Source organism: Ambystoma mexicanum, chromosome 3q (genome assembly GCF_040938575.1).
Source record: "Ambystoma mexicanum isolate Mex_15411 chromosome 3q, UKY_AmexF1_1, whole genome shotgun sequence".
Classification (NCBI taxonomy): domain Eukaryota; kingdom Metazoa; phylum Chordata; class Amphibia; order Caudata; family Ambystomatidae; genus Ambystoma; species Ambystoma mexicanum.
Window position 1 is genome coordinate 506,143,978 of NC_090926.1, and position 72,089 is coordinate 506,216,066.

The window sequence follows — 72,089 nt, forward strand, 5'->3', positions numbered from 1 at the left end:
GACCTGGGTCGACACTGTCCTGGCGCCTTTGGTGCCAGGCTCATGAACAAAAGTAAACAAGAACATCCATTTAACACCAAAAAGCTTTTATTATGGACATAGCACTTCAGATGCATTAACCTTGAACATTCCATCCATTAAACAGGATGCATTAACCTTGAACATTCCATCCATTAAGCAGCCCCAAGTGCATTCTTGGGTGTGGCTGCTAATGGATTGCCTTTGCACATGCTCACTCTCTAGGAGTGGCAGGGTGTGGGTGGTAAGCCGGTCCTAATGGGCGTGCCCACGATCTCAGCTATATAAGCTGCCCCGGTCCTCAAGACAGACGCTTCGCGTTATTCTGCACTTGCAAGCAGCGTAACGCTCACCGTCGCCTAAGGTCAGACTTACCTTTGAAGATCCAGCTTCCTGGACATCCTGCTTCCTGCCAGCATACTTACCAACTGGGGGAAGCTGTTCTTACCTGTACATCTCTTTGACAAACCAAGTATTCTTCTTTACACTTTCCGGAACGCCGAAATATTCATCTTGGTACCGCAGCATGACAGCAGCGACTGCAAGGAAAAACAGAAGACAAGGTTAGACATCGAAAAAACAGTCAGTTTAAGGTTGCGCTTCATCATACTTTGCGCTTTCCTTAAACCATCACTTACCTGCTGTCGAACATTGCGGTAGCATCCATCTTCCATCTGGCTGCATCTCGTGTCTCACAGCTGCATTGAGGCCGCATTTCCATCTAAGGGAAGAAAACAGAAGAGAGACATTATTGCGGGCATACATAGGAGCAACATATAAAGACATTTAACAGAACGAACAGAATCACAAGAGCTCAAGAAAGACTTACCAATCATAAGGAGAAGCTGGACTGGATTAATCCTTATCAGGAATCAGTGAAGTAACTAGATCCCATTTGACGCGCCCCTGCCAGAAGTAGCATGACGGAGAGCTTATCTTGCATAATTCACATGTGAGCTTTATGGTCCGGCATATGCTCACAGAAACCGTACTTTGGGGTGAAGGGTTTGAGAGGTACAACAATCACAGATTGGCGCACTCCCACACTGTTATCTCCACGTAGGAGAAGTATCACCACATACCACCGCTCACAGCTTTTCTACTGAGGGAGAGGCCTGAAGGGGGTGATTCAAGTTCAGGGAGGGCTGCAACCATGCCCCAGCGCCTCCGCAGAGACCAGGTGAGCGTAACAGAATGCAAAGCCTCTAATACTCTCTGCCTGGGCGTTACGGAAACTTCAGAAACAGATCAGTTAGCCCGCTTACTAAGGGAATTATGGGCTGAAGTACATGCTTCAAGACCGGAAACCAATGCATTACGCAGGGATCTTTTTGTAACTCAAGAAAGAACTGACAAATTGGCAAGACAAATGCTACAAGCACAAGCAGGACCGGTTCCACTGCCTAGAGTGACCCATTCTTCTCATTCTTCCACACCACAACAATCAACACCGGTTCAGGTGGTTCTTCCAGGAGCAGTGCCTCTAGCCCCTCCCGAATGCTATATCGGCGACCCAAGCAAGTTCGCTCTATTTATGAACCAATGTCACCTTCATTTCTTGTGCAGACCAGGAGGCTTTCCTAATGACCAAGCCAAAGTGGCATTTGTTCTCTCTTATTTACGAGGTGGTGTGGCGGACTGGTCTATACCTTTGGTAAATAAAGATGAGCCTTTACTCCGGAACTTTGGGAATTTCCAACATGAAATGGAGACATTGCTTGCCTGTCATACTCAAGGACAAGCGCTGGACAATGGGTTGTTGGCACTCAGACAAGGGAGTCAAGATCTATTAACCTATATTGCATCCTTCAATCGTCTCATAGCCCAGACCAACTGGCCAGAAGAGAAGTGGACTACACTCTTTTACCAAGGGTTACCTGGAGAACTTAATGATGTGTTGGCGCAAGTGGTGAATCCCCCTGAGAGGTGTGCGTACTACATAGACCTGACGGTGCAACTCGATCATAGGTTGCAGAATCGGAAAATGGATAGAGCTAGATCAGAGGGACGGTCAGTTTACGTATCACCTCGTGAGAATCAGACTAAAGCACATGAACAGTCTGAGCCAATGCAAATTGGTGGATTACGAAGTCCCCTTACCAAAGCAGAAAGGGATAAAAGAAGACAACAGCAGCTTTGCTTATATTTTGGACAAGCAGGTCACATCCTCCATGACTGCCCGGTAAAACCACCAAAGAAAATGGTTGGGGCAAAAGACAAAACTGATGAAGAAGAAGAACAGAACTCAGGAAACGCCAATGCCTGGCAAGTCTAGGAGTCTGCTTGTCGAGCATGAAAAAGGAATCCATACAGCCCTCAAATCCAGTCCTTACAGTGCTTTTGGTGACTCACTAGCAACCATCACAAATACATGCCTTTGAGGCATATATTGATTGTGGAGCTGTATGTAAATACATTGATCAAGATTTGGCTCTCCGAATAGGCCTTCCTCTCTGACAGAAGCAGAAATCAGAAAATGTCACTGCAGTGGATGGTTCTCAGCTATCATTCCGCTCGGTGACACAATACACAGAGAAAGTCAAGCTTCTGTGTCAGGGCGGGCTCAAGAGTACATTACTTTTGATCTCATCGGTGCTCCTCAGTTCCAGATGATATTGGGAATGCCCTGGCTGGAGACCCACAATCCTAGGATTGACTGGCAAAAACGAGTTCTGACATTTCCTCATGATTGTGCCGACACATGTTACAAAAAAGATGACACCAATCTGAAACCGAAGAAAGGAATTGTGGTGGGCCTCATCAGTCCCTTACCGCTTGAATACCAAGATTACCAGGATGTCTTCAAATAAGAGCAAGCCAACATTCTGCCCCCGTACATACCCTACGATTGTCAACTAGATCTTGTACCTGGAGCCCAGATCCCTTGCAGCCGAATTTACGGTCTGACAGAACAGGAAAATCAGCATCTTAGAACTTACCTGGATCAGTACATGGCGAACGGTTTCATTCGCCCATCCAAGTCACCTGCCTCCTCGCCCTTATTCTTCGTGCCTAAAAAGGAGGGGGACTTAAGAACGTCCATTGACTATTGAGCCATCAATCAGATCACAGTAAAAAATCGATATCCTTTACCACTTATAGCAGAGCTCCTGGAGCAAGTCAAACATGCTCAAATCTACACAAAACTGGATTTAAGAGGAGCTTACTGTCTTGTAAGAGTAAAAGAGGGAGACAAGTGAAAAACAGCCTTCCGCACAAAGTACGGCCTCTTTGAATTCCAGGTCATGCACTTCGGGCTATGCAATGCCCCTGCGGCGTTCCAATTCTTTTTGAATGATGTACTCCGTGAACTACTGGACGTTTGCGCTCTTGTCTACATTGACGGGATTCTTTACTACTGAAATTCCATGGAACAACATGTAGGCCATGTCCGGTCAGTCTTAGAGAAGCTTCGACAACACCAATTGTATGCCAAGTTGGAAAAATGTTTTTTCCATGTAACGGAGGTCGAGTTTCTCAGTTTTATGCTCACACCACAAGGCGTACATATGGATACACGAAAGGTGGATGCAATCCTCCAATGGCCCTCACCAACATCCATGGAAGGAGTGCAAAGCGGGCTTGGAATCCCTAACTTTTACGGTCGGTTTATACCTGGGTTTTCACAAATTGTACATCCAATTACCTCCTTGTTAAAGAAAAATCAAAAGTTCCATTTGTCGACAGAAGCTGAATAAGCCTTCTGGAAGTTGAAACTAGCAATCACTACAGCACCAGTCCTTCAACACCCACGACCAGACCTACATTACATAGTTGAGACAGATGCTTCAAAAATAGTCATGGGAGCAGTATTGTCCCAACGAGACCCTGAAAAAGGGACAACTACACCCCGTTGCATCATATTTTCAGCCCCCGAGTTGAATTATGCAATCACAGATAAGGAATTACTGGTGATTAAAGCAGCATTCAAGGTCTGGAGACATTACCTTCTTGGGGCGAGACATAAGGTCACTGTCATCACAGACCATCGTAACTTGCAATACTTGAAAACCGCCAAAGCACAATCCTTGCGTCAACTTCGTTGTGCTCTCTTTTTCACGGAATAGGATTTTATTATCACTTATAGACCTGGAGTATGCAATGGGAAAGCATACGCTCTATCACGCATGAGTGAAGAAAAAGAGGAGAGGATTCAAACCAGAATAGCTGCCACCACGTGTGTGTGGATGACCAAAGAACCAGTTGGAAATCTCCGATGGATCAATCAACACAACAGGAATAGCTGTTAAAAAGTAACCAGTACACCATCGAAGACAATCTACCATATTTCGAAGGACGATTATATGTCCAAGTCCACGAACTGCAAAAGCAAATCATCACAAATTACCACAATTCATTTCTCGAAGGACACCCAGAAATAGCCAAAACTCAGGCTTAGGTAAAACAAACTACTGGTGGCCAACCCGGCGAAAAGACATTGCCCAATTTATTGAAACCTGCGGTGTCTGTGCACAACACAAGTCTCAGAAACAGAACCCTGCTGGCTTACTACATCCCCTAACAATACCGCCAGCACCTTGGAATACCCTGTCGATGGACTTCATCACGGATTTTCCACCCTGCAATGGATACAACACCATATTAGTCATTGTGGATTTATTCTCCAAAATGGCTCATTTCATCCCTCTGAAGGGACTCCCAACTGCGTCAACTGTCGCTTCTGTGTTCCTAGAGCAAATAGTTTGATTGCATGGATTTCCATCAATATTAGTATCTGATCGCGGAACTCAATTTGTTTCTGCCTTTAGGAAAAAGTGTTGTACGATGGCCAAAATCGATCACCGGTTGTCCACAAGTCATCACGCTCAAACTGATGGGCAAACTGAACGAACCAACCAAACTTTAGAGCAATATCTCAGGTGTATGTTGCAACAGTCCAAGTATTCTAGGAAAAATATACTCTGGATAGCTGAGTAGGCATACAACAACTCAGTTCACACAAGCACAGGGCAAACTCCATTCTACACTGTGCATGGAAGACATCCGAGGACATCAGTGTTTGATCCACCCGATAACCTGGAAATGCCATCCATAAAAAACGTGCATAAAACCATCACTCAGGTTCTTAAGGAGGCGACAGATCATCTGACCAAGGCTAAGGAAAGACAAAAACTGCTTGCTGATCGACATTGGAAGGAAGCTCCCGCCTACCAGATTGGAGAAAAGGTGTGGTTAGCATCCAAATATATTCCCCTGAAGGGGCCGAGAGCTTTCCGCCCATGATACCTTGGCCCCTATACTATAATGTCCATAATCAATCCTGTCGCCATGAAATTGGAGTTACCTTCTCACATGAAAATTCACCCCGCATTTCATGTCTCTCTCCTCAAACCCATGAAATCAAATACATGGCTTAGTTCTACGCCAGAGCCTGAAGTAATAGAAGGAGAACCAGAATATGAAGTCAAATCCATCCTGGACTCCAAGGTGGTTTGATCAAAATTGTATTACCTAATTGACTGGAAAGGTTACGGACCTCAAGACCGAACTTGGGTACCCAGTGAACACGTCCATGCTCTGCGTTCAATCAGACAGTTCCATCGCAATAATCCCACCAAACTAAGACCGGGAGGAGAACCACCCTTGAGAGGGAGTTCTGTCATGGTCATGATGTCAGGGGCACAGGCATGCAGGGGTCGTATGCACAGGAGACCTGGGTGGACACTGTCCCGGCATCTTTGGTGCCAGGCTCATGAACAAATGTAAACAATAACATCCATTTAACAACAAAAAACTTTTATTATGTACATAGCACTTCAGATGCATTAACCTTGAACATTCCATCCATTAAGCAGGATGCATTAACCTTGAACATTCCATCCATTAAGCAGTCCCAAGTGTATTTGTGGGTGTGGCTGCTAATGGATTGCCTTTGCACGTGCTCACTCTCTAGGAGTGGCAGGGTGTGGCTGGTAAGCCGGCCCTAATGGGCATGCCCACAATCTCAGCTATATAAGCTGACCCGATCCTCAAGACAGACGCTTTGTGTTATTCTGTACTTGCAAGCACCATAACGATCACCGTCGCATGAGGTCAGACTTAACTTTGAAGATCCTGCTTCCTGGACATCCTGCTTCCTGCCAGCATACTTACCAACTGGGGGAAGCTGTTCTTACCTGTACATCTCTTCGGCAAACCAAGTATTCATCTTTACACTTTCCGGAACGCCGAAATCTTCATCTTGGCACCGCAGCACGACACGCTCCATCGTCGACAGCCGCGCCTGCAAGGAAAAACAGAAGACAAGGTTAGACATCGAAAAAACAGTCAGTTTAAGGTTGAGCTTTGCCATATTTCACGCTTTTCCTTAAACCATCACTTACCTGCTGTCGAACATTGCGGTAGCATCCATCTTCCATCTGGCCGCGTCTCACGTCTCACGTCTCTCAGCTGCATTGAAGCCGCATTTCCATCTAAGGGAAGAAAACAGAAGAGAGACATTATTGCAGGCATAAATAGGAGCAACTTATAAAGACATTAAACAGAAAGAACAGCATCAGAAGAGCTCAAGAAAGACTTACCAATCAAAAGGAGAAGCATAGTCACAGCTGGAGTGGACTAATCCTTATCAGGGATCAGTGAAGGAACTAGATCCCATTCGACGCACCCCTGCTAGAATTAGAACGATGGAGAGCTTATCTTCCATAATTCACAGGAGAGCTTTATGGGCCAGTGTATGCTCACAGAAACCGTACTTTGGGGTGAAGGGTTCGAGAGGTAGAACAATCACAGATTGGCACACTCACACACTGTTGTCACCACGCAGTAGCAGTATCACCACGTACCCCCCGCTCACAGCTTTTCTCCTGATGGAGAGGCCTCAAGGGGGTGATTCAAATTCAGGGAGGGCTGCAACTGTGCCCCAACGCTTCTGCAAAGACCAGGTGAGCGTAAAAATTGGGGTACTCCTTGGAAGGCCATCTACTCGCTTCCAGAATGTTCCTTCAATTGTTGACCAATTCTCGCCCCCCGAAGTTCCGAGAGGTCTCTGCTCCATAGGTTAAGATGGGTATTACCTTCATCAGATAAAAAGAGATCAATGGAGCCATCGAGAATCCACAAACGTTTTTAAGCAATATTCTTCCTGGACCAGCCAAGCTCCTTGCTTTCCCTTTCAAGGACGCAATTCTGGGAGCATCACATCTGCTTGTATTTAGGCAGACTCCAATGTAGGTAAGTGAGTTCACTACAGGTATTTTCGCACCCAGTAGGTGCCATACTTTGGGTCTTGCCAACCGTTGTGTTGTGGATTCTCCAAAGAACATGATCCTTGATTTTGTAGGATTTATCAATAGGCCATTTGCTAAAACGCATACCTGAGGACATCTAATTGCCTTTGAATACCCACTGGCATCTAGTCAACCAAGCGAAGAGTAGTCACCCTACCTCCTTGGCTCCTTTTCTTGGTGGAAAACATCTAGTAGCCACAAAAACTTGTTCTATGTCCGATATAAACAGATTGAATAGTTCTGGCGCTAAGGGGCACCCTTGCTTTAATCCTTTGTTCATAAATATCCGATTTGATAGAGAACCTGAGGTGTTGATCCTTATTCTTAGCGTTGTGTCAGAGTGGAGGTCATTCATTGGTGCCAGAAGTTTTTTCGGGCAGCCCCACTGGTCCATCTTCGTCCATAGTGATGGTTGCTTAACAGTGTCAATAGCTTGCGTTAGATCAATAAACGCCAGGTAGGTCTTCTTTACTTTATTTCTTTCTGCTCTTGAATTCCGAATTTTTATAATCAAGATGTTCAAAGAAGTGCCTATGCCCTTCAAGAACCCAGCTTGCCACTCATCCCTAAGGCCTGAGGTTGTTATCCACTTTGCTAGAGTCTTCATTATCGATTCTGCGAAACAAATTCTTCCCACCTCCAGCAACGCTATCGGACGATAATTTGTTGGTTTGGACCTCGGCCCTTTCTTGAAAATAGGCACGATCACTTATGACTTCCATGATATTGGTATCTTTTGTGAATTCATCATGTGTTCAAACAAAATGGACAAAAATGTAGACCATTGTACAGACTTGCTTCTACATCGCGTTCATCAGGCTGTCGGGTCCTGGGGCTTGTGAATTACTTAACGTTTTGATGATTACATGGATGGATTCTGGGTCTATCTATAGATCATCCCAAATTATAGCTTCTGATAAATGTTTCGGATGGTCAAATGGCCTTGATCAAACATTTCTCTAAATGGTTGACCCAAGTCGTCATCGTAATGGGATTTGTCTGCAAGACTTCTTGCTGCGAATCCAAGTGGTTTAAAGTTGACCAGATTTCAGCTGTATTACACGTTCTAATCTTTTCAAGCATACCTTCAGCCTCTCTTCGCAAGAGAGTTTGTTTATGAAGCTTCATCCAGTTTCGTTGCTGCTGTCTCAATTTTTGAATGTGTTCAATCGCCGTGTCAGAATAGTCTTTCTTTAACCTCAAAAACTATCTGATCAAATACATGATGATGGCACAACAGGTGTCATTTTGCGCTCCCCTTTTTAACTTGAAACATGTTGAATAGACGTGGGTAAGCTAGCCTCTGATCTCTGTTTTGTCCCGGTGCTATGCCCGAGTCTTTGTGGAATGTCTTTCCGCTTTCGCCGTGGGTTGGCACCAAGGTCAGGTTTAGTAGATTATGGTGCTTGTTTTTTTTAGCGACCAGTCTCATTGTTTGTTCTGCCATTAGCAGGATTTTTGACATACAAATATATTCAAGGATCTGAACCCCATTCTTACTGTTTCTTGTTACATTTCCAGGCGTATCCACCTGGGTGCTGCCATTTATGAACTCTATGCCTTTTAATCTTAGAGTTTGTTGCCAATACTAGCCTCTTTTGCCTGCAGCAGTTGTTTGTTTAAAGTCAGCCTTAATCAATTCCCCATGTCTATCAAAGTAAATGCAGTTCAGATCACCACACAATATCAACCAGGTCTGCTACTTGATCGGGGGAAGGTTATATTATCTCGTTGTGCCGGATTCCAATAAAGGTTCATAAGAACTAATGTTTTCTTATGTTTCATCTGACCAATAGTCAATTTACCCACCAGAAATTGGCTAAAGTGGTTAGATGATTGAAATTCCATTTGCTCAAGCTGGAGATGATCCTTAATTGCTATCATCAGTCGGATGAAGGTCTCCCTTTTGGATATTTGATAGCTGGGTTAAGATAAACTTGATACCCATCCAGAATTGGCTCTTCCCTCAGCCATATCTCTTGGAGACATATGATATCATGATCTCCAATTGTTGCATCCCCATTAGCCAATAAATTAACCAATCCCCTTGTATTCCAACTTGCCATTGTCAATGGTTTCTCTTCCGTAGATCATTGACATTATGTCATCTTGATTTATTTTGCCAGTAATCCCACCAGCCATTTCAAGTTTTCATTAGATCTCTTGTGCTCCAATGTTTTTTTCCCTGCAGTTTGAGTCAGCATTGCTTCATTATCCCTCAAGGCATCTCAATGGTTTGGTCTTTGATAAGCAAAATTCCTATCTTTAGCATCCACAATTTCGTGTTTCTAGGTGCTGGAATGATAAGAGGTTTTTCTTGGGGATTTAGATTTGGAGATCTTCCTTCGAGGTTGGGAAAAACCCCTGTCTTTGGGGTCAAAAGCAACACACCTCTTCCAACAGCAGTTGGCTAACCAGCGGTGTAGATGGATACAGAGACACTTTGTCCATCCTGGCTTCGTCGATAAATTCTACACAACCAGATGTTAGGAGTATCAGGCATGGTATGTGGTGAAATGGTTGCACCACATCAACTCTATTTAGGCTCAAACCGTTGTCCGCCAGCTCTATTCTCTCCAATAGTAGGCCATCTTGGCATATGGAATTTGAACGTTTGAATGTTGTATTGGCCTAGATCTCTTGATCTTCTCATTATGATTTTTTGTATGTCGAGCCTCTCCATTATTTCAGCCTCTAGCTGATATTACCTTTGGTTGTGGGAGTTTCAGGGGTGAGATTTTGTAGGGTTCCTCTCCTTGTCAGGTCGACCTTTCCACAATTTCGTACACAGTGGACCCCTTGTCATTTAACTCCTTCTGGGTCCTCAACTTTGTCATCTTGGTAGCGTCCATGTTTAATATTATTGCCAGGTCTTCAACTGGTTTCCATGAATTTTTTGATGTAATGTTTAAACTGCTCCTTCCATAATTTTGGAGTACACAGTTCTCGGACTGGTCAGTCTTGTGCTCTGGTACACCTTTGTTTCTATGTGTGTTGCGAGTCGGTATGCACCCCTGGAAGGTTATGATTTTAGTCTTTGTGGCAGGAGCTAATTCATCCCTTTGCCAACTAAGGCAAGAGTTCCTTGTTTTTACTGTACATCTAGATGAACTTCCCATTTCTTGTCTGTCTTCGTCGCTGTTGAATTTAGGCACCTTCGGACCAGCAGTCTTTTTGGCCCAATCTGGCTTATGTTTAGCGTCCATGGGTACATCTGAGTCAACTGTTCTTAGGTCATCAATATAAGTACCCCCTGCTTAATGATCGTTGTCGTCACAGCTTCACCTCACTGATGAGGCCCAACAAGGCTGAAACACGTGTATGGGGTTGCTGTTGGTACTCTTGTTCAGAAGGGAATTTCCATAGCATTTCGGTGCTGGACTGCCCATGTGGGCGGGACGAAGACTGATATGCAAATGGATATTTCCCATCTGTGAAAGGTACAGTGAGTAAAAAGCAGATGGCTGCAAACTCTCAAAGTAGTTAAAAACCACTGAACAGGTTATCATGCAGTGTTCCTTCGAGAGAGGGGCGCCTGCTACCTTTTTTTGTATTTTTGGAAGGAACTTGGGGTTGGTCACCCTAGGTTACCTGGGGGCGACCAGACGTGGTCTCCCTGCTCACTGTGCTCAGAGAGGCACAGCTTCACCTCACTGAAGAGGCCCAACAAGGCTGAAACATGTGTATGGGGTTGCTGTTGGTACTCTTGTTCAGAAGGGAATTGCCATAATATTTTGGTGCTGGACTGCCCATGTGGGCGGGACAAAGACTGATATGCAAATGGGTATTTCCCATCTATGAAAGGTACAGTGAGTAAAAAGCAGATGGCTGCGAACTCTCAAAGTGGTTAAAAACCACTGAACAGGTTATCATGCCATGTTCTTTCGAGAGAGGGATGCCTGTAACCTTTTTGGTATTTTTGGAAGGAACTTAGGGTTGGTCAGTCTAAGTTACCTGGGGGCAAGCAGACGTGCAGTCCCTGCTCACTGTGCTCAGAGAGGCACAGCTTCACCTCACTTATGAGGCCCAACAAGGCTGAAACATGTGTATGGGGTTGCTGTTGGTACTCTTGTTCAGAAGGGAATTGCCATAGCATTTCGGATTGCCCATGTGGGCGGGACAAAGACTTTTATGCAAATGGATATTTCCCATCTGTCAAAGGTACAGGGAGCAAATTGCAGATGCCTGCAAACTCTCAAAGTGGTTAAAAACCACTGAACAGTTTATCATGCCATGTTCTTTCGAGAGAGGGGCACCTGCTACCTTTTTTGTATTGTCGTCGACAATGTCCTGCTCAAATAAGGAATATGTTGATAAATCAAAGAGATCTATTGAGGCACTGTCATCGTGTTCTTCATCGATCATCTGAAATTCTTGCCTAGTCGATACCTGGGTAATATTTACTTTTCTTAAAGTAGTATTATCCTCCTGAATGTGAATTGAACCCTTGGAACTTTTTTGTCCTTGAACTTTAGGCAAGTTGATATTTTTAATAAAAGAATGACTACCATTCGATTTGCATTTTGAGGCAGCTGTCATGTTCTGAGTCTTCATTAGAAGATTCTTCTCCTGTATCCTTAACCTGGTCCTCATTTCCTTATGGTTCTGGTGGATTTTATCTACTGAAGACTCAGTTATTGAATTTCCATTATTGCTTGACTGTTTTTCCGCAAAAATAGGACATATTTTTTGTTACTTTGTGGGATTGTTTGCTAAAATGTTTATTTGTCCATTGTCGTTTGAGTGCTCTTAAATTTCTTGAGTGACTGTTTCAACAGTCTCGTTGAGGGAAACCACTTGGACCCCATCAATTGTGTTCTATGAGAGGTTATTGTGACTAATTACAACTCCCTTTTGCATAGGATCAACCAGTTTTGGAATCTGAGCCCAGTGGTACTTGTTTGTATAAGGTCTAATTTTCAGGGCCAAATTCTGTGTTTCTCATTGGCATCTCATCAGACATCATTGTTTTAGATTGAATTTCCGAAGATGAGCTTGGATTTATACCCACACTGTCTAAGAGCTGTACGTCATTCCCATCAAATAATCTTGACAGCCTCCTGTTCTGCATTGTCTTTAATAATCAAATCCAATATTGTGTGCAGGAGTGTGCAACATCTTTTGCCGTACTATTATCCATGTTGATCTGGATTCCTGTGATGAAACCCTCAACAAATGCCATCTTCGACTGCAGCATAGCCAACACTGTTATCTGGTCTTTTAGATGGTCGCCCATCTGCTCATACAATTACATAAACAGAGCCAGTATAGATGTCAACGTTGACATTGTTTGAAAATCCATTTCTCTCGAGCAGTCACTTGGTAGTTTTTTTTAGTGTGGCTCAGTCCTTCCATGTTTGTTTGTGTGGAGGCTGAATAAATACTCACTCCACCCCCCTCTTGCAGATTTTCAGGGGAATCAATTCTGATTTTTCAATTGAGTTTTGCCAGTTTGATCTTACAGGTGAGTTGGAGGCCGTTTTTGAAACTTGTGGAAGCTGTAGAATGAACGATTGGTTTTGGCCAATATTTCCATTTGTCCTGTTGGTAGAAGCTTCTAGAGTAGCACAATTTTCAACCTGATTCGATTTGTTTAAAAGAAAGTGTCCACTTTTTCTGCCCCTAGGGTGGTTTCTAGTAGCAGTTGCTCTGGGAGTTCCCCCATTGCACAGAGTTCACTTGAATTATTGCCACTGTGAAAGCCACTACAATTCAGGTACAAATTATGAGCCAGCCCTCTAGACTTCCATTTGTTTTTTTCAGTTTGATGGCAAGGGGCAGCTGATCGCTGTTGTGGAGCAATGACTTCGCTGCTAAAACAACTTGCACAATTCCCCCTGGGGGCGTCTGCCCTTTTGGGGGTCAGATGTTAGCCAACATCCAGCCCCCCGAGGTGGCTCCCAATTTGATATTAGCATTTGAGGGGGTGTTTCTTGTGTCTCTTGCGGAGCAATGTTGGAAATTGGTAAAGAAAAAAAAAGTTTATACAAGCTGACAAAAGGTTCTCTATACCATTGCTTGTCCAGTCCAATAAACAGACTGTATCCTTTATCAAAACATGCCCCTCTGTGCTTGTGTCTTTATCGGAGTTATTTGTAGGCTTTAATTCATTTGTTTGTAATGCTATTCTCTCATCTGCAGACAAATTCTGGTTCACGTGGTTCAGATGGTTAGCCTCACTCACTTTTTCCAAGTCCAGTAAAGGTATTTCTTTACAGATCCCTATGTTACTAGCCTGTGGACTCTACGTAGCTGCCGCATGAGCGTCAGCTTAAATGCTGTCCATGTATGCAGCAGTACTTGCACCTATCTGCACTTCAACGATAAATGGAAGCAGAGGGGGGCACGGAAAATGCACTAAATTTCTAAGCATCACATCAGGTGAATCCCCCCAGTGGCTCACCTAAGGTTCTGCCAGTGTGGTCGCAGATGTCAGTAATGCTGTTTGATCCTGGTCGGGGGAGCTTTCACACTCACCTGCAGCTGAATCTCGAGAGCTCCATGCCTCTAATTGAGTAATTAATTTGGTAGCGTTCCCTGCGTTCTCAGTCTCCAACGTCATGCCTGGTGAAGCCTCCTGGTTCTCCATAGCAGCCCAGGTATCAGTCATCAATCTTCAGCTATTTGGCTGTTTGTCAGATTAACTCGAAATCCAATGTGCGAACACCGTCGTCGTCACTGTCACCGCCACCATGACCGGACCATGCCCTCGGGCACAAGGTCACACAGTCATTCTGCCTCCACTCCACCTCGTCTCTACAGACAGCGGGGTCTTTAAGCTGTATGATCCACACGTGAAAAAAAGACAATAGTGAAAAGTCTGCGAATGCCTCCAGCAGTCACACAGTACTCTTCCTCCAAAATAGTGTTACAGGTAGTAAAGTTAGGAGTTTTATCCTGGTAGGCGAGTACACCAGGAATGGGATTGTTAGTGGTAGTCCTGTCAGGTTAGTGGGCCAGGAAGAAGATATTGAAGTAATGTATTGTGGTGAATAGTTGCAGTGGAAAGAAAGTGGCAAGGCCACTAATATGTTTATTGAACTGTGTCAAAACCATCATTGATCTCAATGCAAGAATTAAAAAAGGTTTTCCTGCCCCAGCTTGTCCACTAACAGACATCAATAGAGGTTTGCATATTGGACACAAGCACATTCATGATTGACATGTTTTAAACCATGTAAGAATCTATCTTTGATATGACAATAAACTTCATTCTGTACTTCATTTAGTGTACTTACTAATGTGTCATAATTTGGGAGTGCAACTTCAGACTATTACATTGCACTCTCTACTTTTTCCATGGTGAGCTCAGCATCAGTTTGAAAAATTGGCTCGCCTAACACATTTACGGCCTCATTACACGGACGGCGGTGGACCAAGGTGCTATTAGCACCTTGGTCCATGCCGGTAAAATACCGGCACCGCCTTGGTGGAAAGGGGAATTACCGCCCTATTCCAAGGTTGGTGGGGCGGTAATTCCCCCTTCCCCCATTACCCTTCCCCATTCCCATTTTTGCCCCATAGGGCATAATGGGAATGGGGAAGGTGCTAATTACGGCACCACAAATTGCGGTACCGTAATTAGCTCCCTGGTCCCTTTGCGGGTTGGTTTTTAATGCCTGCAAAAAGCAGGCGTTAAATTCTCCAACCCGCAAAGGGACCTCGTAGTAAGGCGGTAAGGGTTTACCGGTACCGGTAAAATACTGGTACCGGTAAACCCTTACCACCTACCGTGTAATGAGGCCCTTAGACTTCCTTCTGCAGATCCTTGACTGCCCTCAGGAGTCTCTTTTGCCAATTCACCTGACACAAGTTTGTTTTGGCATATTCCTTTTTCCAGTAGTTCTAGGAACTGTTCAAACGTTGGATATGGAATCATTTTATTCATTTTTGCAAAAAATTATTGTTCAAAGGTTCCAAAACATCCAGGCAAATCACTTTTTGCATGCCAAGAGAAGAATAACTGCAAAAGGCAAACATACAATAATTCATTTTCTCTGCATTTTGGCAAGAAAGTTTTGTGTGGTTGATGAGACTTGGCTTTTTATGTTCCACATCCAGTACATCCTTCTTCTTTAAACTGTCCTCTGTCATTGTTTGCTTCAATATTTTGATACAAATAGTGTTCTGCTACTTCATACATAGATCTTCCAATTTTGCACACCTATTTGTATAATAGGTATCAATCATGGTGGTTTTCAAGATCTCTGTACTATCGGTTCAGCAAACTGCTGAATTTCACTAACAAACTTTAGTACCTGGTTTCTTGTAGTAGCTGGGTCAAGACTTAACCATACTACATTAAAGCTATGGCCATACAGAGTCAAACTAGTTAGCCGATCTGTAGCTTCATAGCTTTCACACTTTCTGTGTGAGAGCATTTCAGACCAAAGCTTAGAGACTTTTGACGAAGACTTTTGTCAGCTGATAAGCCTGCCCACACTTCAGCTGCATTGCTCTTTTCAACATTTGTCATATATGCTTTCATTTTTTGTTTCACCTCTTGCAGCATCTCACATGCAGAAACATTTGAATACATCTAGTTCCTGTCTGAAGTGTTTGAGAAAAAGAATAGCATATTGTTGATAATCCACTTTCATAGAGTAAGTTAAAAATGTATACAATATTGCTGCAGAATCTGGAATCTTTAGAATACATTTGTATACAATGATATTCTGCAGAAGAAATTGGAACCTTAAAATCATCCAGTCTACCTCCTTTTCCATTTGGAGAAAGCCTAGCGAAACACTTAGCTTCTGAGTTGTTTGCCCAAAAACTGATTGGTGCACCTTTTGTTGGTTTCATCTGGTATAATTCTAGAGTGTCATCCATTACTTCACTTGAGTGTAGAAGACAAATAGAACTATTCCCTTCCACAACAGTTAGAGATTGGAATTTACCTTCACTGCTCTTGTGTGTTTATTTAACATCAAGTATAGAAAAGTCTCCAATAGTTAGACTGTCTTTGCACAAATCCTTGTGCTTCATTAGAAACCTTTCTGGTGAGTATAAGCTGTTGCTAAACTTGTTTGTCCTTTGTGGCAACACCATTTACTAAAAGAAACAAAGAATCATCAATATCACATTTCTCGCATAGAGTGTTGACATGTTTTTGCAAATTGAGAGGCAATTGCACAACTTTGCATCTTGCACCTTGCACTAATAACCTTTTAGGCAATTTTGACATTGTGTTTGTAATCTAACAATAACATGGAAAGGATGAACAGTTTACAATGCAATCACTTCAAACAGGTTACATTTTTGAAGCACAACAGGTATTTCAGGCACAAACATGTCATTCAAGACACTTCTAGGAGGAATTAATTTTCTTTGATTAAACCTGATGCAGGGTCTGCACAGATATATTGCCTCACTAAGTGGAAACATGAAGGAGGCAGCAGAACCGGGGTCACTGTGCCCCACTTTAAAGAATCATAAAGATGGTTCTCTCCCCTCCCCCAAACTTGGGAAGGGCTTGTGCTTTTGTAGGGGTGTCGGTCCCTGGTCACCTGAACTGAAAAAAATTTTTTCACTACAGCTACCAGAATCCTTTGAGTCTAATCAGTAACACCTGTTAAAGAAACACAGCCATCTGTGCGTGTTCGCTGCGGTTGGGACACCCTCGACCCTGACTTCTGCTGGCGTGGAATCTACACGACGCTGAGACGTCCCTCTGATCGCATCTGAACCTGCCAGCGAAGAAACTAACTCAGAGAAGCCTGGGTCTGCCTGCATCGGGGACCGGTGAGTAGTCAATACCCTGAACCGGTCTCCCTCCTGCAGAAGCCTGTGGCTTTCCCCCGCTGTTGAAAAGCAGCACCCCTTTCTCCGTACTCGCGCCCTGCTTCTGCCCACAAGTGGAGGCCGCGTTTGAGTAGCAGAGGTCTGTTCTCCATCGTTTGTTCACCTCTCTGAACTGCCTGATTTCCCCGAAGAGACACTCCTTGGCCCGTTGGCACCCACGTGTGCAGGTACTTTTGAGCACAAGGCTCCACTCTTCGTAGGGCTCGGACTTCCTTCTAGTTAGGTGGTCTCTGATGTCGAACTAGGCCTAACAATTACTTGCACTGCCTGTTTTCCTCCCCATCTAGGTGGTCTGCATATTTCGTGCTCCTAACTCGTTAGACCCCTCGGTCTTGTATATATATTGTATTGATTGTGATGTGTTGGTTTACTTGAGTTTTATCGTGATTCTTTACTATGGTCGATGTTACAAAGACCTTGAAATAAATGTGTTTATATTTTTAATATAACACCTGCCTGGAGTAATTTGTAAGCGTCCTTGCTTTGTGTGCTCATTGCAGGCTTTCAGTCACCCTCACCCCTCTTGAGACCTAGTCTTGACCGCCGCCATCGCTACCATGATTGGTCTGGCTTGTCCGGAGGTTACCCTGTTCCAAGAAACTAGGCTGGCCTTCTGAACCTCTGCCCCTCCAGGAGAGAGTTCAGAAATCCATCTTAACACCAGGGTTACTGTGCCCCACTTTAGAGAATTATAAAGATGTTTCTCTCCCCTCCCCCAAACTTGGTAAGGACTTGTGATTTTGGAAGGGTGTCGGTCCCTGGTCAGCTGAACTGAAAATCTTTTTCACTACAGCTACCAGAATTCTTTGAGTCTAATCAGTAACACCTGTTAAAGAAACACAGCCTCCATGATGATTATTTGAGATAAGAAAGCGTTTGGAGGAGAACAAATACAGACAACAGAACTGCAGCTGATGGGATCTAACCCTGGTAATACTGAGCAACTGAATTGCAGCAGAAGGGATCTAACCCTGCTTATACTTGTTCATCTTTGGGATTTGCAGCAGATGGGATTTAACCCTGGTGAATACTTGTCCATTTTGGGATTTAACCCAGATATATATTTTTTGCAACAGGTTTAATTGACCAGGAACTGGAGTGCACGCCTCACCCTCCTTCATTTTTTCACTTAATGCTATGGGAGTCCCGGGCTCCAGAGGCAGCGGCACCGGGGTTACTGTGCCCCATTTTAGAGAATCATAAAGATGCTTCTCTCACCTCCCCCAAACTTGGGAAGAACTTGTGCTTTTGGAGGGGTGTCAGTCCCTGGTCACCTGAACTGAAAAAAATGTTTTCACTACAGCTACCAGAATCCTTTGAGTCTAATCAGTGACACCTGTTAAAGAAACACAGCCTCCTGATGATTATTTGAGAAAAGAAAGCGTTTGGAGGAGAACAACTACAGACAACAGAACTGTAGCTGATGGGATCTAACCCTGTTAATACTGAGCAACTGAATTGCAGCAGAAGGAATCTAACCCTGTTAATACTTGTTCATCTTTGGGATTTGCAGCAGATGGGATTTAACCCTGCTGAATACTTGTCCATTTTGGGATTTAACCCAGATATATATTTTCTGCAACAGGTTTAATTGAGCAGGACCTGGAGGGCGCGCCTCACCCTTCTTCATGTTTTCACATATTGCCTCACTAGTATAGACTTGTAGGACATGCACATTTTTAAATGTCATTGTGTGAGGGGGACAGTAGTGGATAGTGTGCACCCTTGAGTATAGTTTGAGTGAGTAACATATGGTACTGTTTGGGACTTCCCCGTCTGAGGGGTGGTTACTGGTTAGTGGGACACCGCGCCAAGTGAGAGCATGGTAGGAATGGCACCCTTCCTCTTGTGTGAGGTGTGGTTGCAGGTACTTTTGGACCATGCCCTTTGGACAGGGCAGGGTTTAACCAAAGTGAGGAATGGGTGAGACTTGGTAAGTGAAGAAGGGGAATGCCTTTCTAGTCACGTGAACAGGTGATGTAGAGTATGGGCAGGTAGGGGGGAATGCCTTCCGCCAGGAGTGGGTGCTTGTTTAGGAGACATGGCTAGAGTTATCAAAGGGGGGTGCCCTCTGCCTTATCCTTGAGTTGCACCTCTCACTAAAAAGGTGCCCCCTGTGAGTGTCCCATGTATGGTTCCTCCTGTGGAGTTGAGTGTGTGAAGAAGGGAAATGTGTTTATTCTGCTTGGTGTGAATGTTGTTACGCTCACCTGGTCTCTGTGAGGATGCTGGGGCACAGTTGCAGCCCTCCCTGGAAGTGAATTCCCCTTGTCAGGCTTGTTCCCCTGCTCGTGTGCTGTGGACTGCACTGGTTGTGGGCACTACTCCTGCAAGGATATGAGAGATCATGAGAATGCTGCTAAATGACAGCTTTCTCTCTCAAACCCTTCCTCTCAGAATGTGGTGAGCATGCGCCGACCCATATAGTCTCACCTGTTGATTGATGATGGTGAGCTCTCAATCCTGCTTCTCACTGCAGGGGTGCTTTTGATGGACAGAGTTCCCTCACTGGCCCATGTGCATGGCAGCCCAGACCGGCTGTGGCTGAACCACTCCTGAAGGTAAGTGTCTTATGGCTTTTAAAATATTGTATTGTTGATTCTTGATTATTGTCCGTGTCCTTTTAATGATGTCTTTTCTCCCAATAGATGATATGCGACCCAGCAGTAGTTGTGATGCATGAAGCGAGGCCAAATGGGAAGATAATGGAGTCCACAATGCTCCGACAGCAGGTGAGTGTTGGTTTAAGGTTAAGCATGAGGATTTGTCTAAGCACAAACTTAAACATAATGTCTCTGCAAATTCTAACCTTGTCTTTGTCTTTTTCTCTTGCAGGCACCGTGTGTCAAGACTTCGGGCTGGAGCGGTGCTTTCCAGAGGTCTGGAGAAAGAAGATGAATGCCACAGCCCACGATGATGCGTGCCGAAGGAAGCAGATTCCTAGGTAAGTGCTGCGGCTTGCAGCTGAAAACAAGGTAAGATGCGCTTTAGCAAGTAGCTGCTCAGGCTGGTAGCTGGAAACAGGTAAGGTGCACTCAGGCCGGCAGCTGGAAACAGGTAAGATGCGCTTAGGCGGCAGTGAGCGTTACGCTGCAATAGCAGAATAATGCAAAGCACGTCCATGAGGGCTGAGCAGGCTTATATAGCCTAGCTCAGGTCATGCCTATAGTCCTGATTCATCGGCCCCACCCTGCCACTCCTAAAGGATGCTTACATGTGCAGTCTAACGCTCCCCAGCAGCCATGCCTGACCAAATGCACGTGGGGGCCCCTGCAGGGGAAACCAAGTACTTGCACCAAATAAAAATGTGCTAGTGCACATTTATTCATGAGCCTGGTGCCAAAGGCGCCAGGACTGAGTCCAGCAAGGCCCTCCATGTTGCATTGTCCCCAAGAGACAATTAAAGGTTGTGTTACTCCTTGCTCTCGTGCCCTGATGGCGCAGGGTCTGGGGTTCCCAGCCCATGGCCATGACAAATGTAGGTGCTTGGGAATGCATGAGAGAATGTTTGTGTTCCTGAGAGAATGTTTAGTTGTGAGTGTAGGAATGTTTGTGGTGGAGGTTCCACAGTATGCTAGCTGGAGAGCTCCTGCCTGGGTGATGTGAGCCAGTGGGTCATAACTTGTATTCTTAATGGTTCTTAATGTGACTGTAATAAAGCTGACTTTTGGAACCTAACAGATGTGTCCAAGGAACTTACTTTTCCACAAAAACTTTACCCTTGCACAGCTCCCAGACCAATTCTACATTCATCTGACAACCTTTTACAACTTTTCAAAGCCTATTTTTGACTCTGCAGTTTGCGGACAGTATGACTGCCCGCAGATAGTTCCTCTAAAGCATGGGTGCACAACATACGGCCCGCGGGCCAGTTGCGGCCCGCCATGCTGTTTTTTCCAGCCTCATTGGCTCAGCACACACGCACCACGTCACTCCTACGAGCCACGTAGTGCCTGTGTGCTGCATCAATGGAGGGCCAGCACTACAGCTGGCGTGGCCAGTAAGGCATGATGCCGGAAGGCATTTCAGCCTTGCTTGCCACGCTAGCCGTAGTACGATTCCACTTACCTTGCCAGCGTTCCAGCTTACCTGCCTTCCAGCACATCTCCGGTAAGTGGTCTGTGTGTTTGTGTGTCGGGTCTGTTCTGCTGTATGTTTGTGTTGTGTATGTTGAGATGGGGGGATGGGGGGCGGGGGGTGTGTCGGATGTGTATGAATGTTTGTTTTTGAGTGTTTGTGTTATGAATGTTGAGATTGGGGGGTGGGGGCGTGTCGGATGTGTATGAATGTTTGTTTTTGAGTGTTTGTGTTGTGTATGTTGAGATGGGGGATTTGGATGTGTATGAATGTTTGTTTTTAAGTGTTTGTGTTGTGAATGTTGAGATGGGGATGTGGGGGGTGTTGGATGGGTATGAATGTTTGTTTTTGAGTGTTTGTGTTGTGTATGTTGAGATGGGGGTGGGGGGGCATGTTGGATGTGTATGAAGGTTTGTTTTTGAGTGTTTGTGTTGTGTATGTTGAGATGGGGGGCTGGGGAGGCATTTCGGATGTGCATGAATGTTTGTTTTTGAGTGTTTGTGTTGTGTATGTTGAGATGCTTGTATGGGTGCATGCTTCAGAGTTTGAGTGCTGAGTTGGGGGATTTGGGTCTGTATGGGTGCATGCTTGAGAGTGTGTGTGCTGAGTTGGGGGGTGGGGGGTTCGGGTCTGCATGGGTGCATGGTGATTACTTGAGAGTGTGTGCTGAGTTGGGGTTGTGGGGGGTTTCGGGTCTGTATGGGTGCATGTTTGAGAGTGTGTGTGCTGAGTTGAGGGGTGGGGGGTTCGGGTCTGTATGGGTGCATGTTTGAGAGTGTGCTGATTTGGAGGGTGGGGGGTTCGGGTCTGTATGGGTGCATGTTTGAGAGTGTGTGTGCTGAGTTGGGGGGTGGGGGGTTTCGGGTCTGTATGGGTGCATGCTTGAGAATGTGTGTGCTGCATTGGGGGGCGGGGGTTCGGGTCTGTATGGGTGCATGCTTGAGAATGGGTGTGCTGCATTGGGGGGTGGGGGGTTCGGGTCTGTATGGGTGCATGTTTGAGAGTGTGTGTGCTGAGTTGGGGAGTGGGGGGTTCGGGTCTGTATGGGTGCATGCTTGAGAATGTGTGTGGTGAGTTGGGGGGTGGGGGGTTCGCGTCTGTATGGGTGCATGTTTGAGAGTGTGCTGAGTTGGGGGGTGGGGGGTTTGGGTCTGTATGGGTGCATGTTTGGGAGTGTGCTGATTTGGGGGGTGGGGGGTTCGGGTCGGTATGGGTGCATGCTTGAGAGTGTGTGTGCTGAGTTAGGGGGCGGGGGGCCGGGTCTGTATGGGTGCATGCTTGAGAGTGTGTGTGCTGAGTTGGGGGTTGGGGGGTTCGGGTCTGTATGGGTGCATGCTTGAGAATGTGTGTGGTTATTTGGGGGGTGGGGAGGTTCGGGTCTGTATGGGTGGATGCTTGAGAATGTGTGGTGAGTTGGGGAGTGGGAGGGTTCGGGTCTGTATGGGTGCATGCTTGAGAGTGTGTGTGCTGAGTTGGGGGGTGGGGGGTTCGGGTCTGTATGGGTGCATGCTTGAGAATGTGTGTGGTGATTTGGGGGGTGGGGGGGTTCGGGTCTGAATGGGTGCATGCTTGAGAATGTGTGTGGTGATTTGGGGGGTGTGGGGGTTCGGGTCTGTATGGGTTCATGGTGTATGCTTGAGAGTGTGTGGTGAGTTGGGTGGTGGGAGGGTTCGGGTCTGTATGGGTGCATGCTTGAGAGTGTGTTTGGCGCATAGTGTTTGGTTGGCGGTGTGGGGAGCCATGGGGGCTAGTGTTTGGTTGGGGGTGGGGGCCATTGGGCATAGTGTTTGGTTGGGGGTGAGTGGACCATGGGGCATAGTGTTTGGTTGAGGGTGAGGGACAGGTGGCATAGTGTTTGCTTGGGGGGTGAGGGACAGGGGGCATAGTGTTTGGTTGGGGGTGGGAGCCATGGGTCATAGTGTTTGGTTGGGGGTGAGGGGGCTGTGGGAATAGTGTTTGGTTGGGGGTGAGGGGAACATGGGGCATAGTGTTTGGTTGGGGGTGGGAGCCATGGGGCATAGTGTTGCACTCCAAGAGTGAACTCAACAATAAAGCTAAAACAGGCACAGTTAGGAGATGTACGTCCTTTGCTTTTTTGAGGAAACCTGACTCAACAAAGGCCATACTCTTCTTGGGCAACCCAAACAGCAAACTATAGCAGTCCAAAATAACGGAATGTCCAATCAAGGGTCAATAAAATATATATAATTTCATTAAACAGACGATATACAATAACTAAATAGAAATAAATGATAACAATGGAAAATGTATAGTACAAAATGTAAGTTTGAAATGCAATAAAAATCACTACCCCTCAAAAACATATTCTTTTTCCATGTGTTTAATACAAATTGGGGGTTGAAAAAGCCTCCTGACATGTCCGCCTACCGCCCCGCCCACTTTTACTTTTCGGCCCACTATAGCCCTCATGTAAGGTACTTTCGGCCCTCTGTCAAAATCAGTTGTGCACCCCTGCTCTAAAGGGACCCACCCATTAATTTTCCTCATTCTAAATCTGGCTATCCAGGAGAGAGCACCTGCTTCACTGCCATGTAATGTCTTTTGTAGAAGTTGTTCTTGGAGACCTTAGCATCTCTTATGGCCATTCCTTCTTCACAGGCACCCCAACAACCACCACCATCATCATCTGGAGGGCCTGTAGAGGGGAACAGGGGCAGTGATACAGAAGAGGAGGATCAAGAGGAAGAAGAGGATGAAGTGGAGGTAGTCCCTGTCCCAAAGGCTAGTGTAAGCAAGGTTTAATGAACTGAGTGCAAAGTCACAGAGAATCTGGCTTCTAGGAAAACTTCCATGTGTTGCCACACCAAATCGATCCATGTGACTGCTCTGAGAAAGGCAATACCTTTCTCTTGTAAGAGCAGGATGACTTCCTCCACCCCATCATCTTCAAATGTTCATGTCACCACAAAGGGTACTCCTTTGGGGCAGAGAATCCTAGTGGTGGCTCCACAGGCCATACAGAACACTGTTAACCCTTACCTTTAGAGGATCACAATGCTATGTGTGTACTGTCAAGCACTGTTCTGTAGGGCGGAGCAGTTTCTGAGTGCTTTCGAGGCTGTGGTCAACAAGCATGAGAAACACTGCCACCTACCTGATTAATGCCCGGCCAACATCTTCCTCTCTCCAACTACCCCTTCGTACCTATGGTTGGTGCTCATTCCCTTCCTTCTCTCCCCTACCTTGCATCTCCTGAAAAAAGCCAGAAAAAAACAAAATTGAAAAAACACTAAAAAAGTTCCTTTAGGAGCCACCTTTCACGTTTAAAAAATAGAAGTGAGAAAAAAAGGCACAGGCCTCTGTGCAGCCTGGTCCACGCACAGCTCGATAGTCCTCGGACCTTTAACAAATTCCAGGTGCAGGGCGGGACAATTGAATTCATTTTAAATGTTTTGGGTTCAAAAAGAGTGGCTCTTAAAGGAACAATTTTTGTGTTTTTGGCTTTTATATATGTTTTTAATTTGGGGTTTTACAAACTGAACAAAGTAAACATTTCACTGAATTTAGTGATTTCTTCTCCCTTTCACAAAAACTGCTTCAAAGCATGTTGAATGTTTTCCACAAAAATCTGATAACCCACATTAGTTAGATGGACTCTATCTCACTGAAAAATGTTGGCCGTATCAAATTGTTCTCATTATGAAACAATGTCATGCCAACAAAAGCAAAAACAGCTTTATTGACGTTGCGCCTCGCTTTTTCCATTTGCAGACCAAATGAACTTGAATCCATCCACATCTGTCTCTGAGCAAAGCGGAAAAAAATAGGGAACATCTCCTTCAACTTTCACAATGTCGCCTTCATTGCAAACTACAATGAAATTCCTGTTGTGTTCCCCAAGCTGTTCTCTCCACAATGAACAATAATAATGTCCAGACGTTTCAATTCAACCATATTTGCACAAAATGGGAGATATCCACCAACGTCATGGCTTGCTCTCCATACCAGAACACTTCCAATTCAGGGAATCCAATATGTGTGGCTATTCCACAATGCTCAGCATACACCTTCAACCAATGAACCCAAGAGTCCCAAAAAAATCCAAACACTCTGCCTGCTGAAAGACATTTCCATGGCCATATTCAATCCACTCAAAACTCCTACTAAAACATCTCCTGCTAGCCTCTCTTCCTGTAAACCAGTCTGAGGAAACCTTATTGGCTTATCCTCCGAAGTCTGAGGACACCCACGACTGCCTGCAGTCTCCTCAGTCCCCTTTCCATACCAGGAAAACTTATTATACCCAGATGTGGTGATGTGCCATCCGCAGACTACCACGGTATCCACGAATGACGCACCTCTGAAAGGGGTGGGTGGGAAAGTTAAACACAATTTAAGTTATTTAGGGGGTAATTCATGGATTATTTGTGCTGAAAAAACAGGATTAGTGCGCCATTCTGCCCTCAAATGCCCATTTGTTAAACAGGGATTTGCGGGTAGAATGGCGCAGAAATCCTATTTTTTTCAGCTCAAATAATCGATGAATTACCCCCTTAATCTTTATTAGTGGCTCTGAAAAGAACCTTTTTTGAGGAGGTTGTAAATAAACACCTTTTTTCATTGTTTTTGCTTAGATATAGGGCCTCATTACCCGGTAAGCGGTGAGCCATGGCGCTATTAGCGCCATGGCTCATGCCGGTAAAATACCGGCACCGCCTTGGCGGAAAGGGGATTTACCGCCCCATTCCAAGGTTGGAGGGGCAGTAAATCCCCCTTCCGCCTTGCCCTTCCCCATTCCCATTTCTGCCCCATAGGGCTCTATGGGAATGGGAAAGGCGCTAATTACGGCACCGCAATTTTGCGGTGCCGTAATTAGCTCCGAGGTCCCTTAGCGGGTTGGATTTTAACGCCTGCAAAAAGCAGGCGTTAAATCCCCCAACTACAAAGGGACCTCGTAGTAAGGCGGTAGGGATTTACCGGTACCAGTATTTTACCGGTACCGGTAAATCCCTACCGCCATCCGTGTAATGAGGCCCATAGAGTAGTACTGTACTCTCTACATCTTCCTTTAGAATGTTCTTACAGGAACATTTTCAATGCATCACTAACACTGTAAAGGAAAATTGCATTTCCGACATCTGTGAAGTGAATTCCATCTTGACAAAAAAAAATTCACACCATCAGAACTTATATTGTCATTCTCAAAATATGACATTCCTGCAGCATATAAAAAAAAAAAAACAGCTTGACAAGCTGCTTTCATTATTCAATGTGTGGACTGAAAAGGTTTGTTGGCCGTCTCCATGTTTGCCTCTGATTTATTTTATATCTTAGCAGCAGGAAACAGCAAATTAGGCTTTTAAAGAAATCATTCAGGCAACCTGCAAAGACACTGGAGTCACGAAACCCCAAACTGTCCCCCCCACTATGCACAATCACAATGTCTGGACATTTAAAGTGAGCCATACTCTCACAGAATAAAAACAAGCTTGCCCAGCTAAGCAAAAAACACATGCCACATGACTTCCACTTCTACAAATCCAGTATTTCTAAGGATGCCATGATTTTCAGGATGCACCTTCAATGACTGAATTGATGAGTCCATCGAATCCACAAAGTATGCCTTCTAAAACACATAGCCATAGCCATTGTCAGTGCTCTCACAACTCCTGCAAACAAAACTCATGCTACCCTCTCTTCCTGTACACCATACCAACCAAACCTGATTGGATAATCCCCACAGTCACCTTTCCATGCCAGCTATCCACAAAAGACCTGGATGTGGCATGTGCCATCTGGGAACTATCACAGTGCCCACAGAGCCCAGTTGCACCAGGACAGCCCTTCTACCCTTTCCACTTTCATGTCCTCATGTTTTCTGCATTGGCTGCTATCAAAGAGTCACACATCCATCCAACAATCATATCCAAAACCTGTAAACCTAACCCTGTAATCTTACTTCAAGGCTTCAGATGTACACCTGAACTCTCAGAGTACATATCTCCAGTTAATGAAAGGCATCTGCATCAAACACTACTGTGCTACTGTCCAAGATGTTTATTTCCATATTCAACACGATCTAACAAAACATAGAACATGTATGCTTATATTTAAAAAAACATTTTCTTGAATTCTTTCACAAATATATAAAGAATCGAAGAAGAGGAAGAGGTTGGGGGGACAAGCAGGCAATGGAAAACAAGGTGGGGACAAAGGCACAAGCACATACGTTCCAGACATGGCAGCCAGGCAGACTCACTCTGGAAAAAAGATAGCAAATTAAATATGAAGGGCGAAAACAAATGTATTGTGAACCTTTCTATCATGTGCTTATGGAATATCAAAAGACAATTCTTGAATATGGCTTTAATTTTTGTTCTACGGCTTACTTCAACTACGCAGAAACGAGAATTGACTTCAACCAATATGTGCGTAAGATTAGGCTAAAGAAGTTCTTCAGCATAAATCCTCCCAAACCTAAAGTCTCTAATCGATTAGAAGGCAAAACAGATGTAGCCATAGAAGATCTTAACACTTTGTTAAACTTGACCCATCTGGAATCTGATCTTCCCTTCTATGAAATTGCCAAAATCATTGATCTGGACTCTCTGGGTATAAGTACCAACTGGCCAACTAAAAGTAACTTAAAAACCAAATCTCAATTCAACCCAGTTTTTCAACTGGGAATACATATAGAATCATTCCAAGATCGTGTCATACTTGATATGAATAAGGCCAGACAAGAGAAAGTTTGTCTCAAGAATATTTTCACCAAAAAAGAAAGAGGAAAAAGAAAAAAACATGACTTAACTGCAAGACTCAAAACTGTGACATGTAAATCAAATAAACATAATAAATGCTGTGCTTTTCAAAATATGATTTTTAAGCATTTAGAAAAAAGTTCAAAAATGCATATCTGCATTTACACTACCACTGTGTCACTTTTTCATAAAATGAAGTAAAAACAGATCAAATAGATTTATACACCATTTTTAATTGCCACTCAGTGTGTGCCAGTTCAATATATTTACAGTATATGTATACTTCCTAACATAACCAATTCCAATCTTCAGCTGCTTATGCTTATGCAGCTGTACTCTTTTGACTACATTATGTGAATGTACTCCAACTTTCACAATGAAAAAAGTGGAACTATAAGGCCCAGAATGCAAACAAAAAATCTAGGACTACATGAACAAGAACAGATTAGAATGCTTCATGATGGCAAGTATGCATATACTCCTAACATATTAAACGTCTACACACCAACTGCCATTTAAAAGTGTACTATATATCTTTTCCATCAACTTTTCTTCTCTTTTACAAAACCTCATAGAACTTCTACACATTCACATACGCATTTCTTAACTTTCATGAAAATGCTACTAAAAGCAACAATGTTCAACCGTCCACCAATTGTATTAACTGTTTTTCCCCACCACTCCTCCTTCCTTCATGAATATCAACCTTGCTCAATAAAAGTGCTTCGCCATTACCACATATCACCACTAACTTTCTTTTACAATTACAGGAATGAAGCACATTACCGAAGACAACAACCAAAAACACTAATACCATTTGCATCCAACAAAATTAATACATGAATGTACCATTAAAGCAGCACAGTTCCACTATATATTACCCCAGACTACTCTTTTAAAACCAACATTTCATTCACTCTAGCCCATTATATTCCAACATTCACACTCTTACTATTCCTATCTACACAAAACCACAGCAACACTGACTGTGTTGCTCAAAACAGCACAATGACGCTAAAGATTCCATCACCACTCCGTTACTAACTAACCTAACACCATCACACCTCTGCAGACTCTTTCTCTTACAACTCTCCCAACCACACCTAATATGCCACCTCACAATCAAACAGCATCTCTACAATCACATCCACAAACCCATGCACCATACATGCATATACAGCTTCTCAATGCAAACTTTCTTTTTTCCCAACAGATACAACAAAAAGCATCTCTTTAGAAAATAAAGAAAACATAGAGTAGATAAGAATAAAACTACGCCATATAGTCATTCACCTCTAAAACAATGTATATAAAACAGTCAAACAAAAGAGCTAGTAACCTCACTCAACAAAATTAAACCAGCCACGTTTACAAAAGGTAAAGCCCCTCTTCCTAAAAATAAAAGTAAAAAAATATGTACAAAGAAAAGCAGACCTACTTACAAAACCTAACCCTATATCTACCAGTGTCCTATAAATGTATGTTACAGAAAATGTTCCACCATAGAGTTCTTCACAATCTTATAAAAACATCTGAAAAGTCATGATCTACCCTTAAAAACTACTGCAGGAGACTAATCCTGCAAGGTCTAATTGACAGCACTGTTCTACCAAAGAGACCATTGGTTGTTCTGATAAACAGGTTAAACAGAATGAAACCACTGACTAAATGAATCAATATATTGCAAAATCAATATATATATACTTTTAAACATGCACAGTGTCAATATACAAACCTTTTCAAACTTCTTTAATGAATAGAACACACGTAGCACAGAACCCTATTTCGATGAAGAAGCTTATTAATAAGATTAACAAATAACAATTGCCATAGACAATAATGGCTGAGGGTATGAAATGTTGGAACACACCATTATGGCAAAATAAACCCTTTTAGAAAAAAAGTTCCCAACAGACTTTGAACCAAATCCTCGATTCACCCAAACCAATCGTGCAGTGTACAAATGGACATGCAGCTCAATGTGTAATGTTAACAATGGTGCTGATGCTTCCGTGGTCCCAATTCCCATAGTAGTCTATAGACTTACAATTTTCCGGTGCCTGTCTTTCCAGGTTGCTGGGGTTGTAATCTCCCGGGGGCAACTGGAAGTCAGGTACTGGTAAATAATTACGGGTCTGGCAGCAACCTGCCGGTAGCACCGTCACGCTTACCGCCGGACCCATAATGAGGCCCATTGTCTTGCTGAAACTTAATCCTGAAAAAAAGTGCTGAAATCCTACCAAGTTAAAGAACACATAGCCACAAATGATCCCAACAGCCAGGTCATTGAAAAAAAAAAAACAATTTAATTGACATATACTAGCCAGACAGAAGTACTGCTTTGGCAAACATCCGCTGTACAACATTGTCCAAAACTATTCCTACAAAACAATGTCACACCAAATGCCACAGATGGCAAACATTCAGTCTCAACTTGTGAAGGAAGCCTAGAGCAAATCACCAAACCCAGCATTTTTAATCATATCAAGTTATCATTTAAACCTCCACAACATAGAGAACTATATTACATGGCCCTACTCCAACTTCTTAAGCCTTGAAGAAAAGAAAAAATATTATTAGGTGAATATGACTCATTTGAAGCTGCATTCAAAGCAAATGAAAGCAGTATAACAAATGAGAATTTCAAAAAGTATAAACAAATGTTGGACAATGAACACCAACAAGAAGAAGAACATTAAGCTCAACTAGACAAAGACATGTCTGAGGGCAGTCAACCTTCCCTTACAGAAAGCCAAGAACCACTTGGAGAGCTACTTATTCTAAATGAAGCAGAAATAGCTTTGACTGAGGTAGAACATGCCATGTATCAATATAAACAATCTGAGGAAGACTTGTCAGTGCTCGAATATCAGCTAAATGATGAACAACTCACCATTTATCAAGAAGTCACTCAAGAAATTGAACGTGGTTTTAGACATGAAACTAAAAAATGTAGCTGTGAAAAGTATAATGGCCTGTTCCTGTATGAAAGTGGTAAAGCTGGTTCTGGTAAACATTCTTAATTAAAATGATCAGCAAACTTCTACAAAACTTAACAAAGAACAACCTTTCGGCTGTTGTAACAGCACCCCCAGATTTAGCTGTGTACAACATAGGAGGTACACATTTACACCGACTACTGCTCCTCCCCGTAGAACACCAAAACAAATTAGAATACTACAAATTCTCCGCAGAAGCTGTGACAGAAGTACCCAGAATTCTAACGCAAATGAAAGTGCTCCTGATAGATGGAATAACAATGGTCTCCAACGTCATGTTGGCTTTGGTTCATCTTAGAATGCAAGAAGTCCTAAAAACCAATTCCAAAGAACTGTTTGGAGGAAAACATGTTATTGTTTTCGGAGACCTCCTACTGTTAACACCAGTGAAAGGTCAACCTATTTTCAAAACATTAGTACACAAACAATGCTCCAATACCCTAAGCAGCATTTAAACTATAAATCTCTGGCAACATTTTCACTACAGAGAACTAACTCAAAACATGTGTAAGTCTGCAGACCTCAACTATGCTGACATTTAGAAAAAGCAGTAGAACTGGTCTGCTTACTAAAGATGCACAATCCATCTTAAATATCAGACTAATCCATGAGCTATATGGACAAAACACAACTGTTCCTGATGCCATGGAATAATGCACTAAACAAAATCTAAAATGTATGTCCTTAATGCAGCCCTTGCAAGTTGTAGTCAATTCAAAGAGACAATAAAAAAAGAAATCCAACCCATACTGCATGTAAGCTCCACAGACAAACTAGAAGTGCGTTGCATGACACTTCCTGTGTGTCAAAAAGCAACAGCACGACTAAATAGCTTAGAAAAATGGATCTCCAACACTGCTGGACTGGAGAAAATATTCACTTTGTGTCTAAACTTCAGAATAATTCTAAAACGTAACCTTGACATAGAACAAAGTTTAGTGAATGAAGCAATTGGTACAGCTATTGGCTTCCAAACATATCCACATTACAACAACATTCAGTTTGTCAAAAACAATAACCAGACAAAAGCATGTTTCCTTCTTTTCAAAGACACGTACGTAGGCAGAGAGCGAATAAGGGCATCATTATAAGGTTGGAGGTAAAACAGGCAAGGCTACCTTCAAACTTGCAAGAATGTCGACCACCCACGAATGGGGAATTTCCGGGGTATTCTGGCCCCTTCAGACCCGGTAATTGCCCTTTTGCGGGTGCCGGAATTGGGTGATCCCCATTCCCATTTGATCCCCATATGGCTCAATGGGAATGGGGATGGCTGTAGCACCGGCACGGTTCATTACCATGTCGCTGCTACAGACAAGCTGTGCTCCCGGATGCCTTTCATTCCGCCAGGTCAGACCTAGCAGAATGAAAGGCACCCAAGCACAACTCAGAGTTTGCCGGTCCGGATACAACGCTACCGGTAAGCTTACTGGTACCGTTGTATCCGGACCAGCAAACTTGTAATGAGGCCCTAAGCCTTGACCGCTCATCTACGTACCTTGATTGGGTTTTGGCTAACCTCTCAGAGCTCCATGTTCGTCAAAACTAGGGTGGCCTCTGAAAATCTGTCCACTGTGCTATATTCTAGCAATCCATCTTAACAGCATACAAACTCTAACCCTGTATTTGAAGCTAACCCGGGCCCTTACATCATGGTCAACCTAAGGTATGCAACCAACTTCAATTGGAATAAGCATGGAAAGAATCAAACAAGGCTCCAGGCAACCAACCTGGAATTTTCTGAAAACAAACCTGGGGGTAGTAGCATCCAGATAAAGATTCAAGATTAAACTCAAAATAATCTTATTTTCAGAAGAATTTCATAGGCATTAAGATCATACATGTTAGAACAATCCAATAAACAAATATAACAACCACACTTTTAAATCGAGAAACTGGACACAGATATCAAATGCATGCTTTGACATTCCTCTGAAGATGATATACACTGATGGGAGGACGAATAAGATCCAAGGGATCAACTCCCAAATAAAGGTTTAAAATATATTTATATTTTTTATATTTATAAATATTTTTATAAATTATTATATTTATAAATATTTCTCCTGTGCCTTAAATTGTTTTCATTTTTATCACTTGACTATAATGCATTTGTCCAAGAGTATTTTTCATTCCTCCCTATCTCTTGGGGACAATGAACCAGCAATTCTTTTAAGAGGCCCAATGAAGGTCCTCCATCAAGAGTCAACACATTTACAGGCCGATTCATGGAATTAATGTGCGCTGAAATTTTCAGCGCAAGCGTGCGAAAGCTTGCGAATCGCAGTGCAAGTGCGAAAATCGCAGCAAAACCCGTGCACAGTGATTCATGGAAGTCCGTGCGCGTGTAAATCCCTGGATGTGCGCTAAAATTCTGCGTGGCGCACGCTGGCGCACACATCTCCAAACAGCGTGCGCTGAGCGCACAGCGAAAGCGCACATAGCGCAGCGCACACAACAAAAGTAGGCAGAACAGGGGGGGTAACACGTGGAATGGGGAACAACGCGTGAAAATGTGGGCGTCACGAGGAAAGTACAGGAGGCAAATGCGCAGAACGCCCACACGCGCGTCTACAACACGTATTCATGGAATCGAACGGGGCTAATGTGTGCGCCAAAGAAGACGCGCTAATCTGGAAACACGTACGCCAGCAGGAAGCAGGCGTACGTGGACCCACGCAGCATAAAAGTGCGCGCAAACAACAAACAAGCTCAGACGCCAAGATGAATATACCGTTCCAAGCAGCAGTGGTCGTGGGATACCGCAGGAGAAGGAGGATAGTCAGGCCCAGAATTTTTACACCCTGAACTAGCCTTTTTGGGATGCCTGATGACCAGGTGTATGGGAGGTACAGGTTTCCACCTCACATACTACTCGACCTGGTGAGTGAGTGAGTGGGAGGATGACCTCACATCACCCACCCTGTGCTCCCAAGCACTCAGCTCCCTGGAGGAGGTCCTCAATGTACTGCACTTCTTGGCCACTGGATCATTTCAGTGGACAAGTGCTATCGTGGGGGGGTGTCACAGGCCACACAGTCACGCTGCCTACACCAGGTGTTGGCCATCATGACTGCACGCCCATCAGTCCGCAGGAACATATACCTGCCCAGAACACCTGCAGAAGGCAGGCTGCCGTCCAGGATTTCTATGGGGTGGCACAATTCCCCAAAGTGCTAGGTGCAATTGATTGCACCCATGTGGCTCTACGTCCCCCCAGGGCATCTGAGCACATCTATAGAAACCGCAAGCACTGGCATTCCATCAACGTGCAGGTAGTATGTGATGCCAAGGGAATCATCACCTCAGTATATGCAACTATCCAGGGTCCACCCACGACAGTTTCATTTACAGAATGTCAACCCTAAACTGGGGCCTAGAAGCTGGGCGGCATGGCGATACATGGCTGCTTGGTGAGTATAAATGCCATTGCACATGCATGCATGTCAGATACTGAGGAATGTCACAACCCCACTAATGATACCCATCACCACCTCCCCAGGGGACAGTGCCTACCCTCTGAGCACCCACATGATGACACCAATTCGGAACCCCACAACGCCACCCAAGGTAAGGTACATAAGATACAACACAGCCCATATTGCAACCTGGGGCATAGTGGAGCGCACATTCGGAGTGCTCAAGTCACGCTTTCGCTCCCATGACCGCTCTGGTGGGCAGCTGTTATATGCTCCCCCAGTAGTGTGCAGGATCATAGTGGCAGCATGTGTCCTGCACAATGTTGCAACACGCCGGGGCGTGGCTGTGGACATGGTGGTGCCCCCACATCCCCAACCACATGCACGCCTGCTGCACATGGGAGGGGAAAGGGCATGTGGTGAGGCAGCCCGTAAGCAGCTGGTGGCTTATTACTTCACATAAAATCACACCCCTGTGGAGTGCACACAGCCCTGGCACATACCAGCTGACAATCAATGATGATGACATAAGGGACACTCTGTCACAAACATACCATCCTGAGATTGGTCACCTGGAAGTGTTACATTGTGTGAATCCCTACCTACCCAAACACCACCAATGCTGTGTCATCAAAAGACATACATCTATGCTGCTAAATTCATTACCCCCTTGCTAAATACAACATGAGAACAGCACCATGTCACCCAACCCCTCCCCAGCTCCACCACCAAACACACCATGGCATGTCATGCAATGTGAAAGCAAACAAAGCAATGCACAAGACCTGACACAAGTGTCACAAAGTACACTGTCCCTAATGGAAACTGCCCACACACAATATGCTCACAGAAATGTATAACTAACAACACACATTACCAAATACTTACCACCAACACAATGCTGCAACACACCATGGAAAAATGCAAAAACATGACAGTACTAAGGTCAAGTAGTAGTAGTCTTACAACCTGAATACGCCAGCACATCGACCCCTTACAACTGTAGAGTGTTGCTGCCACGCAAATGTCTCAGTGTACTGCATACAACATGAACTGCATCGGCAAAGTAGACAGCCTTGTGAAGACATGAGGAAGGAACCTGCAGATTAGGAGGAAGTCATGGATGCACAAGCACATATCAAAACACCATGCAGTGTACAATACAACAACAATATCCACTAGGGATGTCTACACAGTATTGACTACAGACTGCCCACACAGCTCATGGGAGCCCAACGTCACTGTGTAATTCACTGTCACTTGGTCACACCCTTCGCAAGCCCATGGAGACGGGAAGCAGGAGGGCTGTGTGTCTCACGAACCCAAGCATCTAACCCAAACTCAGGACTAGCCTGCATGTGCCCAGCCGGAATACATTGGATTCCCACGGGAGCCACACAAGGCAACACACTGTAAAAAAAAAAAAATCATAAATGGCCATGTGCGGGTTGGGGGGCTGGGGGAGGCCACCCAGGAGGTTTGAGGACAGGGTGCACACCAACACACCAACACCCACCTGCATAGATGTTGGAAAAAAAAAAAAACTCCTTGGGCTCATGGCCTGCACGGCTATGCCATTGTGGGAGAACTGCTGTCGGTCTGCTCATCCTCTGCTGCTGCATCAGGAGGCGGTGGCACTATGGGAGGCAGCCCACGCAAAGCCCTGGTATGGTCCTCCATGGCAGCAAGCATGCGGGTCTGGAAGGTCTGATTCTGGAGGATTAAAGTGCGGAGATCCCCATGCAGCACATCACGGGTTGCCTGCATTTCTGCACGCATGGCCTCGCGTGATGCCCGGATCTCCTCACGTGTTGCATGCAGTTCAGCTGAGAGCGAATGTGTGAGCTGCTCCAGCTGCTGTTCTGCCCTAACATTTCAGGAAGCCTCAAGTTCAAGCAGACTCTGCCTGAGGTTATGGAGTTCCACCCTCAGGGCTTCCCTGTGGCCCTGTGACTCTATTGATATGGATTCGCGCAGAGTCTCCAGTGCCGCCTGTCAGTCCCTGTTGGACGCCAACATGTCTTCACTGTGTGATTGGCAAATGGAGTCTGTTGCCTGCTGTTGTTGCTCCATCTGCCTTTCAGGGGGGATAATGGAAGTGGCCACCCTCTCCATTGCCTGAACCATCATTTTTACTGATGCTGCCTGTTGGGTTGCCGTACCGTACATGGAGTTTTCCCATACAGTATTGCCTGGTGGCGCACGGCCACCGCATCGACGGGCACCACACCTGTTTGGGGCAAGGCGATCTTCACCTTGCTGTGCTGGCACTGCCTGAGGCTGCAGGACTGCATTCCCCCTCTGATCTGCTGGCCCAGGAACAGGATCAGATGCTGTGGAGTGTGACCCTGCATCCGTAACCGCCAAAGGCAGACCTACCAACACTGACATCCCCATAGAGGGTTCTACCCCTGGTCCAGGTGGGTTGGACAGAACAGAATCCCTGCCAGAAACACTTACCTGCGACGGCACATAAGTCTCATCATCCGACTCAGCACCTAAATAGAGGTCTGGGGAGGTGCACCCAGAGACACCCCTGGACAGTATGGTCTACAGTAACATTGGGTTTTCACCCACCACCACACCACGTCCCCCACTGGTGCCCAGTCATGCCTGAGATTCCTCCTGGGTCTGCACCATCTCCTTAACCTCAACAGCACCAAGTGCGTCATCACCTGCAAAAACATGAAAGAGAGCAAATGGAAACAGGCATGAGCACCATAGCACACACATAGGCCGTGACAAGCCAGAGATCCAGTACATGATTTACACATGTCCCACATGACTATAACCCTGCCATGCATGCACTGTCAACGAGTTGGAAGTGGAATCAAAAAGGAAGACACCGGGGAGAGCAAGATGGAAAAGCAAAACATTTGCATCATGTTGGGTAGCACTGCCATCACACATCAGGCTGTGAGTGACATGTCCAATACACATACATAACACATGCCACCACACATATGTCATGTAGCATAGCCACGGTAAATTACAAAACTACAGCAATATGTCAGTGAATGAGTACTGACACACATCCATGTCACATCGACATGAAGCGAAGATTGATGCTGAATAGTGTTGCAAAATATGCATGTGCCACACACTGAAACACATCCAGTGTCCAATAACACAGTCATTGTGGGATCATCAATGGTTGGTCACTTTAACATTACAGGAAACATCTGTCATCTTCCACATGCAAACAGGCCCTAACAAAACATTTCTGCAGCCCAATACTCCATCAGCCTGAATGGTGTAATCATTAACATAACCAGGTAAAAATAGTGGCCCAGTGTGGGCTGTAAACAATGACTGAAGCATATCACATATGTTACAATAGGGCAGAATAATGCGTAGCAAAAATCGGAGAGTGGAAACAATCAGCCTGAATGAACACTTACAAAATCTGAACAATGTAGTTGCAAGATGACAGTTCAAGGTAAGTGCACTAATGTGGGCCTAATTGGCAACTGTGGGCAGAAGGGATACACTCATACCCAAATCCAAGGCACGTGAATGTATGGGAGGAAGCAAATGGGTGACCCATAACACTCAGGAGTACACACCCTCACCTGGCAGTCAATCAGAGCCCGTCACCCAAACAACATACACATGGATTACACACACACACATGGGCATTCACCGGACAATGTTTCGTAATCAGGTACATCTCCCACACCTTGGATCTGTTCCTCTGTGACGAAGGTCCCAGCAACAGACTTATGTTCAGTGAGTTTTTTGTCCTCTTGTGGAGACCCACCGCCAGTCACCAGAGTAGCGGCATGATTTGAGGCCAGCTTGTTCTTTGCTCTGCGTTTCAGGTAATTCCACCGCTTGTAGCAATCAGCAGCTGTGAGCCTCAAAAATCCAAGGGAACTTATGCAGTCCGCAATGGTCTGCCAGTGCGCCCTACGTTGACCAGGTGTGGTCTTGCACCCTGCAGTCACCAACATTTCGTGGCTATGTGCCGACACATAGCTCACAAGTGCATCAAGTTTGGGGTCATTAAAGCTAGGCTTCCTTGACGTGCCGGACTGTGTAGCCGTCTCAGCCTGTAGTGCCAGAGCACCCTTCTTCCTCTTCTTCAAAGGTGGAGCAGAGCCTGAGTGGCTTGCGCCGCTCTGGTCAGTAGGGGCAGAAGCACAGGTGGACTGGGTACTGGGAGTGTGCGAAGGCACAGTGACCATAGGTCTTGGTGCAGGCATTGGCTGAAGTGTGATGTTGAGAGGGGCAACGTCAGTTTGATGGACCAGGACCGGCACTGTCCCGGCTAGGAGACTCAGAGCTGGGGTGGATAGAGCTGCAGATGCCCCTGCAGCCTCCCCACCCTGCCTACTTGGGGCAGCAGATGAAATCGCTGCCCCAGATCCACGTGGCCTGGTGACACCAACTTGCACCGACACACGTGGCTTAGACTTGCTGACCTGGAAGTCAGCCTGGGAGTCATCCTGTGCCAGCTCAGGTGCCACAATGGGCTGGTCCAACAAGGGCTGAGCTGGGATGGTGTCAGCCACATTTCCCTCAACCATGGGGGGGGCATGGGTGTCCCTGATTGGTCCTCCACACATGGGGGTCTAGGGGCACCCTGCAAATCCTGGCCAAGTCCCCTACCGTTCCCACCACGCCCTCCTTTTGGAGGTCGGCCACCTTTGCCTCCCTTACTGCTAGGTCGCCTCCCAACCATGGCACTGATGTTGTTGTGCATATGGGAGTTGCAGTAAACAATTGTCCTGGGCAATTGGGGGTGAAAGGGGTAGGTTACTAGATGGAATTCGTACCCTAGTGCTCTAGCAAGGCTGTCTGGGAGATCTGGGGGGGGATGACGGGTCACGCAACGCACAGGCACCCCAAAAACAAAAAGTAACATGCACGCAACCCCTCGTAGACCACGTGCGTGGAAAAATGAATCCGCACTACGCTGTGGCACCCAGAAACACAATAACAAGCGGACGCGTGTTACACGCAGCCTACAATGACCTCTGAATGGGTACCATCACACGGGGCAGGCACAGTTGGTAAATGCATACGTGACTCACCGTCTGCCTGGAAAAAGAATGTGAAAAAAACATGCGTATGCGCGTAGGCAACACCCCCGCCAAAAGAACAACTGTACGCTGTCTGAGGAGAAAGGACAAAAGAAGAAAGAACGCTGTTTGAGGAAACAGGCCCAAAAAAAATAAAGAACGCTGTCAGAGGTAACAGGGAGTACGAACTTGAAATGCTGTGAAGTAATCGCGTGTGAACCAACAAGAAGTACAGAATTCACCCACTCGCTCTCCACGAAAAGCACGTATAAGGAAATGGGGTCCTACACGTACCTTTTAAAGCGGCCCACCCGTCCAGCATCACTTACGCGTGTACGCGCTAAGGCCCTTTACTCCAATTACATGAGCTGACACTCGGAAGTGCAGTTTTTGGACGTGTTGATGGAGAAGCCCACGCGCGTCATGTCATTTACGCACGTAGGCCCTTTCCTCGGATTACACGCATGCACACGCAGACGTGCAGTTATTTCACGTGAGCTGAACCACTATGCCCACGTGATGAGGGAAACGCCAGCGCGAGTCATGTCACTGGAGCCCTTACACGCTAAGAGCCTTTGGTCCAATGAAACCTGTACGTGTGCTGACGCGCTTATGCGGGAAGGGCCTTTCCTCGAATTACACGCTGACGTGCAAGATTTTCACGTGCCAAATCACTCCGTATCAAGCTGGCCACGCAACAACACACGGAAGACACCGCTCCTGCCCAGAAGGCCGAATTACTGCCTCCCAGATCCCCGAGCACGCTCCCACCAGCCATCTGCTGCTGCCTGACTGCCTGCTGCCCATGTGCCCTGCTATTTGCTGCCTGCACGTCAGCCAGGGGAGCAGTTGCTGTGACCACCCCTGCTGGAACCGAAGACTCCCGACTGGGATACCATTGCTCCACAGCCAAGCCCCAGGACCCAGTTGCCCACCCACTCCTGCCTCTGGGGTTGCCATGTCAGGCACAACACCATCTGGCACCACTGGCAACCCCCAGCCAGAGAGGCAGAGGGCCACCAGCTTCAGTGCCAGGGACGTTGGTGTCCTGGTGGAGCAAGTCCTGGGGCAGTATGATGCCCTCTTTGGAAGTTTGCGCGCCGACAATGAAGGACGGAGCAGGATCTGGATGGACATTGTGACTGCCATCAAGGCGGAGGGGGTGGCAGTCCACGACTTACAACATGTCAAGAAGCGCTGGGAGTACTATAGGTCCAGGACCCTCAACAAGGCCCAGCACCTCTTGAAGGCAGCGGATGCCAAGGGGCGCCAGGGCCACCTGTCCGACCACCAGATGACGGTCCTGGAACACATATGCCCAGCGCTCCACATCCAGGTCCTTGAGAGGCAGACCCGCCTGGAGCCGAGCGGTAAGTGTACATGCATACTGACTGGACACTGTGTGTGTGGTGGTGTGCCAGTAGTGTGCAGGTTGCACATGTGTTTTTGTAGGGCCATGCAGGGATGTGTATGAACAGGGGCGTGAGGCTGCCATATGTGAGTCCTCTTAGGTGTGAGACACATCGATGGTGTATGTGTTGGTAAGCATGCTGTGCAAATGCAGGTGTGGTAGCACACATATTTTAATTTCTGTGTATCGACGTTGGCATGGTTGTGGTGTCACACATGGATGGTGATTCCTGCTGCATGTATCTGCACTGTGTACATGTGCATGTGTGTGTATTTGACAAGTGTGCAACTGTGATGCAACATGGATGCATGTGACATTGATATGTAGAAGGCTGAATGCCAGATGTGACATGTATGGCGATCGCATCACTGCAACAGTTGGAGGAGATGTAGACATGCATGTAAGTGTGGTGGCTTGTGTGCATTTCTAGTGCACTCCCTGTGTTTCATGTGATGTCAGGCTCACCTTCGGATGCTCATGCTGTTGTATGTGTATGGATGTTGCTGCTTGGTGCAATATTGCTGTGGAAATGCTCATGTGTGTGAGTTGAAATGACATGTGTGTCCTGGAGTGTGATGCCATGTCTGAAGTTTGACACTGCCACTCATGTGCAACTGTCATGTGTGTATCAGTCCATTGTACAGTGCCTTAAAGTCTGTTTTTAATCTCTCCCTGTCTGCAGCGTCAGCTGATGAAGAGGACGGAGAGGGTGCTGTGGAGCACAGCGGCAGGGATCGCACCACCAGCCGGAGAAGCAAGGCCCGGCTCCCCTCCCAGATTGCCATCTCGTCGGGGAGTGTGGAGTCAGGTGCCGCGTCCCAGGCCGCAGCTGCTGAGTGTAGGTCCAAGAGGCAGAGGTCGAGGTGGACTCCTCGGCAGCAGAAGGGGCAGCTGAGACCCCACAGGGTCCAACGGAGGAAGATGGCACAGAGCCATTCAGGTTGGTGGGGGGTTTGGTGGAGGAGGAGGCTGTGGAAGGGACACACACGGGGTCTGGAGGTGGGGATTCCACTGGTGCTAGTGGTGCAGTGCAGGGGCAGGGACAGGAGGCAGCACAGGCAGCCGCGGAGGAGCCTGAGTTTAATTCTGTCCCTCATCCTGTCACTGCATCATCTGGCACCAGCAGGGATGCCTACGTCCTGACCCGTTTTCACGGAGGGGATGAGCGCACAACAACTGGCCTTCCTCTCCCTGTGGACGTGGCTATCCGGGACTGTGTCGAGCCTGTCCTGAGTGGGATAGCGTTGCGTCAACGGGGCGTGCGAGGTGACCTGCAGCCTTTTCGTGGAGAGACTGTACATCGTCTCGCATGCCTCTTTGACCACGGTGACCTACTGAGACGTGTCACCGGTGCTGGATTCCTCTGTGTGCTGGACCTTCTTGTGACCCCCTCCTCACCTGAACCCCCTATGCACCAGTTGTCCTCCATGCCATCTTCCCACCCATGTGTCACCTGGGTACCGTGTGGAGCTGCCCCTGACCCAGCGGCCAGGCTGGTGGAGGACACATCCCTGCCACAGTCGGGAGTCAGACGTCCAGCAGGGATGGCCACCATGACAACTGCACCCCAGCCGGAGGAGGACATGCAGGCAGCAAGAGCCAGGGCACAAGCGCAGGCACAGCAGCAGCAACATGGTGGGAGCAATGATGGCTCGGGCCCTTCAACATCGGAGGGGCAGGCATCGGCCATAGGGCAGGAGGACCCCGGATTTCAAGTGTCTTTCATGTGGCAGCGGTTGGGCCATGCCATGGATGCAGAGCAGCAGCGGGCGGAAGAGGCACAGCTCACAATGGTCAGGGCGGAGAACTCCATGCAGAGGGCCCTATGGCGGGCCGAGGGCCTCGATGCATTTCGCAGGGAGTTGGAGGTCAACATGTCATCGTCCCTGCAAACCCTCGGGGCCATGGAAGAGGACCGCCTCTAGTACATTGAGCGGGAGTTCGATGATGTCCTGGCCAGGGACATCAAAAAGTGAGCCGTCGGACTAGCCGGCTGCCATTGTAAATAATTAGATAGTGTTATGTTTCCTTTCTGTTTTTGTTTATTTTGGGCTGCTTGGACAATGCACCACATTTTTGTATATAGTTCATTATTAGGTAGGGTTTTTTGTAGGTTTCATTTCATTTGTTGGGCTCATGGAACCTGGATTGGTGATTTGTATATAGTTGAACAGTGGATGTTTCTCGCTTTTATTTTAATTTCACCATGGCGCAATGGATTTCATATAATTTTTTTCCCTTGGGTTTGCTTTGTTGGACTGAGACACATTTTCATTTGGATTTCTTTGGATTCTGATTTCATATTTTTTATTTTTTTCCGGACATGCTGCATTTTATTTCTTATTCCCATTATTGATTTTTTTTTCATTACATTCATGTTGTGTTCAATACATTTTTGTTTCATACTTCGATGTGTGGTATTCTCTCGGTGGTTGTATGCATGTCATGATATGGGTTTTCACATTCACTTGCACCCATTGTGTGTGTGTGACCGACATGTGTTCATGTACATACTTGCCATTCGGGTTGTATCATGTAATGGCCATTTCTCTGTGGGTGGATGCAATACTTGTTTGGGTCTTTGGGCTGGGGTGGCGTGGGGTGTGGTGTGGGTGGCCATGAGGCCCATGATTAAGGATTGTCATGACGTGGGTGCTGGGGGACATGAGTGGGACATGAGTGGGGGCCTGCTGGCAGGTGTCCCTGACTGCTGGGGGGTGGGGGTGCTGGGGGACATGAGTGGAACATGAGTGGGGGCCTGCTGGCAGGTGCCCCTCACTGCTGGGGGGTGGGGGTAAGGGGGACATGATTGGGGGCCTGATGTCAGGTACCCCTGACTGCTGGGGGGTGGGGGTGCTGGGGGACATGAGTGGGACATGAGTGTGGGCCTGCTGGCGGGTGCCCCTGACGGCTGGGGTGGTGGTGCTGGGGGACATGAGTGGGGGCATGCTGGCAGGTGCCCCTGACTGCTGGGGGGTGTGGGTGCTGGGGGACATGAGTGGGACATAAGTGGGGGCCTGCTGGCAGGTGCCCCTGACTGCTGGGGGCTGGGGGGTGCTGAGGGACATGAGTGGAGGCCTGCTGGCAGGTGCCCCTGACTGCTGGGGGGTGTGGGTGCTGTAGGACATGAGTGGTACATGAGTGGGGGCCTGCTGGCAGGTGCCCCTGACTGCTGGGGGGTGGGGGTGCTGGGGGACATGAATGGGGGTGTGCTGGCAGGTGCTCCTGACTGCTGGGGGGTGAGGGTGCTGGGGGACATGAGTGGGACATGAGTGGGGGCCTGCTGGCAGGTGCCCCTGACTGCTGGGGGGTGGGGGTCCTGGGGGGTGGGGGCCTGCTGGCAGGTGCCCCTGACTGCTGGGGGGTGGTGGTGCTGGGGGACATGTATGGGGGCCTGCTGGCAGGTAACCCTGACTGCTGGGAGGTGGGGGTGCAGGGTGACATGTGTGGGGGCCTGCTGGCAGGTGCCCCTGACTGCTGGGGGATGGGGGTGCTGGGGGACATGTGTGGGGGCCTGCTGGCAGGTGCCCCTGACTGCTGGAGGGTGGGGTGCTGGGGGACATGAGTGGGACATGAGTGAGGGCCTGCTGGCAGGTGCCCCTCACTGCTTGGGGGGTGGGGGTGCTGGGGGACATGAGAGGGGGCTGCTGGCAGGTGCACCTCACTGCTGGGGGGTGGTGGTACAGGGAGACATGAGTGGGGGCCTGCTGGCAGGTTCCCCTGACTGCTGGGGGGTGGGGGTGCTTGGGGACATGAGTGGGACATGAGTGGGGGCCTACTGGCAGGTGCCCCTGACTGCTGGGGGGTGGGGGTGCTGGGGGACATGAGTGGGACATGAGTGGGGGCCTGCTGGCAGGTGCCCCTGACTGCTGGGGGGTGGGGGTGCTGGGGGACATGAGTGGGGCCTGCTGGCAGGTGCCCCTGACTGCTGGGGGGTGGGGGTGCAGGGGGACATGAGTGGAGGTCTGCTGGCAGGTACCCCTGACTGCTGGGGGTGGGGGTGCTGGGGGACATGAGTGGGGGCCTGCTGGCAGGTGCCCCTGACTGGTGGGGGTGGGGGTGCTGGGGGACATGAGTGGGACATGAGTGGGGGCCTGCTGGCAGGTGCCCCTGACTGCTGGTGGGTGGGGGTGCTGGGGGACATGAGTGGGGACCTGCTGGCAGGTGCAACTGACTGCTGGGGGGTGGGTGTGTTGGGGTACATGTGTGCGACATGAGTGGGGGCCTGCTGGCCGGTGCCCCTCTCTGCTGGGGGTTGGGGGTGCAGGGGGACATGAGTGGGGGCCTGCTGTCAGGTGCCCCTCACTGCTGAGGGGTGGGGGTGCTGGGGGACATGAGTGGGACATGAGTGGGGGCCTGCTGGCAGGTGCCCCTGACTGCTGGGGTGGTGGTGCTGGGGGACATGAGTGGGGGCTTGCTGGCAGGTGCCCCTGAATGCTGGGGGTTGTGGGTGCTGGGGGACATGAGTGGGACATGAGTGGGGGCCTGCTGGCAGGTGCCCCTGACTGCTGGGGGGTGGGGGTGCTGGGGGATATGAGTGGAGGCCTGCTGGCAGGTGCCCCTGACTGCTGGGGGGTGGGGGTGCTGGGGGACATGAGTGGGGGCGTACTGGCAGGTGCTCCTGACTGCTGGGGGGGTGAGGGTGCTGGGGGACATGAGTGGGACATGAGTGGGGGCCTGCTGGCAGGTGCCCCTGACTGCTGGGGGTGGGAGTGCAGGGGGACATGTGTGGGTGCCTGCTGGCAGGTTCCCCTGACTGCTGGGGGGTGGGGGTGCTGAGGGACATGTATGGGGGCCTGCTGGCAGGTGCTCCTGACTGCTGGGAGGTGGGAGTGCAGGGGGACATGTGTGGCGGCCTGCTGGCAGGTGCCCCTGACTGCTGGGGGGGTGGGGGTGCAGGGTGACATGAGTGGGGGCCTGCTGGCAGGTGCCCCTGACTGCTGGGGGGTGGGGGTGCTGGGGGACATGAGTGGGACATGAGTGGGGGCCTGCTGGCAGGTGCCCCTCACTGCTGCGGGGTGGGGGTCCTGGGGGACATGAGAGGGGGGCTGCTGGCAGGTGCCCCTCACTGCTGGGGGGTGCGGGTGCAGGGGGACAAGAGTGGGGGCCTGCTGGCAGGTGCCCCTGACTGCTGGGGGGTGGGGATGCTTGGGGTCATGAGTGGGACATGAGTGGGGGCCTACTGGCAGATGCCCCTGACTGCTGGGGGGTGGGGGTGCTGGGGGACAGGAGTGGGACATTAGTAGGGGCCTGCGGGTAGGTGCCCCTGACTGCTGGGGGATGGGGGTGCTGGGGGACATGAGTGGGGCCTGCTGGCAGGTGCCCCTGACTGCTGGGGGGTGGGGGTGCAGGGGTACATGAGTGGGGGCCTGCTGGCAGGTGCCCCTGACTGCTGGGGGTGGGGGTCCTGGGGGACATGAGTGGGGGCCTGCTGGCAGGTCCCCCTGACTGATGGGGGTGGGGGTGCTGGGAGACATGATTGGGACATGAGTGGGAGCCTGCTAGCAGGTGCCCTGACTTCTGGTGGGTGGGAGTGCTGGGGGACATGAGTGGGGGCCTGCTGGCAGGTGCCCCTGACTGCTGGGGGGTGGGTGTGTTGGGGTACATGTGTGCGACATGAGTAGGGGCCTGCTGGCCGGTGCCCCTCACTGCTGGGGAGTGGGGGTGCTGGTGGACATGAGTGGGACATGAGTGGGGGCCTGCTGGCAGGTGCCCTTCACTGCTGGGGGGTGTGGGTGCAGGGGGACATGAGTGGGGGCCTGCTGGCAGGTGCCCCTGACTGCTGGGGGGTAGGGATGCTGGGGGACATGAGTGGGGGCCTGCTGGCAGGTGCCCCTGACTGCTGGGGGGTGGGGGTGCTGGGGGACATGTGTGGGGGCCTGCTGCCACGTGCCCCTGACTGCTGGGGTTTGGGGTGCTGGGGGACACGTGTGGGACATGAGTAGGGGCCTGCTGGCAGGTGTCCCTGACTGCTGGGGGGTGGGGGTGCTGGGGGACATGAGTTGGTGATCAGTAGTGCAAGGTGACATGTGGCTTGGCTGGGGGGCATGCCCATGGTGGATGGGCTGCCTGCGGGACATGACCAGGGGTGCAGGGTAGTCCCCTGTGGTGTGGGCTGCCTGCAGGGGCCGTGGAGGGTGTAGAGGGAACACCTGGGAGGACCCACACTGCCAATTCACGTGTAGGACTCCCCGCGCACCTCTGAAATTCATGTACCCGCTCTGACAGCAAAATCACGTATGAAACTTCACACGAATCCCAGTTATTCAAGTTCCCCTCTCCAATCGCGTGTGAAACTTCCTGTGCACCCCAGGAATACACGTACCTCACTCGCAAAGGGCCTATCATGTTTGAAACTTCCCGCGCACCCCAGGAATACATGTACCCCACTCACACAGGGCATTTCATGTGTGAAACATCCCGCGCTCCCCGAAATACACGTTCCCCTCTCCAATCGCTTGTGAAACTTCCCGCGCACCCCAGGAATACACATACCCCACTCGCACGGGGCCTAGCACGTGTGAATCTTCCCGCTGTTAGGGAGAATTTATAAATAAATAACTATATATCTTTACACCGAAGCTCTGTTCCGTGTTTGCTTGTTCTACTGTGTAAATTGCCCTATTTTGTATACTCCACATACTGCCTAACTCTTCTTGAGGGAAGTCTGACTGCTCAGCCACAGCTACCAAGTGAATCTGTGTGGTACAGACTGCTACCAAGTGGGTTTACTGCCAAACAGCTGTAGTCCTAAATCTTTTGCAATGGTCCCAGAGGGAACTGCACAGGTTTCCGCCTAACACTGGTGTACAGCGGTGAGGATTTGTATCGAGTATACAGTTTAGAGTGCTTTTCAACACTTTAAGATAACTAACCACAAAGCTTAGCAACTTTCAAAAACATGTCTACTATGGAAGTTTACAGTCAAGAGTCCTTGTCAGGTGAAAATACTGAGAGTTTACGAGTTCTCTGTAGACAAGAGAATCTTTCTGTAAGAGGCAAGAAAGTAGAACTGATAGCGAGATTGCTGGAAAACCAAAGTCTGTGTACTGGTTCAGAGGAACCAACTTCCCCAGCGAATGTAGAAAACAGTAATGGTATTGATCTGAATCAAAGTTCTGATAATAGTGATGAAGAGGCTGAAGAGGAAGGCGAGGCTAACGAACCTGTCTCCTCTGCTTCTCTGTCTGCCTTACGTATTACGTATTAGAATACAAACGGTTTTTGGCTCAATCTGAAAGAAACCAAGAGCTAGAGTTCAGACGGATGAATGCCCAGGCTGAGCAGAAGCAAGCTGAGTTAAGACTCAGAGAAATAGAACTTAATCACGAGTTAGAGATGAAAAAGTTGTCTATGGAAAATGCTTCTCTCTCCTCTGGTTCCTCTAGAAGCTCCAGTCCCAAATGACCTCGGATGCCGAAGGAATTAGTGGGTATGTATGAACCGAGATTGGATGTTTTGGATTGGTTAAAACTGTTTGAGTACAATCATGGGCTCCAGGACATCACCGGGAATGATTTACTTCCCTGGTTGTTCTCTAGGCTTCCGCCTGTTGCGACTGATGTGGTAATGGAGTTGGGGGAGGTGGATAAGAAGGATTACGAAAGTGTGAAACTAGCTTTGATAGCTAGATTCGGGAAGACCCCTTCCCAGTATCTTAAGAGGTTTAGAACCCTCAAAAAGCATGATGTTACCCCTTGGGCTACCTGGGTGAGTGAAGGGTTGAAAAACCTATAGGGATGGATTAAGGGTTACAAAGTGAATACTTATGAGGGTATGAAGAATCTTTTTTATGTTGGAGTCTATTTATGATGCCTGTTCTCCTGAGCTCAGACAGCACTTGGCTGATTCGAAGGAATTGGATTCCAGGGAGCTAGCTAAGGCTGCTGACTTGTGGGTTGCCAACAGGGCTACTCATAAGGATTCTGGGGCAACTCAGAAAAAGGATGAGGGAAAACAGCCTAAGAAAGACTCAAAAGAGAATTCTAATAACTCAAATTCCAAAGAGGGCCCCAAAAAAACCATGAGGGTAAGCCACAAGGAAAACCACAGCAGAATAGTGTGTCTTCTGGTGCCAAACCGGAAGGAGGCCAGAACAAGCCACCATTCCAGAAAACATTCGGTAAATGCTTTGTTTGTGGCTCGACTGACCACGTGAAAGGAGATCCCAGATGTAAGGGTAAACCTTGAGGGGTCCAGCTTGTCTCCTTAGCCTTTGCTCCAGAGGAGGAAGTCCAAATGGCAAGTGGAAACTTTCTACTGCTGGCTGATGAACCCATTGGAGTCTCAGCCAGTGTTTCTTTAGTATCTCTGGGGTTGTGGGAACAACAGAATTTAGATGTCTATAACTCCATCCCGGATAATACTAAAGAGTATTATAAGGACAGTGTCCAGGTGAATGGTCAGGAGACTCCTGCCATTAGGGACACTGGGGCCAGCATAACTGTGGTGGATACATCTTTTTTTCAGGCTGAGGATGTTGCTAAGGCGCCCAAACGCCTCACCAAGTTAGCTGGAGGGCCTTTGCAGATGCTTCCCCAATTACCAGTTCTCATCCAGTGTAACGACATGACTGTGAAGATCCCTGTCAGCATACAGAGTGAGGTACCAGGACGCGTTCTGTTAGGTAACGATTTGAAAACTCTCAGAGTTGTGTCGCATACCCCCAGACCTCCTAGTAAACGGTTACAGGAGCTAACCAGACCTGCAAGGGAGAGAACCATGCGAGGTACTCTCCAGGAGATGATGAAGAAAGAAATCACTCCTGCTCCACTGGAATTATCAGCTGCTGTCTCAAAGAAATTAGAAGCGAAAGGGAAACCTAAGACTTCTATACCAAAACCAGCAGCCAGCATTTCAGTGCAGCCAAGACGGACTTCCCCGCGGTTGTCCAAAGTTACACCCGTAACTCCCCCTCCAGCTGAGGCTGAGAGGGAGGTACAACCCTGTGTGGTAGAATTAGACTCTGAAGAGGAGCTAATGGAAGGCCAGGAACTCATTGGAGATCTGGATCCTGTTGACCATCCTGAGCTGCAGTCTTTACTGGCAGAAGGTGGACCCAGCAGGGCAGACTTCAGTAAGGGACAGAGAGAATGTCCAACTCTGGAAGGTGTTCGCCACCAGGCAGAAGCTCAGGCTGAGGGGCAAGAGCCTGGGAAATACAGGTTGCACTGGGAAGATAGCCTCTTCTACAGTGAACCGACCGAGTCTGCACCTGGAGACTACAAACGGCTTGTAGTACCCCAAGAGAACAGACCACAGTTCTTGCAGTTAGCCCACGAGATTCCTTTGGTTCGTCACTTGAGTTTCAAGAAGACTAAGGAAAGGCTCTCTCTACTTTTATTGGCCGAAGATGGGGGCTGAAGTAGAAAAACACTGCAGGAGCTGCCACACCTGCCAGACCTCTGGTAAGGTTGGCTCCAAGAATGTGGCACCTTTAGTGCCTCTCCCAGTTGTGGGAGTCTAATTTGAGAGAGTAGGGATTGACGTTGTTGGTCCCCTTGATCCTCCAACCTCCTCAGGCAACATGTTTATACTTGTTGTAGTAGACCATGCTACTAGGTATCCTGAGGAAATTCCTATGAGGACTGTTACAGCTCCAGCTGTGGCTAAGGCCCTCCTTGGTATTTTTACCAGGGTCGTGTTTCCTAAGTAAATAATCTCTGACAGGGGGTTAAACTTTATGTCCCACTACATGAAAGCCATGTGGAAAACCTGTGGAGTTACAAGTTCTCAACGGCTTACCACCACAAACCAATGGGTTGGTAGAACGGTTCAACCAAACCATGAAGAGCATGATAGGTGCTTTAGAAGAACCCCTTAAATGAAAGTGGGACCTTCTACTGCCATGCCTTCTCTTTGCTTATAGAGATGTCCCTCAGGAGGGAGTAGGATATTCTCCCTTTGAACTTCTCTATGGTCATCCCGATAGAGGTCCATTGGCCCTGATTAAGGAGGGGTTGGAGAGTGCTCCTTCCCCCAAGCCAGTCAGAGTGACTGACTACGTGATAGGTCTCCGGAGGAGAATGTCGCACATGAGGACAGAAGCAAGCGATAACTTGAAAGCTGGACAAGCATTGGTCAAGCACTGGCATGATCAAAAGGCTAACATGGTTGGGTTCGCTCAAGACTGCTCGTTCTCGTTATGATCCCAACAAGGCAGAGGACCTTGCAAGACAAATGGATGGAACCGTTCAGAGTTGAGGGTAAACTCGAAGAGTTCAACTATCTGGTGGACTTGGGCAATCCCAAGGAGGCTCCGACAGTATTCCACACCAACCGACTCAAAGCGTTGTCTCCAGACCTGATGTAGGAGCGTTGCTTCTAGCATCATCACAGGAAGAAGAAGAGAGTGAAGCTCTTCTGGATCTCCTCAGAGGCTTACCTTTAGACGAAAAAATTGAAGGAGTAAACCTCTCTTCAAATCTGGCACCCGAGCAACAAGAAGAGTGCAAATCTATGTTGAATCAGTTTGCCTCTCTGTTCTCGCTTTCACCAGGCTTGAACCCTTGGGGCCAGCATGACATACTCACTGGTGACTGTCTACTAGTCAAAAGCAGAGGATACCGAATGTCAGAAAATGTATGAACCCACATCAAAGGTGAGGTCAGCAAGATGCTTGATCTCGGGGTAATAGAGCCCTCTACTAGTCCATGGTCTAGCCCAGTAGTGTTAGTGCCAAAGGCCGGATCTAAAGAACTTAGATTCTGCGTGGATTATAGAGCTCTTAATGCAGTCACCAAGACTGATGCCCACCCTTTGCCAAGAACAGATGAGTTGGTGGATAAACTTGGCACAGCCAAGTTCCTCAGCACATTTGACTTGACGTCAGGCTATTGGCAAATAGCCCTGACAGACCAAGCCAAGGAGAAAACTGCATTTTCTACCCCCGTTGGCTTATACCAGTTTAAGGTAATGCCTTTCAGATTGAAAAATGCACCTGCTACATTTCAACGGATGGTAAACCAGGTTCTGAATGAGATGGAGGACTTCTGCATGGCATACTTGGATGACATAGCAGTGTTCAGCAATTCCTGGGAAGAACATGTAACCCACCTGAGAGATGTTTTGCAGGCTCTTGGACGAGCCAACCTGACCATAAAGGCGAGTAAATGCCAAATTGGACAGAGTAAGGTAGTCTATCTTGGACATGAGGTAGGAGGTGGAGAAATAAGGCCTTTGCTCAGTAAGATTGAAGCTGTGCAAAATTGGACAACACCTACTTCTCAGACCCAAGTCAGAGCCTTCCTAGGCCTCACTGGGTATTACAGGAATTTCATTGAGAACTATGGGACCATAGCTTCTCCTCTGAATGTCATCTCCTCTCCCAAATTTCCTAAAAAGGTTAGATGGAACGAGGAGTGCAATCAAGCTTTTGAAAACCTGAAAAAGGCTCTTTGCCAAGCCCCAGTACTCAGAGCTCCTGATTACCACCAAACTTTGATTGTGCAGACAGATGCTTCAAATGTAGGAATAGGTGCCGTACTCAGTCAACTGGATGGGGAAGGTAGGGAGCACCCCGTTTGCTTCATTAGCCGCAAGCTGAAGGATCCTGAAACAAGGTGGGCAACAATCGAAAGAGAATGCTTTGCTATCGTGTGGGCTCTGAAGAAGTTTAGGCCATACTTGTATGGTTCTACTTTTGTCATTCAGACTGACCACCAACCCTTGAGATGGTTACTGCAAATGAAAGGGGAAAACCCAAAACTACTGAGATGGTCGATCTGCCTGCAAGGGTTTGATTTCACCATTGAGCATAGGTCAGGGTGTCACCACCAAAATGCTGATGGTCTCTCTAGGATGTATGTCATCGACTAGAGGTATGAGATTCATCCAGGAGTGGATTAAATCCTCCTGTCCCTTAGTCTGGGGGGGGGGCGAGTGTTAGGGAGAATTCTCTGTTTAGGCGGAATTTCCTAACCTAGTGAGTCCCCCAGCAGCTTTGCTGGATTTCTGGAGTTTGTTTTTTCCATCCTGCCAAGAGTGCGACACTTTTATTCCCACTCTTGGACCTGAATGTGGTTAATTCCTTTGAATGTCAATGTGTTCTATGGGCTATGGGGTCCTTTACTCCATAGGGTCTCATATGTTTTTCTATGTTTGTTACACCGCACCCTCCGTGCCGTCGTAGAGGATCCCCACCATAGACTCCATACCCTGGGACTGACTACTGTCTCCCAGGGCATGTAAAGTCACCATTGGCTTTACTAGACCTAAATTTACTAACAGAACTAGTACAAACCATCCTATTGTGGACGTACTAGAAGGGGTAATTCGATTACCCCTGGGTCTGTTATTCGAGGGGGCACTGTCCCGTCCCCCGTCGTCGAGTTTTGGCTGGTGGCAGTGGAAACTACTTGTTATATTCAACCCCGAATATAGCTCTATGGGATTCTTCCCATTGCTGGAGGTTAATACTTTTTCTCGTTAATCTCTAACATACCACCGGTTTATTTATCTTAAATAAATCTAATGGTTGGTATTTTCTGCCAGAACTCGGTTTTTAAAATGGCGTCTGTGTTCGTCTCTGTGACTCCTAAACCAAAGTTTGAGCCCTTTGTTCCACTTTTGGCGAGCTTCTGCACAGAGGCCCTCCAAAGTGGTGCCATTCTGTCTGGGTACCACAGGGGATGTGGTAGGGGATTTAGGCACCCTGGACTGAGTTGCCTTGCCAACTCAAGTCGCACTCTGGTGTGATTGGCCCAAGTGGTGAGCCACCTCGCTCACCACTTAGCGTGTTTTGATTGACAACTAGGCTGAATGAATGGGGGTTTTCTGCATAAAAGCAGGGCTTTTGGGACTGGATCTTCAGAAGTCGCCACAGGACCTAAGAATCCGATGAGGGTAAAGCTGAGCTGACCTGCAACGACGACACCTCCGGTGGAGCCCTGCTGAACCGACTCACCACTTTCCAACGACAGAGGAGATCTCCCAGCTGGAGAGTCTTCTTCCACTGACTGGTGGGAACAACCAGTCCCCTTTGCTTTTTCTTTGCTTCCAGGGCGTAGTGGTCGAATTACCCGTGCTGAGCACCCCAGCAACCGGATAGCCACTAACCCGTACCGCTACCAAAAGGTGGTGCCTTGTGACGGAGCACTCCGCGGCTGGTCTCTTCCCTGGTGGTGCAATGAACTTTAACTTTCCTTCGACGACGAGAGCATCTCTTCTCTTGTTAAAGCCCCGACTTGCATCCACCACCAGGAACAACTGCCCCCGCCAGAGCTGTCTCTCCACATACAAGGTACCGTGTCCGCCTGGCTTCCCTTGTGACGGTTAGCGTGAGGTGTCTTAATCCTCGCCTCTCCATTGGGTCGCCTCCAAGACTTCTTAACTTTCTGTTCTGAAATGGTCCAATCTTTCTGTGACAATTTGCGCCAAAGACTCGAAGTGCATTTCCACTGTGATACTTTTTGGGACATTTCGCCTTGCCTCTCTCCGAGTGGGCCTGGCCTCTGAACTTTACGATCTACAGTAGACCCTGCCTTACTTGCCTTGCATTTGTTCGTAAAAGTGTTGGTACCGAGTTGATTTCATACCCTGCCTTTTATCTCCCGTCCTAACGAATACTAGAGTGCCATCTAGCTTAAAGCATTCACCTCTGTCTGCAAATAAGTGGTGCCGTTGAACCTAGACTTGTCGAACTATTGTTAGAGGGATTGATTTACTGATAGTAATTGTGATTGAAGTTGTTTGCCGTATTAGTGCCAGTGTGTTTTTCATAGATGTGTTTTTATAAATAAATAACTATATATCTTTACACCGAAGCTCTGTTCCGTGTGTGCTTTTTCTACTGTGTAAATTGCCCTATTTTGTATACTCCACATACTGCCTAACTCTTCTTGAGGGAAGTCTGACTGCTCAGCCACAGCTACCAAGTGAATCTGTGTGTTACAGACTGCTACCAAGTGGGTTTACTGCCAAACACCTGTAGTCCTAAATCTTTTGCAGTGGTCCCAGACGGAACTGTACAGGTTTCCGCCTAACACCCGTGCACCCCAGGAATACACGTACCCCACTCGCACGGGGCCTGTCACGTGTGAATCTTCCCGCGCACCCCAAGAATACATGTACCCCATTCGCACAGGGCCTATCGCGTGTGAATCTTCCGGCGCACCCCAGGAATACACGTACCCCACTCGCACAGGCCATTTCGCATGTGAACCTTCCCGCGCACCCCCAAAATGCACGTACCCACTGCTCCATCGTGTGTGACACTCCCTGTGCAGTGGGGTACGTGTATTCGGAGGGGTACGCGGGGAGTTTTACAGTTTTTGTGGTTGGGGGCCTGTGCGCCATGTACGGGATTTGTGCGCTGTGCATGGCGCACAGGGAGGGCCTGGGAGGGGTTGGGGGCGTAACTGGCGCTGCTGCAGGATCGCTGCGGCACTCTGTGCCACAGCTGGTTTTGGAAGATAAAATCCATGAATACGCTGTGTGCGGAAATGGATTTTAGCGCACGCGGCTGGCGCAGAAATTCGCACGCGCACACTGTGCACCAGCTGCGTGCGCCACTTGTGCACTGAATTCTATGAATTACCCCCTTAATTGTTGTGAATGCACATGCATTAATATTTAAACATGTACACACTGATCTGTATTTTATGGCCCGATCCTTCCTCAAAATGATCCAGAGATCAGGAATTGTAAGTACAAAGGACTGTGACGCCCCTGATTAGACAAGTAGAATGTGTATAAAGTATTGATCATATCTCTCCAGGACTGAAATCACTGCACTGGCTCCCTGTTGCTGCAAGGATTAAGTTCAAAACCCTCTGCATTGTCCACAAAGCCTCCTGGGGCCTGGGGCCTCAATACCTTCAACTCTCTCTTCCTGAGTATCTTCCTTCTCGAGCTCTTTTCTCATCCGCTCCAACTCCCTCAGGGTCAGTCGCTTCTCCAAGCAACGAGTTGGTGGTAGATCTCTTCCTTCGGGTGGGCCCTCTCTCTGTAATAGCCTCCCTCCTTCCCTGAAACTTGAGGAGAATCATCTCTGATTCCGGAAGCACCTCAAAACCTTTCTCTTTGTTTTGGCTTTTTCTCCTCCTCTCCCCTGCTAACTTTCTGGCTGAATCCGAAACAGCACTGATTACCTGGCCACCCTCTGATCTCGGACCCAGGTCCCCTCCCCCACCAGTCACACACCTGCACTGCCTTCCTGGCAACCCCCACACTTGGGGAATATTTCTGTATCCCTTCAGTCCCACTTCCAGCACATGACACATGTTGTTTGCACTTACCCTTGCCACCTGCTGGCCGTACTTCTACTATTGTTATTTATTCTTTTATCCTATGTACTGCACAGTCCCCTCCCTCTTCCCTCTGCACTCCCCCCCTTCCCCATGCTCTTTCATGATCTGAATGACACCTGGCCTAGTAGGATTGTTTCTGTCTTCACGCTGTTCCTCCTCACTTACCTCGTCGCGCCTTGAAACACTTGTGTATAGGTGCGTTATAAATGCCATATCATATCATATCATATCATATTCTGTGGCTGTCTTATACAGCACCCTTCAAAATATCTGCCATATGTATGTGCTTACTACATGTATAAATACATGTGTACATAAATAAACATGACAAAAATACACTTGAATAGGGCAAAATAAATCACTTTTTGCACTCTCCTCTAGTCCTATGACCAAAATTGAATGTACACAACACTCTATTCATAATACCCAGTATGGGTAAATTCTTAGTTTTTATGATTTAGGCAGTTATGCATCTGGTCAACAGAAATACAGGTTTTTCATAACACTCATACAGGAAAATAAAACACAATAATATAAGCACTGGTTAGTCTCGCAAATTGTGTATCAAAACATGAAATGAATCTTGCACTGTCACGGTCTAATAGACAGTGTGTAACAGGGTACAGATGAACATTTTTAACAAAGACAACAAAACAAATGACAAAATGTTCTTTCAGAGAGACAGTGGCAATGCACTGCAGTTAAAAAGGTGCGTCTACACCAAGGTGTTTCAGGCCATCTCTGTGGGCTAGATGAGCCTGGTATCTGTCACGGCCTTCATCAGGACGGGGGCTGTATGAGAAGGGAGTGCTGTGGCCATGGAAATGGAGAAAAAATCAGGGGAGTGCCCAAGTGACAGTGATTTAAATACATTAAATGAGCCATGTACAAAGTATCATGGAGAAACATCTTACCTAAGGGGTTAGATTGACCCCAGGCACATGTATAGGCGACCGTCTCAAAAGGTACTGGTCCCTGATTGCACCTAGTGTCAAAAAAGGGAATAGTGAGGGACATACTAATATGTTGTCCTAACATGCAGGGCACGGATTCACAGCTAAATTAGCTTACCTCAAAATGGAGGCTGTAAGTAGGCTTCGTCTCGCAGTAAAGGATATATCCTACAAGAGAGCATAAAATCAATATGCTGCTCAACGCCAGATTGTCTATGTGTAAATAGCTTTAAGAATCAGATTAAAGCGTGTTGCATACCTTCTTCATTAATCGCGTGCAGTGATTGTGAGCCGTGTGAAGCTGACAGAGGGCTGCAGCAACTCTGGACTGCTGAGTCATTCCGCGTGTGCGAGGAGCCTGGAAACGCAGCATTGCTAACGCCGTTGCCAGGCTCCAGGACTCTTAATATGGGTGGCCATTTTGGGGAAAAGATGTGTCGTGTCAAGCCGTATAACAATGTTTAACGACACTGTGTGCACCAGATTTGTCAATGAACTAATTTCGTTGAATGGAAATCCTTAATGTAATGTACCTGCCATCGCAGTGCATAAAAAGAAGAGGTCACACAGTGGTGATCTTTAGGCAATTCCCTGGAATTTCTGTTTTTTGCCGCCCTCAGACCTAGCAGTTTCTATGCTACACAATTGAATATAGAGTGAGTGTGTTTTTTTGCAAATACTGACATTGACTATTCCTGTGACTAGATTACCTCCTCATTACACAATCTGTGCAGTTACAAGCCTCTATGTGAGACATTTGATTTCTCTGTATACTTGTTTGCCTATAATCAGATTGATTTCTCTGCTGCACGTGACATGTCTAGCATGTATTTGGAATCAAGACAAAATCCATTGATGCATTACTCCTCCCGCTCATGGGGCTGCACCCGTTTCAGGGAGCCACTAAAATTTGAATACCCATATGCGAAAGGTATGTGCTAATATTGACATAGAATAACGCCCATGCCTATTTAGCTTTGGTGAATATATCTTGGTTGTTGCAACATCACTATAAGCCACCATTAGCTAAGTAGGATTTTTTCATTTCAACACGTGCACTCGTTGTTAACATACCCTGTCTTCCTTCTGGCATAGAGACAGGAACAACACAGCGGATCTCTTACAGCGCACTGTAATTATGTGACACTGTTTTCCTGTATCGATCGGAGTTTCGCGATCGCATTATGGTTACCATGGCAACCACTCCAAACATTCTGCCAAACTTTACCACATTTAGGGGAGCGGCGAGGGGACCTGCCCAAATGAGTTCATTGACAAATCTGATGCACACAGTGGGCCTCATTACACGATAGGCGGTAAACCATGGCGCTATTAGCGCCATGGTTCATGCCGGTTATTTACCCGTACCGCCTTGCAGGAAAGGGGAATTACGGCCCTATTCCAAGGTTGGGAAGGCGGTAATTCCTCCTTCCTCCATTGCCCTTCCCCATTCCCATTTTTGCCCCATAGGGCATAATGGGAATGGGGAAGGCGCTAATAACGGTACCGCAAATTGCCGTACCGTAATTAGCAGCCCGGTCCCTTTGCGGGTTCGTTTTTTAACGCCTGCTAAAAGCAGGCGTTAATGTACCAGCCCGCAAAGGGACCTCGTAGTAATGCGGTAAGGGTTTACCAGTACCGGTAAAATACCCGTACCGGTAAACCCTTACCGCCTACCGTGTAATGAGGCCCAGTGTCTTTAAACATTGTTATACGGCTTGACATTACACATCTTTTCCCTAAAATGGCAGCCCATATAAAGAGTCCTGGAGCCTGGCAACAGCGTTAACAACGCTGCATTTCCAGGCTCCTCGCACACGCGGAATGACTCAGCAGTACAGAGTTGCTGCAGCCCTCTGTCAGCTTCACACGGCTCGCGAGCACCGCGTGCGATTAATGAAGAAGGTATACAACATGCTTTAATCTGATTCTTAAAGCTATTTACACATAGACAATCTGGCGTTGGGCAGCATATTGATATTATGCTCTCTTGTAGGATTTATCCTTTACTGTGAGACCAAGCCTGATTACAGCCTCCATTTTGAGGTAAGCTAATTTAGCTGTGAATCCATGCCCTGCACGTTCGGACAACATATTTAGTATGTCCCTCACTATTCCCTTTTTTGACACTAGGAGCAATCCGAGACCAGTACTTTTTGAGACGGTCGCCTATACATGTTCCTAGGGTCAATCTTACCCGTTAGGTAAGATGTTTCTCCATGATATTTTGTACATGGCTCATTTAATGTATTTAAATCACTGTCACTTGGGCACTCCCCTGATTTTTCCTCCCCTTCCATCTCCACAGCACTCCCTTCTCATACAGCCCCCTTCCTAATGAAGGCCGTGACAGATATGAGGCTCATCTAGCCCACACAGATGGCCTGAAACACCTCGGTGTAGACGCACCTTTTTAACTACAGTGTATTGGCACTGTCTCTCTGAAAGAATATTTTTTCATTTGTTTTGTTGTCTTTGTTAAAAATATTCATCTGTACCCTTTTACACACTGTCTATTAGACCGTGACAGTGCGTGATTCAAGTTTTGATACACAATTTGCGAGACTAACCAGTGCTTATATTATTGTGTTTTATTTTCCTGTATGAGTGTTATGAAAAACCTGTATTTTTGTTGACCAGATGCATAACTGCCTAAATCATAAAAACTAAGAATTTAGCCATACTGGGTATTATGAATAGAGTGTTGTGTACATTCAATTTTGGTCATAAGACTAGAGGAGAGTGCAACAAGTGATTTCTTTTGACCTATTCAAGTGTATTTTTGTCATATAAGTAGCCCGCCTGGGCAGAATAGGTCCCTCACCAGGAGCCCTGTTCTATAATCAATTCATAAATAAACATGTAACTAAAAAACCGAGGCAGGACCAGGTACAACTTACTGTTTGGGATGCTCTAAAACAATGGGCCTCATTACGACCCTGGTGTTAACCAATGGCGCTATTAGCGCCATGGTTAACGCCAGTAACTTACCGAATCCGCCATGGTGAAATGGGGAATTACCACCCCATTCCAAGGTTGGCGAGGCGGTAATTCCCCATTTACCATTGACGCTTCCCCATTCCCATTTTTTCCCCATAGGGCTCAATGGGAATGGGGAAGGCGGTAATTACGGTACCGCAAATTGCGGTACTGTAATTAACTTCAAGGTCCCTTTGCGGGTCCCTACTTTAACGGCTGGTACAGACCAGCCGTTAAGATCGGGAGCCGCAAAGGGAACCCGTAGTAAGGCATTAAGGGGTTAACAGCGCCGCAACCTTTTACGGTGCCGTTAACCCCTTAACGCCTGGTCCGTAATGAGGCCCAATATATTGTAAAACATGAATGAAGACCTATGAACTAACAAACATGTAAGCTTTGATCAAAACTTGCACATCCAAAAAATTATCTTGGTTTGAATAACGTATGCAATCACATGAGCTGAGATAATTCAATTTCACACGCACATGTGTGGTGGTTTGCACATGCATAGTTTTGGTCCAAGTGCAAATATACTCAAATTTTGAAACTCATGTGATGTCTGTGAGAGGAAATTCCTATTTGATTGTAGTTCTTTCTTTGATAGAGTGAATATAAAGCAGCTGAGAATGTGTAAATGTGCAAACACAGCAATGGACATTCTCAAATATTTAAAATGATTGTAAAGCATAACATAAATCTAGTAATACTCAATGAGACCATGTCCCAAGGTTTATCACCATCACCACATGTTATTAGTCAAGTCATGTGTGCACTTGGGAGGACACGTGTTTTGGCATTTGCCGTTCTCAAATCTGGGCATATTTCATGAATGTTCTATTCAAAGTTCAAGTAAGTGTATTCATAACATAGCATTAAGTCAAATTATAACACAGTCACTGTACTTGAACATTTGCAAAAAATAATAATACAATTATAAAAGTGACAGAGAGTTAGGGATGGGATCAGGGAGGTGTGGTGGGAATTCAGAGAGAGACTATAATAGCATAGTCATTAATTACACAGTAGAAACATAACATGAGCGAATTAAACCATTCATATGTCACTTGGGTGAAGTGGTTGTTAACCTTATGCTATTAGTAGTTGTAGTATTTGGGAGGATTCTCGATTGCCTTATCTTGCATTAATAGTGATTCAAATTAAAACATAAATATGGTCTTTGGGTGTGCTATACGTACTCCTTAGTTATTACCTCGAAGTAAGTAATCAGAGACTACACTCTTAGAAGTGCCCTGCTTATATATTAAAATGATAAGAACTATTCATTTCTCATATGTGTTTTACAGTAAATCTTATCTTTTTTATGATTTCTCTAGTGTTAATGGGTTAAATCCCTGAAAGACCAAATGAATAATTAGATGTGCCATGTAAATGCCTCTGAAATTGCAACTTTTTTATGCTTATTTCACCTTAGTTACCTAATAGTGATCATTAGGTTTGCAGTGCTCAGGTACGTCTTAACTAACATTACTAATCCCATGATAGTGAATCCAAAAATAAATCTTTGATCCCTAGTAGTCTTTCCTCATTAATATGTTTGTATATGTTCATTACTTCCCATTAGTATCTCCACAAATGTTGACTATATATGAGTTAGAGAGCAGTGTCTTGTCAAGCTATATGCTCCTATAATTGTTATTTGTACTTAATGCCTTCAAATTTGTATTACGGCACATTCAGCTGTCACCAATCGTCTAATGCATTTTCTCCTTGTAGGCTCTGTGCGATGTACAGATATATGTGTGCGTTACTTTTTATAGCCATGGCACAGCGTGACCTCAGTAGAAACAAATATCTATTCGATTAGCTTACACTTAACTAATACAATCTGTGTGCGTTTGTACACGTTGGAGTGTATCTAAGCACTTACCAGTTTCTCTGCATCCTTGTCTACAGCACGTCTACTCCGCTATGCGTTCGCGAGCGGCCGGCGCCATTGCATAAATGTTGTGATTCATTCCCATAGTAACCAGATAGCACTCACACCATTTTCTTTCCATATTTTCATCACGGTCGCCATGTTTGGAGAACAAAGCCTTCATTCTCATCTAAACGTGTATAGTAGATGCCCAATCTCTTGTGTTATAAATATTATAAGTTGCATGTATTTTACAATGACTTACTTTAGTATACATGATGATTTTTGTGTTAATTTGTATTTATATATTCAATGTTATTGCTAATTTTAGTGATCTATTTTGTCCATTTCTTTGCCATTACACAATGCACCATTTCTAAGTTGCAAAAAATAACTGATTCTGTGTATATTATTATGGACGAATACCATCCTGAGTGCATGTTATACTGACATTAAATTGAAATACCATGATGTTAACACCAGTGGAATATAATTCCACCTTTTATCAGCTTCACCCGAAACATGGATAATTGGCATTTAGTATCATCACATTTATGGTTAAACTCAGCAATTGCAGCCACCATGCTGCATAGTAGGAATGTTCTTTATATCATCAATTTGTTCATATATCTCAGATCAATCAACTCATTAATCTTATACCTAATGGTATATACATTAGTAATTATTGGCTTCATTTGTCTTCACAGTTCCCAATGGTGTCCAGTCAAAGGATCGAAACAAAGGATCGAATGCCCTTTTTTTCAAAACCAAAAGGTTTAGTATGCATTAATACGTTTTTTAGAAAGGAAATCGGGGGGGGGGGGGTCGGGGGAACCCCCCATTTAAAAAAAAAAACTAAAAAAAAGCATTACAAACTTTTTTTTCTGTACTTTTGGTGTCGAAAAAAAGGCATTTGATCCTTTTGTTTTAGATCCTTTCACCTACAACCATTCCCAATGCATAATATTACACAGTACTTAGTTAGAAAGAGCACTTTTCATTTCACAGCAAATATATTCTTTATCCTTGCATTTCCTCATTTTACCTATTTGCATTCTGATTTCCTAATATCATAAAAAAGACACCATTTCATTGTCTGAATTTAAACCAGTTCCTGTGGTGTTCAATATACATATAGGTTTTGCGTTGGCCTGTCTCATCATTTTTTCTCTGTCACCGCCTCTTCTGCCAAGAGTAACTTTTTGAAGTCCAATGTATCTAATGTCCGTCTTCCATACCAAATGATGTTCTTTCTGCCAATGTTGTGCTTTGGGAAATTTCGGATCTTGGCTGCCTATTTTGGCTAAATGTTCTCTAATTCTTATTCTTAATTCTCGTATTGTACTTCCAATATATAGTTTATGACATTAACAGATGATACCGTATAAAACACATTTTGTCCTGCAATTTATTGCTTCTTTGATTTTGATTGTCTTGCCATTCCTGTCAATGAAAGAACTTGTTTTCTACTGGGCGAATTTGCACATCGTGCATGTTTCATATTTTCTGAAGCCAATGTTATCTGATTGTAACCATGTCCTGCTTGTAGTGCTTGTATCATTCGGTAGTAGTGAGGGGCTCAATTTGTTCTTGATAGTTTTGGCTTTCTTATATGTGATTTGTGGCTTGTCTTCTACGTATTCTTTGATATTTTTATCCAACTGCAACAGGTACCAATGTTTCTTCAGAATTTTGTTGATGACATAGTGGTTATGAAACCAACCTTTGGGTGTTCAATATTGGGTTGTTTGTTTTTTTTTTCTTTCAGTGCAGTGTTTGTTCATGTGTGACCTCATATGTTCTCTCATATGCCTTTCTTACATATTAATCCATATATCCCCTTTGTTGGAAACAATCTTGCAATAATTTACATTCTTCTTCAAATCTGTATTGATTCTGGCAATTATGGGTGTCTAGTCAAAGGACCGAATGCAAAGGGTCGACAGGTCAAAGGATCGACACCAAAGGGTCGACAGGTCAAAGGATCTAATTTTTTTTTTAAATTATATATTTTTTTGGGTTTTTCGTTTATAGAAAAAAAGTGATTTTTAGCAAAAACATGGGGGGTTGGTGGGGAAACCCGCCCCCCCAAAAAAATAAATAAACAAATTTGATCCTTTGACCTGTCGACCCTTTGGTGTCGATCCTTTGACCTCTCGACCCTTTTACTGTCGACCCTTTGACCTACAACCCAATTACGTCATGCTCTTACAAATTCACCCATGGGTATATTGTGTATTGTTGGTGCATGATTGCAACTATATGCGTATAGGGTTGAATTGACTGCATCTAGTTGCCATCATGCAGTAGTAACCACTATGTCGTCAACAAAATTCTGAAGAAACATGGTACCTGCTTCAGTTGTATGAAAATATCAAAGACTATGTAGAAGACAAGCCACAAATCATATATAAGAAAGCCAACTCTCTCAAGAACAAACTGAGCCCCTCACTACTACCGAAAAATACAAACACTATAAGCAGGACATGGTTACAGTCAGATAACATTGACTTCAGAAAACATTAGCAGAAAGAACATAAAATAGATAGGAAGAAAGACATTAGATACATTATACTTCAAAAAGTTACTCTTGGCAGAAGAGGCAGTGACAGAGAAAAAATGATGAGACAGGCCAAAGCAAAACCTATATGTGAATTGAACACCACTGTAACTGGTTTAAATTCAGTCAATGAAATTATGCCTTTTTTATGATATTAGGTCATCAGAATGCAAATAGGTACAATGAGGAAATGCAAGGATCAAGATCTATTTGCTGAGAAATGAAAAGTGCTCTTTCTAATTAAGCACTGTGTAATACTATGCATTGAGAACTGTTAAGATAAATGAAGCTGATAATTAATGACGTATATTCCATTTGGTATAGGATTAATGAGTTGATTGCTCTGAGATATATGAACACATTGATGGTATAAAGAACATTCCTACTATGCAGCATGGTGGCTGCAATTGCTAAATTTAACCATAAATGTGAGGATACTAAATGCCAATTACCTATGTTTCATGTGAAGTTGATAAAAGGTGGAATTATATTCCACTGGTGTTAACATCAAGGTATTTCAATTTAATGTCAATATAACATTCACTCTGGATGGTATTCATTCATAACAATATATGTAGAATCAGTGAGTTTTTGGAACCTATAAATGGTACGGTGTGTAATGGCAAAGAAATTGACAAAATAGATCAATAAAATTAGTAATAAGTTTGAATATATAAATACAAATTAACACACAAATCATCATGTATACTCAAGTAATTAATTGTGAAATGCACGCAACTTATAATACTTATAACACAAGAGATTGGGTATCTACTATACACGTTTAGATTATAATGAAGGCTTTGTTCCCAAAACATGTTGACCGTGATGAAAGAACAGAAAGAGAAAACAGTGAGAGTGCTATCTGGTTACAATGGGAACAAATCACAACATTTATGCAATGTCGCCGGCCCATCACGGATGCTTAGCGGAGCAGACACGCTGTAGACAAAGATGCAGAGAAATTGGTAAGTGCTTATGTACACTCCAAAGTGTACTAACACACACAGATTGTATTAGTTAAGTGTAAGCTAACTGAATAGATATGTGTTTCTACTGAGATCACGCCACACCACGCTTATAAAAAGTAACTCCGACACATATCTGTACATCACACAGAACCTATGAGGAGAAAATGCATTAGACGATCAGTGACAGGTGAAAGCGCCGTAGCACGAATTTGAAGGCTTTAATTACACATATTATTAGAGGAGCCTATAGCTTGACAAGACACTGCTCTCTAACTCATACATAGGGCCTCATTACGACCCTGGCGCTAATGGGTTAACGGCGCTGTAATAGGCTGCGGTGCCGTTAACCCATTAGGGCCTGATTATGAGGTCCCTTTGCGGGACCCGACCTTAACGGCTGGTCTACACCAGCCGTTAAAGTAGGGTCCTGCAAAGGGACCTTGGTGCTAAGTACGGTACCGCATTTTGCGGTACCGTACTTAGCACCTTCCCCATTCCCACTCAGCCCTATGGGGCAAAAATGGGAATGGGGAAGGGCCATGGTGGAAGGGGGAATTACCGCCCCACCAACCTTGTAATGGGGTGGTAATTCCCCCTTTCTCCATGGTGGAGTCGGTAAGTTACCGGCATGGACCATGGTGCTATTAGCACCATGGTTTTCCGTCTGGGTCGTAATGAGGCCCATAGTCAACATTTGTGGAGATACTAATGGGAAGTAATGAAAATATACGAATAGATTAATGAGGATATATTACTAGGAATCAACAATTTATTTTTGGATTCACTATTATGGGATTAGTAATGTTAGTTAAGGCGTACCTGAGCACTGCAAACCTAATGATCACCATTAGGTAACTAAGATGAAACAAGCATTATAAAGTTGCAATTTCAGAGGAATTTCCATGGCGCATCTGATTACTCGTTTTTTTCTCTCAGGGATTTAACCCATTAAATCATGAGAACACTAGAGAAATCATTTTAAAAAACAGTAAGATTTACTATAAAACACACATGAGAAATTAATAGTCCTTACCATTTTAAGATGTAAGCAGTACACTTCTAAGAGTGAAGTCTATGATTACATACTTCGAGGTAATAACTACGGAGTACGTATAGCACACCCAAAAACCATACTTATGTTTTAATTTGAATCAGTATTAATCCAAGATAAGACAATCGAGAATCCTCCTAAATGCTACAACTACTAATAGCATAAGGTTAACAACCAATTCACCCAAGTGACATATGAATGGCTTAATTTTCGCATGTTATGTTTCTACTGTGTAACTAATGACTATCATATTATATTCTCTCTCTGAATTCCCACCACTCCTCCCTCATCCCAACCCTGTCTCTCACTTTCATAATTGTATTAATATTTTTTGCAAATGTTCAAATACCGTGACTGTGTTATAATTTGACTTAATGCTATGCTATGAATACACTTACTTGCACTTTGAATCTTTGAATAGATTCATGAAATATGCCTGGATTTGAGAAAGGCAAAATGGCGAAACACGTGTCATCCCAAGGGCACACACGACTAGACTAGTAAAATTTTGTCATGGTGATAAAACTTGGTGCATTGTCTCATTGCGTATTACTAGATTTATGGCTTGGAGCGGTTATTTGGCCTTTCGCCGTCATACCTTTTGAGACGCGACAAGGGAGAAGACTAATTAACAGATAGAGAAAAAGGCAACAATAAAGGAGTCGCCAGGCAAACCAGTTTCAAAGAAAAGAGTCCTAAGATTACCTCAACTATTAAAGCATAACATGTATATGCTTACTCCCAACCATGTCTCCTATGAAATGGAAACTATGCCTATGGTTGACAACCCCTCCATCAGCCCTGCCAATCCATCTGCCCCTCAGACGGTCAAGGAGTTCACAGCACAGGCTTGCGGCTACCTCTCTGACCTCTTCAACCTCATTCCCCTGTAATCTTATCAGCATGCTTCAATATTGCAACCATCCTAGCAATCATAAATAATCCCCCTGCTGAAATCAATAAATATGCCAAATACCAGCCTGCATCCCATATCCTGCACTACTCTCAATTGTTTCATCGATTCATCTTTATCTTTGCTAAATTGTAGAGGAGGAGCTAAAAGCCTCTACAGGCCGTCCCGTCCCTAAATAACCTATATTTTTGGAACCAGAAATAGTGACAAGCCAGAAACCTGTAATGATGCCTATGGTACGGGCAGCCTTTGAAGTTAAATATCTACCGGGAAACCATTTTTTATGTATCCACTGAGAAATGACAGCCTTTTGAGAAAGATCCCAGAAAAGCATGAGAAGAGAAGATGGATGAACGACGAGACTGTTGATGTCACACGAAGCAAAGTGAGACACCTCAGAAGAGATGATAAGAAAGAAGATGAATAGACCATATAGAACCTGAGGACGAAGTAAGAATCAAGTAAATGTTCATATATGGGATGATGATCAGACGTGTAAAAAGCACAGAAGAAAAAGAAAAGCATTTTATAATTGTACAGATACAGTAACACAAGCAGACAAAGTAAACATAAGGCTGGCTATGTAGTGAATAGATTGCTGTGATGCGCCAAAGTATATATATGCTTAAGAAATCTGGAAGTTCCACATCGTATTGGGGCAAACCCCATGAATAGAAGGGCTGGAAAAGTGTGGCACATCTAAAAAAGCCTGGCTGTAGTTGGAAGAAGAATGAAGGAGGCCTGCTTGGTCCAGAGTCAAGGAATGAGGCAGCCAAGAAACTACTTAATTATAATAAAAAGATACAATGGACGAGAAAGCGAGAGCCAAGCTCCCATTAAGGTGCGGGTGAAAGACATTGAGTGCCAAGTTTTATTCATTTAATATTATTAAATACAACAAGGAAGCTCAAAACGTGGTCTCCAGTCACATGGTCATCGAGACCAGAAGATAAAGCCATGCCCACACACCCTTTTTATTCCCAGGAGCAATGTTACTTTGCAAGGTCGAGTTCAAAGACTATTTTAATGGCAGACAGCTTAAGTGATGATGGATGATGGGCTAATTTGGTGGGGAGGCATGACCAGGCTGAAACTACCAGCACATGCGGTACCAGCTTGCGTGCTGCTAATGAGTGGAATATTCCAGAATGAGACCACTGTGCCAACCAATCATAAAGGGCCACATACCAAAGAACCCTATAGTATAGAAGTCCAATGAGACGTTGTGTATTTTATGACACTCACAATAACTTGCATTAGGGGTGGTCAAATTGCCCACCTTACAGTAGAAACCCAATCACAACACCAACCCTCATAGAAAGTATATCTATATGTCCCTGTTACCCAATGACAGAGTCACACAAGTTTTCTTAGTTTGCCACATAGTGCGATTTCAATGATGATGAGTTTTTAGTATATAAGTGAATTTTTAATGTTTTGTGCAAAATATTCACTACAAAGCCAGCCTTATGTTTACTTTGTCTACTTGCGTTACTGCATCTGTACAATTATAAAATGGTTGTCTTTTTCTTCTGTGCTTTTTACATGTGTGATCATCAGCCCATGTATGAACAGTTACTCAATTCTTACTTCGTCCTCAGGTTCTATATGGTCTATTCATCTTCTTTCTTATCATCTCTTCTGAGGTGTGTCACTTTGCCTCATGTGACATCACCAGTCTCGTCATTCATCCGTCTTCACATGCTCTTCTGGGATCTTTCCCAAGAGGCTGTCATTTCACTGTGGATACATAATAAATAGTGTACTCATTGGATACTTAGCTCACTATTTCCGGCTCCCAACATATAGGTAATTTAGGGGCAGGACTTCCTGTAGAAGCTTTTAGCTCCTCCTCTACAAAATCAATGCTAACAACCTTTGTGACCCTTTCCAATCTGGATGTTTCAAGTGCCAATCTCTGGAATCATCCCTATCCCACCTATTTAATTTTCTGACCTCCATTCACCACAACAAAATATTTTTCATCCTAATCCTATTGGCATTTAGGCCTCACTTAATATGGTGGCCCACTTTTTTTTGTGGACCCGGGCGACCTTGGCAACCTTAACGCTGTAATAGCTGCATAGCTTTCCCGTCAGCCATTTGATGTCTTGTGGAACGCAGGGAGCTCCTATTCATCCCTAACACATTTGATATCCCCAAGATTTCCATCCTTGGTACTATACTTTTCACACTGTAAAACTCCGACCTTGGTCAACATATCTCACTCTAAAAGTCAAAAAATAGGTTCAAAAAATGGAAACTATGGAATAAACAATAATTGCAAACTATAAAGTGTGTAAAAGAATCATTTGGATCTCACCTTGGAGGCATTCTCTGGAAAAACCTGGTATAAAGTAACAGGACAAAAATGGAGAAAAAAAAATGAATATTGATTTTTATATTCAGTTGGCACAACAACGATAATACCACCAACAAGAAATCATCCTCGACTGTTACACAGTCAAAATAGAGGTATATCCCTGTGCAGACAACTGAAACCTCTATAAGGAGTTGCGCTCTCCAAAAGGTAGTATTTTGACTGTACCCTGTGCAAAAAACATATCTCCCTCTGGGTTCTCCTACAATGTCTCTGTGGACGACACGCACATCTTCTAAAGAAGGTTCTTCACTTTTACTCCTGAGCTCCCTGCTCCTATATCTATCATATATATCTATATGTCTCTTAGCGATCCATCACTGGGTGCCATTTTGTTTCTTCATGCTTAACTCCGCTAAGTCTAAGTGGCCACTCTCTTTCTTTTATACATTTCTTTTTCAACTGACTTAATATACTGCTCACTTAATTGTTAATACCTTGTTAGTACTTGATGCACCAAAGTGGCTATATTATGCAATGTTAGGCTATGTCGCACCTCATCGAAATACGCTGTGCCAGGGTGTACATTCTGACTCCTCAGTGAGTAGTCAGTAGGATGGGGCTTCCATGCTAACTGCGCAAAAAAAAAAAAAAAAAAAAAAATCACATCTTCCAACAACAGGGCCTCTTAACCTTGCAGGGGGTGATGATGTAGAATGTGGTTCGACATGCACAATGGACTCGCAACTGAAATAGTGAAGCACACCCACAATCGCCACAACACACATCACAACTGCAGAATCAAAAGGTGACAAGTACAGGTGATGGCTATGCTACCATACTCTTCTCTTCTGATTCACTGTATTATTTTGCATGCAAGTTTCTTTTATAATATTATGAATGTTTACTTTACAAAACTGTCTTACTTAATTGCACCTGTTGTGCATTGTTGGATCAGATAGACAGATGTCACCCTAGGTGTTGTGCTGTAACATAGCGTCCCCTAAAACCAATAACCATCAAGTAACCTTTTTGCCTCCCACCTTCACCAACACTTCATTTCTCTGCACCACAATTACACTAAAAACTCCATAACAAACATACTTGATCCCAATATCAAAGCACGTGACATACACAAATGAATCTGACTGGGTCACCACTGAAACTCACACTTACTACAAAACCCACCACTTAGGACATGTGCAAGCCACATATCACTATATGTTGTGCATTCAAAATCCGCCAGAAGCGTACTTGCACTCAGACCCCACCTTCTTCGAAGTTGTCCTCCTGCTTCTCCTACTAAATTCCTATATCGATCAACTCCAAACTTAACCATCAAACGCAGACCCTTAAGAGCCAAGATTGCAAGAAATTCGCAAATGTTATGCTTTAAGACACACTAGCACGCCATAACACGTTTAGATTTCCCCCAGATGACACCTTTTGTTTGTGAAGTGTTAGACAGTCTGCGTTTGGGATGTACTGCAGACTTACCTGCCAGTTCTTCTTTTGTGTTTTTTGATAACTTTTGTGGCGATTGTTCCACAAGTTTGCAGTAAACATTGTCACAGAAAAGAGAGACAGGGAATGAGAGTTCTGAACGGAGAATATCTGGTTGGAATAGGAAGGGGAAAGGCCTTGGCATGAAACTGCCAAATCACTAAACTCGCTTTTTCCAAACTCCTCCGTAGTACTGCCACATCATTAGCTCCCAAACAATATGTGCTCACATCAGCAGCTTTGTAAGAAGTAAGTCGAGTGCTGGGCTTTCCATTTCCCAGCTGGCAGCGATTTCATATTGTTCTCACTCAATGCCCACACTCTCTACCACCCACCCCCACTCTTTCAACCCCCACTCACCCAGCTCTCTCTACCCCCAACCACCGACCCCACCCCCATTGCGTGTGTGCTGGATGGGTTTTGCTTGGCTATTTTGGGCAACTTCTGACAAGTCTTCCCGAGGCTGTTTTGCTCTTCATGTTTTTTGCCCCAACCAACTACCATCACCCATTCATCCCCACTCTATAACCACAGCCACTCGCCCATCCCTACCCATCCCCACCCCTGCCCTATCACCCTAACCATCTCTCCCTCAAAACCTCATTCTGTCTAGCTCCAGCCACATACCTACCAACACACACTCAACCATCCACTCTATCCCCACTCTCTCTACCTCACCTACCTTAGCCCCAATCATTCTACCCCTACTCACCCACCCTACCCCCACTCTCTCTACCTCACCCACTCTACCTCTGCTCTCTTTAATCTCCACTCTCTCTACCCAACCTACCCACCCTAACTCCACTCTCTCTACCCCCACCCACCCTACTTCCACTACCTCTACCGACACCCACCCACCCTACTCCCACACTCTCTACCCCCACCGACCTTAACACCACTCTCTCTACCCCACCCACTCTATCACCACTCTATCTACCCCCACCCGCTCACTCTAACCCACTTTCTCTATCCCCACCTACCCTGCCCCCAT